The sequence below is a fragment of the Melospiza georgiana genome, chromosome 2 (genome assembly GCF_028018845.1).
Source record: "Melospiza georgiana isolate bMelGeo1 chromosome 2, bMelGeo1.pri, whole genome shotgun sequence".
NCBI lineage: Eukaryota > Metazoa > Chordata > Aves > Passeriformes > Passerellidae > Melospiza > Melospiza georgiana.
This window is the reverse complement of record NC_080431.1, coordinates 105,949,796-106,010,743: the sequence shown is the minus strand read 5'-3', so window position 1 is coordinate 106,010,743 and position 60,948 is coordinate 105,949,796. Positions and strand designations below refer to the sequence as shown.

Genomic DNA, 60,948 nt, shown 5'->3' with positions numbered 1-60,948 from the left:
ATACTTTTATATTTGGGTGCTGCACAGCAATATGGCACATTGTGCTGTGCATTCATCACTGATAAGAATTTCCTCTCAAGTAACACACAAAGTCATCATGGCATGTTGAAGTCAGATGGCTATAGCAGTGCTTTTTAGTTATTATCATACATTTGCCAGTTCTGATCAGCATTTCCAGTTGCATGAGTTGAAGACAGCAGAGAGACCACTAGTATCTTCTGCCTGCCTCCCTTCCATGCTCAGTGACAATCCATGACAGTTAAATCCCACAGCTGCCCTGCCTTTGGACTTCATGAAGTTTGTAATTATTTGCTTCAGTAATCAGTCTACCCTTAAACACTCCTTAATCTGAAGTTTCCTTTTAGTCTTCATTTAATTTCCAGCAGTTAAGCTCTTTTCCTCCGAAAATACTTAGAAGACATCTTGCATTCATTACTCAGTTAGAAAAAACAACAACAACAAAAAAAACCCAAATGTTTCCAATTTCTCTTCCTTCTCCATCCAATACCCTCAGAGGACAGGCTGGGCAGTGTGACTGGCACTTTTTTGTATGTCCAGATGTGTTCCCCAAATCCCCACACCACATCTGTTGTGCTGTCCTGTTTGTTGGTTCCTCTTCCTGGCTCATTTCCTCAGTTCCTTTTCAACTTAATGCCTCTTGCCCCTGCATCCTTTCTGCTCTTGACACTGCACAGGAATACTTCTCATCACACTTCCAATTATGAAATCAATTTCACATTTTACTTTTCCTTCTTTACACCTTCTCCACTTCTACCTCTGAAGCTCAAGTTCACTGCAATGTATGACCACAGTATGTACTTCTTGATATCCTCCCAGTTCCCATTCCACATCCCTCATTCCTAGCTTCCTACAACATTCCACATTTCAAAAAGGCACTTCTGAGCTGCTCAGTGCTATTATTAATCACTGCAGCAGTTGCTTACTTTGCTACTTCTCTCACTTGCTCCCTTGGCATCTCTAATGACTCCAACTACTCTTCTCTCTGTGGGCAAAGTTTGTCAGCTCTCTCCTATTACCCACAGGCAACATCATCTGCAGCCTCCTATTCCTCAATTAAAATAAGAAATTGAGTTCTCTTCCTCTCAGCCATCCCCTCACCTTGTTCCCTCCAGCAAGCTGTCAACACCTCAGACTCTCAAACAGCAAAAATAAAAACCCAAGATACCTATCTTCCCTACTGTGCATGCAGGCACTCCAAAATTACCCCTTATTCTACGTTCAGTCTATGTGTAAGATTTTTTTCCCCTCAAAGTTAAACCTCCCCCCTTTCTTTTTCCCTACTAGCAAGCTTTCTGCTATCACTGTGCTTAATGCAGATGCGAATATTTCTCTTTTCCAGTTGGCTGGAATTCGTGTAAATCTCTCTATATTTTCTGGGAGTAATGTCTTTCTTTCATTTATGACATTATGATGGGGTGTGATTTAGTAAGGCTAATAACTTCTTTGATGTGCCCATTCTGTTTGTGCCCTTCTCCCTGTTTCCTAAACTTCTGTGCCAGTTTCCATCATTCTCAATGTCACACTGACTTCTCCTAAGCCTGTCTTTTCTCTGTGCCACACAATGAGTCACTGTCCCCCAAAGCCAACTTACTACTTTAGCAGAAAAATTCTCTTCCACTTAGAGACCTTCAAAGAATTCACATCTAAAATGCTGTACACAAAATTAACTCTTTCTAGGCAAATATCCCTGAAGCCTCTAGTGATCCCCCCCATTACAAATATCAGTGTGCTGTTCCATATACAGAGTATCTTATCTGAGCATTTGTTATATGGAAAATAACAATTTATTAATCTGAGACAGAAAAGATACTCAATAAAAGGACCAGGAAATACCTTTATGGAACAAGGAAAAAGGAGGTACAATGGTATGCATCATACCCATCAATTCTGTCATTTGAACACTGAATCCACAGTGGATTTAACAATTCAAACACACAAGTAATGACAGCGTACCTTTATTGTAACACGTGCACTGCACTGATGCAGTAGATACAATGCCAGCAGTCTTCTCCTTGCACAAACTACTATCAATCAGGAACTTCTAGATGGAAGCAGCATTTAGTGCAAAGAATAATTAAGAAACCTCTAATGTTAACCATGTCTTGGGAACTGTTTGCATACATAGTGCAGCACTCACAGGCATTTCCCAAATGCCCTTAAACATGAAAAACTGATCAGCTATAGCAGTTTGCATTTGAAAATTCTAACACAGAGACTTGTTTTTCTTTTTAAAAAAATCTATACTACAGCAACAAATAAATAAAGGCTAACAATGTGTATATATATTTGCTCAGAATCAATTCAGCAACTTAAAAAAATATAATGTTCAGTGTTTGCTGAATTGCTTTATACTGCATCTATCACTGTGAAACACTACATTAAAAAAGTTAAAGAAAAAATTCTTCCAATTCTCTTCATACCCTATTAGCTGAAAAGTTTGCAAGCACTGCTGTCTCTCAGCTATTAATATGCAATTCAGGTCCCCTGGTCATTCTGGGAATCTTTCCAGAACATCCCTGCACACCCAGCAGCTCCCTGTGCAGCGACACCAAAGGGAAGCACAAGCCCTGGTACAAGAGCAGATTAAGTCATCTTCCAGCTCACAAAATTCCTTGCTAAAAACCCAAACACCCCCACCTGTTGTGACTGATTTATACATCTGCCAAGCTCACCCAGGAACACAGATGCTCTGAGCTCTGTCCCTGTGGGCTTCGTTTCATCTACATGAGTAATCACACTAAGAACCAATGGAAATATTCATGCTTGCAAAGTTATGGACACACCTGCTTACAGGGTATCTGCATTCATCTGCAGCTAGACAAACTGATTGCAGTCCTGGATCATAAATGAAGAGTCTCTATTAGACTACAGATAATAATATCAAAGTATTTTCTGGGATGCCTACAGCAGACCTAGAACACTCAGGGAAATACAGGAAACTTTATTCTGTTTAGAGGGAAGCTCTGTTCTTTGGGAGTATTCAGTGATTCACAAGCTGTAGGCCATGGAAGAACTGCACCCTGTGTATATTAGAGAATTAATTGAGATCATTTAAATCAGTAAGACTGAAAAATGCTTCTATTGGCTATCCAAACTGAAAACATTTAGACCAATTATAGGCCAAAGACAAAGCAAATTTTGGCACATTTTTGAGTACCACTCTGGAATTCTGCATAGGCTACTCAGAGTCTATGAAGAGTTTATATATGTGGCATGCAATAAAATTTTTCTTTATGAATGGTTTAGAAACATAAAGGACAGCTTTTGTATGGTTTGTTTTCATTAATAGTATATTGGTGGGGCAAATCAACTCTCTCCAATAAAACGAAGAAAATGTTGATATGGGTGTTGAATGAAACATCATTGCTCAGGATTAGAGTGTTTAGGGAAATAGTACACTTCTTATTCTACCTTGGAAAAGTAAAAAATGCACATATTGGTCATATCCTTCCACCTCCTTTCAAGTGGGATTTTTAAGCACAAATATTTTAGTTGTTAGATAGCAAACTCTTACAAAAATATAACTTCTGACAGCATGAGAAAATGCTGAAGAAAAATGCATTTTCTTCCAGAACAGAACTACAAGGCACCCCAGCTTCTACTGATTTTTACACTGCAAGTGAATTTAACTGAGCAAGAGCCTTAGACAATATGGGCCATCTGTGGCAATACAACCATCACTGACCCTACTGAAGCACACACACTCTTCAAAACATCCAGTACAGGTGCACATAAAGATAGATCATATCACACCCACATTTCTTCATCCTCTAAGCCAAATTTTACTTCAAAAATCTAGTGCTTCCCATAAGGCTGGGGAGAGGATATGCCCACATGAACCTCATTACACTCAATTTCTTGCACCATGGTGGAATGAAAACCCAGACTTGATCTTCATGCTTCAGTACAAAGCCACTGTGAAATCCACATCAGAATCCAAATAATCAATATGGCAGCAACTAAAAAAATCCAGGAGGTAAAAGGCCAAAGATTCTTCTGCAGCAGAGATTACAGCAATGATGAATTGCTAGGGTAAATAAAAATTTAAGACTGGCTTTCTTCCCTTTGCAACAAAGGACTTGGGGTATTCTCCCGCAAGATTTTTTTTCTTTTTTAGTTATGCTCTTCTCTATATGGAAGCACTGCAGTGTTCATTTAAAAAAACCAAAACCACACAAAACCCTCTCCCATTTTTAAAAAGCACCATAAATGAAAAATCTTGTTGGAAAAACAAAACCAACAAAAACTCCATGGACCACCCTTCAGGGATGAAATGCTAAAGATGTCTTTTTTAATCAACCAGTTTGTGAAGGTCTACAAAAAAATGAAAAGGATCACATTCTAAAGGTTCAGTGCAGTCAGCAGCTATATAGTTTTGCTGCTTATTCATCTAAGTTGACTTTCAAAAATAACACCCTAGCTCGTCAAAATATACATTTTCCATTTGCTTTTAAATTAAAATAACAATAAAAAACATTTAAAGAATTCACAATCAATAGCATGACTAAGTTTCAGGATCATCTACAGCATATAATTTAAAGGTTCAAGATGCCAATATGCAGCATGTGGCAGGCCTATATGCTCCATGCAGCATGTACATTTAGGATCATCTCAAATCTTGATGTTCAGATGTTAGTCTGTTTCTTCCAAATTGTGTAGAATACCCATCTGGAGAAAATAAGCAGTTAAGGAAAAAAGGCAACACTTGTACACAGTTAAAATGCAGTTCTTTTTACTTATATTTAAATTCTGAAAACTTCTGGTAGCTCATAAAGGGCAGGGAAAACACTCAAAAGTGATATCTACCTGGATTCTCTTCTTGACTCAGCAGATCAAAGATGCCTACTCTTCAAAACACATACACATTCCATTAAGGCCTGGCACTTGTAAAGGCAAAAATAACCACTTTCTCTGAAACTGTAATCTTTAAGTATCTTGATATCCTTCACATTCTCTTGACTTGAAAATATAAGGTCAAATTTGCATTTCCCAAAGAGCTGACAATAATGAGAAGCAGGAGGAGCTGGCTGGGGTCAGCATGGGGTCAGTCTGGGGGCTGCAGCAGTGAGCACTACCGGGCTTGGGGACACAGGAGGGAGGGGAATGAACACACACAACACAAGAAAGGCTGTGGCAGTATCATGTGCTTAATGTATTATGAATAAGTAGATTGTGAAAAGATGTTTCCTGTCAAGAGAGACAGCCAGAGCAGGCTTCACTCTGCAGGAACATTTCCCGGGAGATCCCACAAAAGCAGTAAACACTCAAGGCAAATGCAGATGGCAGAACCACCTTACAGCAGATCAAAATGCCCCTCTCACACTAAGGGCTTGAAGTTTAAACTTCTAGGCTCCTTACATAACTTCCTTACCACCCACAAACTGAAGAAATTCTGAAGGATTATTTTTAGGAATGGGAGGTTGCTGAGAATTATGCATAACCCTCTACTTGGAATATTTTTTCCAGTAACACTAACTAGTAATTATTGATGGGAATCACTCTTCCCCATTCCCCAGCCTTAAAAGTAAAGTCTGAACTGTATGTTCAAGAATAGCTCTATCAGATAATACCTAAAGATCTGGATCATGCTAATCTGTATGAAGTTAGTTTCTTATTTTAGTAAAAGAAGAGAAAATAAGAAGATACAGCCTTGTCAGAACTGCCCGGCAGTATTACCTTTATCACACAATTTATCCTATATCACATACACCACTCAAAACATTAACAAAAATACAGCTTATTCATGAAAGGTGCTGATCATTTTACCAGCTATGAATTTATAGCACTTTTAGAAAACAATTCCTACAATTAGCCTCAAAATAAAACTGCAACAGTTCGTTTACTATGAAAAAAACATTAAGTATTTAAATCAGAACTGCCTTTTTGCTTGAGTTCATTACCTCCAAACAATCTATGCTTGCTTGATTTATTAATACACAATCTCCAGTTTTCTTCAGTCTTTAAGGATACAATTCCATGTAGGAGGGAACACACACGGTTTCTTTTGAAAACTCCACAGGACAATAAAGCCTGCTAAGCTGTTCTTCATACAGAGTCAAGGCATCAGTCAGATTGATACAGTTTCCCTGAAGAAAAAAAAATCCCAGTCACAATCAAGCAAATAAACAGAATTTCAGATGAACATATACATTTTGACATTACTGCAAGGCTCCCACATATTTCAGAACCAGATACATGCTGTCCTTCATATTTAATATTTACAATGCAAACACTGAACAGCTTGTCTTCATTCTGCCTACAGCAAACAACAATTTGTATCCTTTCAAGAAAGGGTAAGTATGGGGGGGATTATCTATATTCTCATTAGCAGAAGCAATCATTGTATGAGGGCTTCCAGTTAAAACAGACCACCATGTGTTGTTTACCTATAACATCTACTCCATAACCATTTTCTTTATAATTGCTTAAACTTATTAGTAAACAGTATTACAACATCCAGATTTTTCTCAGTTATTTAACATTGCCTAGATCTTACAGTGTTTAAATGAACTTTTTAAAAACTATAGCCTATTGATTTTAAACAAATTCTTCCACAAAGCAATATGACAAAATACATTAAATTATATAGAAGTTCTCTGGCTGTGGGCTACATTGTCTTGGGTTTCCACAAGTCATGCTTCAGAAAATAAAGATTTTCCTGCAATACTTTTTTTATCTTTGGGGTAAAACAACATCAAGGACTGAGTGAGGAATTTTAAAAAAAAGCAAACCCCAAGAAACAAACATCCCACCTCCCAAAAACCCCAAGTCCAAAAACCTCAAAAAAACCAAACATCCCTCTCCCCCCGCCACACACAAAAAAAATTAAAACAAAAAACCCCACCCAACTCTCCCCTAAGCAACTCCTATTTGCCAGCAATACCTTGTCCCAGGCTAAGTATTAATAAGAAGCAGAAGTTACTGCAATGTATACCTGGGGTGCCCATATGGAGAAAGCTCTAATCAGAAGTCTGAATTCTCCATACCCATAACACATTTGAAGATTTAGTGGTTACAGTGAGCTCACCAGAACACCAGACTGAACAAACACCAAGAACCCAAAGCAAGAAAAGTCAATAGTGTAAGTTCAATCAAAAAACCTTTGTCAAGTTTCTTGACTACATAACCAAGTAGACAAGCAAACACTTTACAACTTTAAATCCAACAGTCTTAGGAAGAATGTGCAAATACAAGTTATTTGGACACTAATTTGAAATTAAGTGAAGTTGAATACAGTCACCACTGCATGGTCTACAAATCACTCAGGTTGTTTTTTTCCAGGTATGAGGCACTGAATGAAGACTCATCAAAAAGAAGGGTACTGTTTCTGTGGCACAGCACAGAGAAAATATATTCTGTGATTGTGGTCAAGGTGGAGATACTGTTACAGGCCCTTGGCACACTGACACCCAAATGAATTGAACTGTGGTCTTCTACTTCCACCATTTTCTGGAGGAATCTTCAGCTCTACCCATAGGCCCCAAACATGCTAAACCAGCCATGCTATAACACTGCACATCAGCAGCAGGTTATATGATGACTGTGAATCTCTCCTGCCCACACAGTATGTGCCAGTCTGGCCACATGTGGGGCAGGATGAGATCTTCAGGAGATGTGTGTCCCCATCTTCCCCTAGTGGTTGGGTTTACTAGCATGTAGTATAAATGTCTTGTACTGTGATCTAGCACAAACCCTCCTTTCCTCTTCTGATTTCTGATCAGTAGATACAGAAGCATTAACTAGCATTTTCTAGAGCTATTCTCAATATATATAAAATCCTCAGCTTTCCCACACACTTTACCACTTCTAGTGGAGAAACGTTTGCCAAAGAAGATAAAAAGGAGAACAAAAATGAAATTTTTATGTTAACAAATACACACAGTTCCTAAAGATCCAGCACAAGAGCCAAAGTCCCACAAAATTATAGCAAGAAATGCAAGGCACAGAAACTGTGTTAGAAAGAAGTCTAAATCAAGAGCCTCTATCTACAGAATGACAGCATCTTCCTGTTGCTCTGAATGACTTTGGGAAGTGTTTGTGTGTACACACAAGTACACAATTTTGGGGTTTTTTTTAACTGACCATTGAATGCAGCATCTCATTCACTCCTGCCATTCAATAACATGTGTAACCTGCTCCTGACTGTGAAAGAATGCAGATGGCTCAATCGGAAAACACTAGATCTAATCAAAAATCAGCTCCCTTACATTCACATCTTACTCTGTATTTTAGGACCTCTAACTTGAAATGAGAACCCCAGGCACCAAGGACTTACTCAATGCTTCCCAAGTGTCTGACTGCCTTTGTTTCACACCTTGTGTTGCTCTGCTAAGACACTGCAAAGGTTTTAAATCCAGGAGCCGGGGCGTTATGCAAGACTTGTTTTACTGTGCAGCTTAATTTTGGTGCTCCCAGATTTTTTTAAATGGCCTTAAAATTATTACATGCACACAGATGCAGCTGAAAATTAATTTTCACAAAGCAAGGAACTAAGATGCATTTGAACAAGTACTATCTGTGCTCTATACATCATACAACAGGCAGAGGCTAAAACAAGCAGAGGTGACATTTGAAATCAGTATTTCTAAACAGCACCATTTGCATAGATTTTTCCATGTAACAACATCAAATGGTAAATAGAACCAAACTGTAAAATGTACATTCTGACTTTGGGATTTATACTATTTTTCCTACTTTTTATTGGTAGGATTTTTTCACAGCATATTTAAAACATTTCTGTTTCCAGAGGAAGTGAAAAGAGAATTCATTCCACTCATCTTCCTCTGAATTTTTTGCATCCTGCTCAATTTTGTTTTGGATTGTGCTCAAGTCTCCACAAGTAGAAAAGAAAACTTCAACTTAAAAAATGTTAACACAGAATCTTGAAAATGGTCTCAGGCACATGATGTGATTCTTGGGGTTCTCCTGTCCAGGGCCAGGAGTTGGACTTGGATGATTGTTGTGGGCTCCTTCCACAGCACAAAATCCTATGACTCCACTCTATTCTATCACTCCCTAATCTTTTAAAAATCATATTTGGGAAAGCACTCCTTCAAAAGAACTCGCATAAAACATGTTTGATTATCATCTTGGTCATATTGCACAAACAAATCAGTACTTTTTTATTTGGTAAAGGAAAATGACTTGCTGTATGTAGAAATTTCCTAATAAAAATTTGGGTTTCTAAACCCAAATGTTTGGGTATCAGAAAAGAAATGAGACTTGTCAAAAGTAGAAGACTAACACAAACTGAGCACAATGAACAGACTGCTGCAGCACTTGTTTAGTAACCTGTTATTATCCAGGGGATTGTGGTGGGTTTTTTTTGGTTCAGCCGCCCTTCACCAAACATATTATTTTATTTCAACAGACTGAATGCAAAAGAAAACTATAAAACAACCTGTGTGTGCAATTTGAGTCACAAATAGGAGCACTGCTAGGTAATTTACAGAGCACACCACTATTACGTAGGAAGTTGAACAGGATACACAATGATAGAAGAGTATACAGTTTCCCAGACTGTCCTTCAGTATTTCATCATTTCTCCCTTCTCCAGCAAGAGACAAATCTCTGCAGACACCATGGAAAACAAATTACAGATACAACGAACATGCCAAAAAACAATTTTTACTTTTCAAACCCACAACTCTCTAATCTCCAAATAAAGATCTTGCCTAAAGCTTCAGACAACTCACCTGGCTCTTTTATCAACATTTTTCTTCTGGACAAACATTACAGGATTTTGCAGTTCTGCATAGTTATTTTTTTTAACTATCTGGCTTTACTCAACACAAAGTTAAGCCCTCCAAAAATCAAATCTATGAAACTTAAGGCTTATTTCAATAAGCTTATTGAAAAAAAATCAGTATTATGAACACCTTTCTTTAAAACATGACCGGCTTTATTAACCAAGACTACAGAGTTAGTAACAATGTCAATCACACTTAGATGTTCCAATATCACCAAAATGCCACAGGGAACCAAGCCCAGAATGCAACACTGTTCACTTTAACTCCCACTGGCTAATGAAGAGCCATGTAGTAGAGCAATGCATTCTTTGTTCTGCACAGACACCATATAACTGAAACAATAGCTAATACTGAAGGTTGTTTAACAAGGTTTAAAGCAGATGACTCACCAATTACACGTTTTCAAAAGCAAAATCACTTCCTTTTATTTTCCCCACAGGGTTCAGCCAATTTTTCAATATATACAAAAACCTTTACCAAACTCCTCTCCCCAGACCCCCTCACTTAATCTCTGTTCCATGCCAAACAATTTGGTAAGAACTAGGAAGGAAAGAACTAGGAGAATTAAAAATTTTTTTTACCCTTAAAATGCATCTTTCTGACACAAAAGTATTTGAGGCAGTTTTAATTTTGAGATTAAGATTTGTTAATCTCTAAGACCTTCCTTAGACAGCTCCTGAGCTGTTTCACAGCCTTTGCATCCTTAGTCTGCTCAGTGCTTGCACCCACTTCAACAGCTCATGCCCATCTCCCAATACACATTTTTCTGGGCTCTCACAAGGCATAAATTCTGTAGTTGCAAGGGTTTAGTTTTTAGGTTTCTACAGGACAATGCACAACAAATTTAAATAACAAATACAGTTCTGGACAGACAAAAAACATTCCTTAAACTAAGTAGCAAAAAAAAAAAATTGTTTCAATTAACCCTGTAAGTTCCATTTAACTCTGCCCATCTATAAAGTGGATGTGTCCATCAACTGGTTACATGTTGAACTTAGGCCACTATGCTTCCTCCAATCCTCAAAAAGTAAACTAGTGAGTTGAAAGCAGGTGAAATGGCCCCTTTTCCTTACATGTCTTACCCCTTATGTCATTGTCATGGGCCACCTTTGTCTGTGACTGTATGCCACAGAAGTTTAATTTTTATGTTTAGCATGGGTTTCTATTTTTATCTATTATGATGTGCCAGAATTGGACATGGCCATGGTTGTGTTTTATCCTTCCTCACTTCAGAGTGACTAATAAGCAGTAAGACAGAGAGCATGAAACACCTAGCACCAAAGCTAGGCTTAGGTTTTGGGGGGCAGGGAGGGCTGTTAAGGAAATAATGGAGGCAAACCCAACTGTAAGTACCTCCACTGGCTAAACTCTCAATAACATACAGAAATGAAAATGTCTGTTAATTAAAGTCTCTCAAACTACCAAGAAATCAGAGGCTCACATAGGGACATACAGCCATTCCTCCAGCCTCCTTTCATGGCTCAGTCATGGAGAATCCTCTTCCCTCAATGGAAATGCTAATTAGAAAGCCCACACAGCAGCCAAAAAAAGGAGTCTAACTATGGAGCAACATGATGATTGTCTGGACATTTAGAGAGTGGCCGGGAAGAGAGAGCTGAGTGAAGGGCCACATGTTGGTGTGGGAGACACATGATCCCTTCAGTGGGTCAGTGCTGTTTACTGGAACCTGGGAGTGGTCTGTGGTTCTATTCTGCCTGGGCTGAGTGACCCCAACCAGGAAGTCACAAATTCCTGTTCAGACGTATTTTTAAAGGTTCTACTACATAAACAGGCTGAAAATTACAGCCTTCTCAACCTCAAAAATTAGATCAACAGAACAAAAACTTAGCACAGAAAAAGGCATTTTCTTAGCTATACATAATCCACTGACACTCAAAGACAACCTTACCACCAGTCTCTGCATCTGGCTTCACAGCTCTTGGGACAATCCTCACATGGTACTGTGAATGCACAAGTGATGGCTCAGAAAAACAAAAGCCAAAGCCACATATCATTCTGATATCTACAAGTATATATACTCACTTGAATTGAATCACTTGGACCATATAAAAATCATACTTTTAGAAAGTCCAATACTGTAAAAACACCTAAAGTGTCTGAAAACAAGTTGCCAGAAAGGTATATTAGAGATGAAACTGGACCTCAGGATACACCAAGGTCTCACAACCTTATCAATTCCCATTTCTCTCCACTGTGATGGTTGGGAGCCTGGACCTCTGTCTCTCCTTGGAGAACATAAGACCAAGCACCTCACAGACATGGCATCATATCATATTAAACACTTCAAAGCACCAGTTTCAGAAGAAGAATGGAAACGAGCATACCATATGACCATTGAACCTCAGAGTGGTGGGATTATGTTTAACAGTAAGTTTTCACAAATAAGCTTAAAGTCTCAAACCTACAGACAAGTTTGCAAGTTCTGCAGGCTAAGGGCCCTACAGCTCATGTCTCTCCGTGCAGATCCTGTGTAGGCTGCAACACTCAGTATGGATGATGCAGCTAGAAAAGCAAGGGTGTGTAAAGCACAGCTGCTACTCATACAAGTTTTTGTTCTAAGCTGTGATTACTATTTGCACAGAGAAAATAGAGGCATTTTTCCCCAAACACACTCAGACACAAACTTAAAGCAGCAGAGAATGGCATCCACTAACTGCCCTTTAATATCTTTTCAGAGATGAAAAAAAGGAAGAAGTCCCTCCTGCATCTTAAAATTGGCCACATAAGTTCTTGTATCCCCTAGGAATACAAATAAATAGTCTGAAAAACCTTCCACAGGCAGAATCTCTATAAATGTTCATAAACTGCCAGGCAATACTGGTTACCTGCCTCCACCTAGTGGTGACAGGACATCCTGCAGCAGCCTTTGGAGACTGCTTCGAGCATCAGCACGGAAGGAATCCCGAGGGAACCACCAGGTGTGTTAAGAGCAGCATGCCAGAAATAATTCTTTTTATAATCTCAGATAAATTATATCCATCTGGAGTTAGACAGCACTAGATCCTGCTTGCTGACAATTCACGTGCAGATCAGAACGTTTCCTAAAACTTGTGCAGAGCTCAATGAAGAGGTGATGAGCATTTATTTTTCCCAGCAGTGGCATTTACACAGACAGCAATACATTATGAGAAAGGACGGCATTCTGTGAACACAACTCCACTTTTAGGTAAAGCATTTCTTTGGCATTGATATAAATGACAACCTAACTAGATGCACATGATTCTGTTCAGGGTGCAAGGGGACAGACTACAAAGGACAGAAATTTTCAATGTTAGTAAACATAATGTCAAGGCAAAAGAGATAACTGTAATTGCTGGCTAGTGGTCACCAGGACGATTCTTTTGCTGCATTTTTCCTATGGCATTTCCTCACCATAGCAAAGATGATCTCTGACAAGTGGACATTCCCTCAGACCTTTTCCTTGATGAAATTTAATGTTTTTTGGTTTAGAGAACCAAAATGCAAAGAAGGGGCTGGGGGACACACAGAGTCCTGCACTTTGAAAACACAACAAACAACATGTGCTTGAAAGGCACATGATTTCTTCAGCAAGGCCTGCTATGTAACATAAGCATCCTGGAAGTAGAGAGCTGGAGCAAAAGTAACTTAAATTCCCAATTCCACAGAGATAAAACCACTGGCATTTAATAGCAAACACAACAGAACATTCAAATTCCTTTATGAGTTCCCAGTGTGTGACTAAGCTGCCAAAGTTGGTAGTGGTCATGCTTGACCTTCTATAGTTAAACCAATCCTCCAAGTAGCCAGCTTCAGTTAGTCCAATTGCATTAAAATGTAAGTAATTTGAACAAAGTTATACACAGTTAATTTTATTTTAAGCACCCAATAATCTGTTCATCCTATGGCCAGACTGTTGAGTTGTCTGAGGGTGTGGAGGGCTCACTCTGTCTGGGTGCCAGATGCCCACAAAAAACACCCTGGCATTTCCCTGCTCAGCTGGACAGAGCAAAGGCTCAAGGGCTGAGATAAGGCTGGGGAGAGAACACTCACCAGTTACTGTCACAGGCAAAGAGACTCAACTTGGGTAATAAACTCCATTTTCTCATCAAATCAGAGTGGAATAATAAGAAATAAACCCAAATTTTAACAGTGCCTTCCCCTACCTCCCTTTTCTCCCCAGAGTGAACTTTATTCACAAATTCTCTACTTCCTCCCCACTGCACTGATGGAGGATGGGGAATGGGGATTGTGCTCAGTTTATCCCATGTTATTTCTGCTGCTCCTTCCCCTCATACTCTGCTCCAGTGTGGGGTCTCTCCCTAGGAGAGACCTCCATGAACTCCTCCAACATGAGTCCTTCCATGGGCTGCAGTTTTCCATTGTTCCAGCAGGGTCCCCTGCAGGGACACAGGTTCTGCCAGGAAGCCTGGTCTAGTGTGGGCTCCCAGAGGGTCACAGCCTCCCTCAGGTATCCACAAGCTCCACCATGGGGCCCTCCAGGGGCTGCAGCTGGGTCTCTGCTCCCCTGTGGAGCCTCATGGGCTGCAGGGGCACAGCCTGCTACACCATGGTGTTCATCATGGGCTGCAGGGGAATTTCTGCACTGGCACCTGAGCATCTCCTGCCCCTCCTTCGGGGACCTTGGAGTCTGCAGAGCTGTTTCTCTCCCATGTCCTCACTTCCCTCTCTGGCTGTTGTGCAGCAACTTTTGGCCCTTCAAAAATCTTATCCCAGAGGCCCTACCACAGTAACTGTTGGGCTCAGCCCTGGTCAGGAGCAGGTCCACCCTGGAGCCAGCTGGCAGTGCCTCTGTTGGACATAGGGAGCCCTTCCCACTCCCCCCACTACCAAAACCTGGCCATATAAACACAATAGAGAGGGTTATTCTATTTTGACAGAGGACTATTTTGCTTTTTCAGGCCCAACTGGGAAGTGGCTCCAAGGACCATCAAATGGGCTGAGTAGTCTATCAATAGATGTATCAAAAGCTCTGACAGCTGTCTGTCCCAGTATTAACTGTCCTTTTTTCAACATCATCAGCAAGACTAAATTGCTAGAGAACACTGCTTCTACACTCCAGCCCTTGCACTGGCTACCCATTAGCCCTAAGTTCAATTTTAAGCCACATCAATTTTAATATTGTTTCTTTCCCAACCTGCCATGTACCACCTTGTTGCTTTGGGATCACAAAATATAACACTGCATCATTTCACAACAGCTAAAACCCACCAGGGCTGGTTCAGGATTGCTGTCCTTTCCTTCTTTCTGTGCAATCACTTGCTGGAGAGCTGACTTATCTCCTCCCATAAGGACAAATGAAGCAGAAGGGGCTGCTGGTTCCAGCTGACACAGAACAACCCCCTGCCCTCTGGCTGTAGCACAGCCATCATTTCAGCTTTCAGCACAAGCTTCTTTTTAAGAGTCCTTCTGTAAAGTCCAACAAAACCTGTTCCCTGATATACATTTACCTACATTCCAACAAGGTGAGCTAGTATCACTGTGTATGCTACAAGGACAGCAACTGTAAGACAACAACTTGCTCTGTTTTCTAAACATTTAGTGTCCTTTTGATAGCAAAATCTGCCACAAATATTTTCACAATCAACAGGACAGCAATGCTGTTTAAATTTAAAGCGTGGAAAAACCACATTAATAATATTTTTTGTTTCAATCACAAGATAATTTCTCTTGCCCATACAACCACAGCATTTTAAAACAGAGCAGCATACTAGAATTGCCAGAAACCTCATCCCCCCATGTTTTCCTTTTCTTTATAAACCTGCGCAATTTTACAGTAAACCAATTTCTATATACTTCAGAGCTTAAGGATATTGTTCTAAAATACAGAACTTAGATTCTCCACAGATCAGAATACTAGTTTATGAGCATGACAAAAGAAATACAACTTCAGAGACTGAGACTTCACTGAACCATCTGCTGACTCCTCTCACATTCTTGTACAATTGCACACAACTTTGTGGCATTTCAAATTCAGGATTACCTGAAGTATTACCTGCTGAAAGCTATACCACAATTCTGTTACAGATGACTATAACAATTTTCTCATCCCACCACACCTATGTCACTCTCACACATTAATGAATGACAAATTTCTGTGTTTTACACTCTACAATTAGCTTAAAAACCATGTATCTCTTTATTAAGTACATCTGTTCTGCTTTTCCAGAACTGTTTAGCTGCAATATTCTGCAGTGTGCCTTTCTGAGTCTTAAAATTATGCTATTGAGCTCCAGACAAAAGCACTATACATTCAGCTGAAATAATGAAAAAAGACAAGTCAGTTAGCAAATCCTAACTTTCAGGAAAAATGTCTGATAGGTCATTAAAGAGAGAAAAACAGCTTGAAGTAGATTTTTAGTTAGTTTTATCTTTTTTTAAATGAAAATATGCAAATTGCAATAGATATAAAGCAGTACTTTATTACAGCCAAGTATCATACCTGGGTGAAGTATTTTCCATCTTGCTTCAGGACTTTCATTGAGAGGTCAAGAATCAACCGTAGAAATTCCCATGTGGAATCTGCATATGGGCAATGATTGAAAAACAGAACAGCACATTATTGGCTTGTTTACTTATTACATATTCAAGACTTGGAAAGTTTAAAAAAAAATAAAGCCTGGATTAAAAAAAAACAAATGCCAACCATACACAATGGCAATGATGGCAGGAGTATCGTTTTTCTTCACAGGAATTCTCCTGAAGTTTTCAATAAATTATGCAGTGAGGAAAATTCACTGGAGTACGAACTGCAAATACTTCTCAAGAGCTACATGAGTTCATATTATTCTGGAATAAGAGACTGAAAAGAGTGCTAGGCACTTGCTAGTCTTTTCTAATATTCAAAAAAAAAGCTGTCTTTTTTTCTCAGATCTGCTATTTAAATTGAAAAAAATAAAAGCATTTATGCTGCAGACTTGTGCAGCAAAAGGACAGAAATGTGAAAATTCTCAGAAGCAAATAAATTAGAAGACTTACCTTCCTCTGGAGATGTGGAGATTGGAACAGCTGTCAGATCGTTAATTACATAATCAAACATTCTTCCTTCTTTGGCATACCTCTTCAGTACAGGAATACAGTCTTCAATTAGAACCTGTAAGAATGAAATATTGTTGCTAGTCATAAAAATATCCTAAAATGACCAGGTAAAAGGAACAAATGTGGATTCACAGAAATTAGGAAGAAAAAATTACAAAATTAAATACATGTTGAATTCTAGGCTCCACTTTCAACTTTTTACATCATATAGAGAGGAGGAACTTTGTAGTAAGTATGGCAATGAAAACAGGCATTCCAGGACTGAAGTTCCTAGATCTGTGACCACTGCTCTTTCTACCAAATGCTGACAACAGTCACCAGTTCCTACATGTGAGTTAAGATATTTGTATGAAGGGCCACTGATTTCCATGGAATAGCATGTGACTTCTGTTATTTTTTTAGTGTGTTTTTATTAGCTAACTCCTGTAAGTTAATAGCTGTGACAACATCTAAGGGCCAGTAATGAAAACAAAAACATGTCAGATTACACCTGGGCTCATTTGTAAGCGCTGTCAGATGCAGCACAAAGAACTCAGCTGCAGGGATGCATGACATCTATTGGGGTTTTTATCTTAATATAATAGCAGTGTAATACTAAGGGATTTTGCCTGCAAATTAAAAATAATTCTTAAATGTGTATTACAAATTCAGCTATTTCCCATCAGTACAGAACAGCTCAGAAACGCATTCTTCTCTCTTTTTAACTGTTTAAGCAATGACGTTAAACACAATGTTCTACTGCTATCTCTTCTTTATTTCCAAGTTATAGCAAACATTCTCCTATTTCATATTCCTTAAAAGCTACATATGCAATTCATTTTCAAAGACTTAAAGCAGAATTAAAATACTTCCAACATAAACTCCAGTTATTAAAACATGCAAGTGTCATACAAAAGGAAAAAAAGCTTCTCAAACTTAAATCAGCAGGCTTGCCCCCAAAACTTTGCCATAGCAGTCCTTCCAGACTAGGTCTATGTGTATTTGAAATATGAGTTGTAATGAAAGAAGAACAGAACATTACCTGGTAGCAATCTCCTTTCAGATTGTCTAAGACATCTCCGCACGTTTTCCGCATGTGTTTTTTACACCCGTCAATCACCATTTGGTCAATGTTTGAAGTTTGTCAAGGCATCATAAATTCCAGAAATAATAGAGGTAAGGGTTTCTACCTCTTCAGAAACAAGTTCACAAAGAGGCATTCACAAAGAAATAATTAGATGTGTCTGTTGGTATATATCCTGCAATAATCAGCCTTAGTTACCAGCACATAGATTTTGTACTGGTACACAGACTATGTACTGGTACCTACACAAATCTATACTGCAGAAATCAGATGATCACAAAGTGCTTCTTTTTAGTTTTAACCAGTATTTTTGATAGCTTAGGTTATCATTACTATGAAAGCCTGAAATGTGAATTGTAAGGCTTTAAAAAAACTCCATAAAGTTAACCTAGGTTAAGATTTTAACCTATATTTTATAACAATTATTTTTAGTCTCAACAAATAGATCTTATATGGCTAACAATGGTTCATGTTACAAACTATACCAATTACAGAATGTTGAAAACTTGATTTGTATTGGTGTTTTTAGAACAGGGTTGGTCAATTCATCAATACAGTTCATCAAGTCCTGACACTTCTATTGATTAAGTTTTTTTGCTTCTAGGCATTATTTTTTTTATAGCTTTCTTTAGGGAAACAGGCAAACTCAAGAAGGCAGAAGTGAGCCCAAACTTGACAGACCTGTCTTCTGTTATTAGAGGAAGCATCAGTCTGATGGCAAAGGCATTCCTTTCCAGCCTTATGCAAACTACTACTGAGAGTTATGGTATGGATTTGGAACCTGAAAGCAGGTGTTGCATAATGATGCACAAATGTGTAGTCACTGGATCTCTCTAAGTTGACAAAAAGGGTCTGAAGTGAAACCTATCTCCTCATCCAAATCAGGTAACCTGGCAGGTAACTATGCTCAGTGTTAAGGTATCAGGAGAAAGCTCAAGTTGATATGAATGAGGGACCATTTGTCAAAGGATATCTCCACCATAGTAACCATCTTTGGCTTCAGTTTGACTATCTCATAGAGTATACCTCCATCACCACCTCCTAGGATCAGCACTTCTTTCCCAGTGTAATCTTCCTTTCCACTGCCCATTATGGCTTGAGTATATGCCAGGTCACTCTCTGCCAGATCTGAATGGAAGGAAGAAAGAATTGGACAGCAATATTAAATCTTTAGTTGTTCTCATTAACTGGTATTAATCCAGAGGTGATACAATACACACCAAAGCAAGAACATCTACAGAAACAACCTGGCTCTCAGAGACAGTCCAAGTAATGAGAATCCCACACAGGATTTCTCCAGTTCTCCCCATGAGCCCAACAATGGCCACCTCAGCATTGAGAAGTACTGTGTGTGTGCCAAGAGAAAAAGTAGCAGAGCAAAACCATCAGTCTTTGTAACTTGCTGCTCACTTCATACCTCAGTGGGTTTTTATCTCAGGCTCATCCTGCAAGAGATAGAGCTGGAAATTTCTGAAAATGCATTGTGGACCCCAGCTAAAAAGAGCAACCTAGATGCACACCAGTGGATCCCTGCACAGACACAAACATGACCATCAACACTCAGGTGCTGAAGGGCCCTGCAGCTTGTCTGCTGCCAGCATTGGCTTCAAAGCAGGCAGTAACACTCCCAAGCAGCAGCAACAAGGGCCAAGATCCACACCAGCAGGGCCAAGCTCTGTGCAGCAGAACATTGTGGCATATCCTGTCACTCTGCCTGGCAGTCACCACCTCACTTATGAGTGCACAACAACAAAATGAGACAAAGCATTATTTCAAAATCCCCTGGAAGGGAAATAAATAATGGCATACTTCCCCTTCCCACAAGGCACATTGTCATAATGTTCAAGCAAAACCTCATCTCCTTATTAAACTCTGATAAAAATTTCTGGCTAGAATAATTGAATATCCAATTTGATGATTTCTAATACAATTCTATCTGGACTAGAAAATACCTTGTTAATGAATTCAATAACAGTGCTTTTCAGCTGCCATCTGCACAGAAGCCCTCTTGACAGTTGCAGAAAGCTAATTGAATTGTTAGAGGTACTTCCAATGATTTCAAAAAGCTGTATTTCAATTTCTTAATTACTCTGCCATTAGAGTGAAAATAGGTATTCTATACCTGGACAGCAACATTCTTCATTTACCAGAGTCAGTCCTTTTCAACATAAGAACTAAGATTTTACAAAGCATAGTCCTTTTGTTGCCTAGATTTTCCAGCAGTCTCCAGCTTTAATGAACAGCAGTCCACCTTTCCTAAGTCCACTTTCAAAAATACAAAGGTCAGCACACATGAAGTACCACATATAAAAACCCCAACATAAAGGTTGGGTCACTATTTTGATAAACTTATGAGTTCAAGTTCTATTATTTGTTCACCAATAAAGCAGCTAAATGGTTTGAGATACAGCTGTCCTATACCTCACCAAGCAGGAAACTCCCTTAGAGAATCAAGGGAGCAGCAAGACTATACATACATGTGCCAGGTCACTTCATATTTCTTTAGAACTCCACTGTGTTTTGAAGACTGATAAAGTAGAGAGTCAGTAAAGACTGACTTGTTTGCCAAAGAGAAGCTCTTAGAAGTTGGACTGGCAACAAACAGAAAAGTTCATATAAAAGAATGGAGAGCAAGCTCTGCTATAGAACACCATCTTCTGCTCTCCCAGGCCACCTTCTGCAGCAAAGATACTAACTCAGGAAAAATGTTTTGTTTTTTTTGTTTTTAACTCTAGATTTTACTCTGGTCAGCCTGATTAACATCCTGAATATACAGGAACAGATATATGTGTACATACACAAACAGTTTCCAGCATCTGAACCATTACCCTTAGACATCCATTAAAACTGCCATAGCAAGATAGAAAACAACACTTTTGACATTTTCATACCAGAGATCCTTAAATGAGATGATACTTACTAACATCCCCACTGAGAATAAGAATATTCCCAAACTGTTTTGAATGCAGAATTTTAATATTCTGAAAAGGTGAATCTTCATCATAAACAACTTCATCTATGTCATACTCCACCAGGCGCCCATCAGCTGTGGGCCAGTATCTATCAATAACACCTCCTCTCAAAATGGCTGGCAACCTGAAAAAAAATGAAAGATTTTTACTTTCATTGAAAGATGATTACAAAAAGATGAAGATGATTACAAAAAGATGAAGATGATTACAAAAAGATGATTGAAAGATGATTACAAAAATTTGGAATTTTTTTTTTAAATCCACTTCAAACATACTGTGGATTCACCACAATAATATTTGTGAGAGACTTCTAAGAAAACTTACCACATTAAGTGTTAACTTAACACTTAACAGATATAAAACCTACCAGCTGTATGTTAAATATATATAACTTGCTAATGGACAGGTAGTTTACATGGTTCTTCTTTATGTACAACTTCTACAATGTACTTGTGAATTTCTCTCTAAGAGATGGAATTTTCATCATGAACGAGCCTCTGTAGAAGAACCAGCTCATGACTAGAAATTAATACAATACAAAAACAGAATGCAGGCAAAAACATGACAAAATCTATTCCCATCTTCATTCAGTTAAGAATGACATTTCTCTGAGATTAAGTAGATCTCATTCTGAAGCTATACTGAGACACATTTTAACACATAAAGAAACAAAAAGAGAACTATGACAGCATTTCCAACTGAGCTGGGTCAGCCTGCAGTACATAACCACAATCTTTTATATCACTTCATAGTCTGCATTACTTTTTAAAAGTGGTTCAAGTGTCTGCTAGGGCTGTTTTGGGTATGTTGTTTGTGGGTATTAGGATTTCTTAAAATTCCATAGAGATGTACCTTGGTTGAAACCAGCATTACACCTGTAAAGGCAAACTATCTTTGAAATGACAGCAAACAACCAGAGATTGCATTTAGGCAAAACGTGCAGGCACAGAGTTCATCACATCTCCCACACGCACTTCACAGAATTAAAGGGTTTTTTCCAGGAGATTGCAGCAGAAGATCAGATCCAACAGGCTTCTTCTAAATTCCCCAGGGATTCCCAATCAACGTTCCAGAAACGCTTCCTACCCGCAGCGAGCCGCCAGATGGCGGCACAGGGCGGGAGCAAGGGCAACCCTGCCTTACAACAAAAAGGCGTGAGAAACCTCTCCAGCTACTTTCATCCTACTGCACCTGCACGGGTGCGGCTGGCACCAAAACAAAAACAATGCAAAACAAATTAAAAAGAACCCAAAGAAAACCCATAAAAAACCCCACAAACCAAAAACAAGCAAAAAAAAAAAAAAAAAAAAAAAAAAGACATTGATGAGCATGTGACAAGACCCATGCCAAATAGACTGTTCTAGGAGGTTCACTTCCCCATACTAAGGTAAGCAAAAGATCTAGATTGCTCCAGGCAGACATTGCCCTGACCTGTTTTTTAAGAAATACCTATCACAGGGATTCAACAAACTCCCTTTATCATTTCAGCATCAAAACAACCTCAGAAAGCTTCTCCTCCATAAGCACAGATACAAGATCATCTATGTTCATACACTGTGCACCTTTTGTGAGGCTTTACCAGGCTGAAGGAACAAGATAATTACTCTGTTTTACATACAACTGTAAAACAGAAATAATATGCAAAAGTATAATACCACTTTTCAAATTGCTACCATTTTGCTTCTACACTCTTCATAACTTTCAAATCTACTTTCTGCCATAGTACTGCTTAACCATTTTCCTATTTTTTGTAGTTTGCTTCTTGGCTTTACTGAGCCTTGTTGATTTCACACTTGCTTTTATTTTTCTTGACCCATTTTCACTTTTATGTTCCTTCAAGCACCTGCTGCACTTTCTACCATGTGCATGCCTAGAGTAAATGCTCCCTGGCCTCAAGGTATCAGTCACTGCCAAACAGTCACCCCGAAGATAACAAGCCACATCCAGTATGAAAGTTATTTCAGCACCAGGCCACGAGCTGCAATTTGAGTCCTTAAATTTTAAGATATAGCCTTGAATTTAAATATTAACTGACAAAGGGCTTGCAAAGTCTCCATCCTTAAGTTTAATTATAAAAATTTGCTACAAAACATAGCTACCCTCTTGGCAGGTCCGTAAACCACACATACCCACAAGCAAGCACCACGAGGCACAGCAGAGGCAGAGATGTGGGAAAGGGCTGCAGGAAACCTTGTCAGGGCAAAGTCTCTGTGGGCTTGAGCTCCATTTTAGCTCTAATCCTCACCCCTGGTCCCTGTGCCAGAGCTGCACTGCAGCTCCATCCCCACCTGCCCAAGTCTTTTGCTAAGCCCTGACACCCAGCTCATGCTCAGAGTTGCCTCAGTACTACAGCCCAGCCTGCAACCACAGGGCTGGGTCTGATCCTGGTCACCTTTACCAGCTCACCTTCTCCATGAGCTCTGGTCACCATCACCAGCTCACCTTCTCCATGAGCTCTGGCATGTGGCCCACAGGGTACTGTTTATGCCATGGCCTATTCCTCTGCCACCCCTGGCTCTTTCAGAGCAGTCTGCCCCTGCTTCCACACTGCATTTTTCTCTATTTCATGCAATCCTTGCAAGAAACTAAAAATTCCCATCCATATCTTCACACTCCAGGCTATTCACTGCATTACAGCAAAGCCTAACTTGCTTATTGTCTTTAGTAACTATGCAGACAAGCCACATACAGAAGTAGAGGTACAATCTTACCGTTTCACCCTTTTTATGTTACCATGAATCAACTCTTTCATTCTTTCTTCTACTTTGTTTAGAAGCTGCAAAAAATAGGAAACAAGAGGTAGGAATTTGTAAACCAGCACTTAATGCAAAATATCTGTTAAATTAGCTACCTGGAGGTCAATAAAGCAGCACCTGCTATGAGAAAGCTTTGAAATGTAACATTAGAAGCCCAAGAGTAACTAGCTGGCCTCCTCAGCCTTGTTACTAGCAAGAATGTGCACATTTCAGCAGCTGTGATCACTGCAGTTAGCTGTTCTCCAGGACAACACATCCAAAGAGGGAACATGAGAACCCTTCAAAGTTCCATTCTTGCTACAGCAGTGGGCTCTTCCCCTGCAATATTCAATGTCTAGTGCCTTCATGCCAGGGAAGATGAAGTTGTTTTTCTTCATGGTGCAAAAGATTGAGTATGGAGACTTCCTACCTCTCAGAACAGAGAGTACAAAGGAGTCTCACACTAATGCACCAGGCTGCAGACTGAGCATCTCATGTCCTCCCTCACTGCCCTGGGTAGCTGAAGAGACCCAAGCCCTAACCAAGGCTGCTGAATTTTCACAAATATTACAAAAAACACAAGGCCCAGTACCTGCAGAGGAGTGTGTGCATTCATGCACTCGTGTGCACAACTTCAACAGGTGCTACTGCTCCTCATTTGTGAGCACCCAGGTTTGAACTGACTTCAATATTTCTAATATTTTACCACTATAGACTTTGATAAGCCTGACTAAAAAGGGGTTCCCCATACAGTTAGGTAATCCTAGTAAGGTAAGCAACATTCATACCTGATCAACTTCTTCTCTTCCTTTCATGTCATCATTGTAGCTCTGCAGATCCACCAACACCAGTCCATGAGGGTGAATTCTCAAATTGGCAAAACTACAACACAGATAGTAATGACAAATTTATTATCAAAAATCAGAGTATGGAAAGAAAATCTAAAGCAAGTTGTATAAAGTTCAGAATGAGTATTTTTCCCCAGCATCTGTAACTGTTGGCAGTGCCAGCTCGAGTCTTCCTCTTCAAGTCACAAAGAGAAAAAGTTGCAAGAACTTGCCTATCACTAAACAACTAATAAAACCAGTAGGAAGCAAGGCAGTGAGACAGAGTGTTTAAGCCACAACAACAATGGTACAATGAGAATGCACTGCTTGCTAGTCTACAGGCCTGCTGGAACAGGTGGGTTGGTTTAGGCTTTTTAATTGAAAACAATCCTTAAGAAAACATCTGGACACTTTCCTTCCTCTGTATTTTCCTCTTCACTTCTGGGGGTGTGTCTCTGTTTTGTTTTGCAGGCAGGGTGGCTAGGACTGGTAGTTTCATTTTTTTGGTCGGTTGTTTTTTCATTTTTTTTTATAGTTACAATTCAGAGACACTGATCACATTCAAAGCTGAATAAAAATCTGTAAGTGAAAAACAATAAGCATCCTGGAGCAAACCACAGCTCTGACTGGCAAAGAAATTGCACAGCAAACTCTCATTGATGAATACACATGCAAAGTCAACAAAACTCCTACTGTATATTTACAACAGAAACATTTAAAGACCAAAGAGCAAGGCCTTGCCAGGCTAAGTACAGTAGGTGAATAAATAGTGGATCTCCAAGAACTTGCAATGAGGATAACAAGAACTAAGGGCAGTGGGGAAAGACACAATGAAACAGTGTAGCAGAGGCAATATCCTTCCTATTCTAGGGAGGAGAGAAGACAAAAAGAAACAGAAAGGCTACAAAGGAAGCGGAGGAGAAAAACATACACCGGGAAAAAAAAGCAGAAGAGGGGATGAGAACAGGAATGGCTGAACAAAGAAAGGGTATTCAGGGATAGAAATGCACTAGTACAACACAGAAACCTCAGATAAAGCTGTATCGTTCTCTGCTTGCCTCCTCTTATCACCCCACTCAGCCCCAAAGGAAAACACAAACCAACTCTTGTTATGACAAAGTTTACGTGACCTTTCATCTCCCCACCACTCCCACCTTTTTTGTCTCTTCCAGAGCCCCTTTTGCAAACTGTCAGCCTCAATAGGAACACCACCTTCCCCATGGTGCTGGGACTGTCAGCCCTCAGCTGCAGTCAGAGATAAAACCCTGAATATTGTGTGTTGTCTGAAGATAACTTCTGCTAACTGTAAAACAATCAAATTATGAAACTGACTGAAGCAACTCAAGAATAAAAACACCTTGCTGGCTTTGGAACAGCAGTGATCTGCAACTCTCATTGTTACTACTGTCACCCAGTTCTCTTCAGAGGATGGGTCTGGGCAGTCTGAGTCTTTCTCAAGACTCTGCAGACAGGTCCTGTCCCCAGAAGAAGAGGCATTTCCATTTACTACACACATGCACACCCAGAGCACACAGACTGTCACCACCGGGGAGCAGCCCTCCCTCCCTCCCTCCATCCCAGAGCTTCCCCACTAGGTGTCCTCTGACACAGGGTTTTGGTGAGGAAACACAAAAGCCTACCAGGATTCTGTTTGCATGAGGGTTTGGGGTTTTTTAAAGGAGAGAAGGACAAAAGAGCAGAACTTTGAAGATGGAAGTACTGGCCACTCCAGCAGGTTTTGGATATGACCATTCATACTGAAAAGGGTTAAGTCCATATGCCCTCAGAGCTGTGGCAGTACAGACAGAAAATGTATATGCACTTCATAAGGCAGCTCTGATTCCCTAAAACTGGCATGGTGTCAAATATTTTTGCTGTTAGAAAAACTTTTTATCAGCTTATTTCCATATTCCAGGAGATGCTGTTGGCACAAATGAGCAACAGATTGACTGTCCATAACTCAAGCTCTCTTTTAAATTAATTTCCTACAAGAATCACACAGCTGTCATAAGATTTGACAGCTGACATCTTCACTTCCCCTGTGACTCCATGAGAGCCTCAGCAGGGGATATTCCTGCCCCTGCTTTGAGGTGGGAGGTGAGAGGCAGAGAGCAGAGTTGCTCTGAAAGTACAGCCACACAACTTCACAGATTTGTAAGTGGTATGACAGCATTAGAATACAGAGACAACAGCCTGCAGAACCATCCATTTCATCCAATTGTCACCTCTAGCAGAACAGAAGGGTCCTGACACCTGGGGCAAGGGGGATGAGGTGAAAGGCAGGCAGCAGGCTGTGTAATGGGACTAAACTCCAAGTTCCAAGTTTCTGGCTGATATTCTGAGCTATTTTATGGTAAAAAAACTTGAATGAAATCCAAAATTCTCAACAATAATACAGGTACAGGTTGGTTATACCTTGGATATAAGTTATCTGGATGAAAAGAAACACCTAAAATAAGCTAAAATGCCTGTAAAGATTTAAGCACACAGCCAACAGACTCAAATATGAACAGTCAGTATTAAGTAGCATTAATGCAGTAGTGGTAGGCCAAAGCTGAACTCACAAGAAGTTACCAGCTTCAGTCAGCAGACAGCAAAGGCTATGCTGGCTTTTGTCACTTTACATTTTTCTGCCTGGCAGAACATATATGAGCACAGGTTTTTATCAGTAGCTGCTCTTTTAACATGTGGGAGAGGGTTCTTTAAAACAATGAGAATAGTTTCCATTTTCTATATATAAATATACAGGAAAGATTAGTTTAGAATCCAATAGCGGAAAAATAAAGTTTGCTTCAAAATTAGCCCCTACTGTCTCATCTTTCTGAAAAATATAATACATGTTTAAAAAAAAAAAAGCCACCTGCCACACTTTTGATGTGCGCTTGCATGTAATTTCATAAAAGTAGCAAGGGGAAAAAAAGCTCAGTGAGGAGGTATCCTCTTCCTTTCCATCTGGCAAGGAAATCTGCACCTGAAAAGCAGCCCCCACTGTAAGAACACTTCACTTGCTGCTGCACCTGTATATCTGTCACAGCCTCCAAGGCAGTGCTCAAGCTTTCTGTGCTGGTATGCACAGGTGTCAGCTACAGACACAATTCTACTGAGTGCTGCATCTCAGCACCTGAACATCAGAACGCATCAGATGTCAACAAATAATTCCAAACTGCACAAATCAAAAAGTAACTGCTTGAAACAGAACTAGGAAGCAAAGATCAAATCATTCTAACCCAAAATGTACTACCCTACCTTAGTTAATTGTATTGCAGAGAACAATGGAACATTGCAATCCCACATACCCACGAAAGGATTTCCCAAACCACCACACCCAGAGAAAAAAGCTGGATAGAAAGACAGTACCTACAAACCCATCAAAGCTTTTATCTGCTGACTAACTTTGAATCACTATAAAAAGAGAATAGTTCAAGTATTTAAAAAACAGCTTGCTACTAAAAGCATCACCTGTCAAACTACTCAATGAGAGAGGAAATAAAAATTTGCTTATACCAGGAAAACGTAAAATTTTTCAAACTGGCATGATACTGTTTTACTAAAACACACTTTTTTTAAGTTCTTCACATTAATTACAAAGTACTTGAGGGACCTTAAGGAGTTAGGCAATCACATTTCTTCATTATACCATTAGTCCAGTTCTGTTTTTACAGAATAAGAAAATCAAACCAATAAAAGCTGTTGCTGCTTCCTACCAACTGCTTCCTATTCTTCAGCCCATTTTTACACTCTGGGTCACTCCATAGGCAACTACAACATTTTAGCCAGAAACAAAGAGCTGAGGAATGTTCATCCTGCTCCTTTAAAATATGCTGTCTAGCATACAGAGTGGTTAGCAAAAGACTAACAAAGAAAAAAAGTAATCACGCTCCCCTCCCCCTTCACAGTGTTAACATACTCAGAATCTCTGTGACACAGAAACCAAATTCAACTGGGTAAAGCTTGCACTGCTGTGAACAGTGAAGCCAAGTGCAGTAGGGTTATACTTCTCTAAGCAAGAATTCAGACACCAAAGTTAAAAATGGATGTGTGCTATAAAGGAGGTCAAAGCTTTTCTAAAAGACACTCTTCTACTGTATAAACAATGACTCAAGTTTCAGGTTTTGGGGGTTTTTTAGGAACTTCAAGGTGGAGCATGACAAAAGATGGAGCAGAGATTTACAAGGAAAAACTCTGATAGCTCTATGCAGTATGATAAAAGGAGAGTTGCTCACAAGCAGTAATGAGATTAAAACAAAGTATTAGTTCAGAAGACAGCAGTTTCTAAAGATTAGCTTCACTGATTTTTCTCCTTAACTTAGATGTAACAACACTTCTCAATCTGTGGAATATACTAGGCAGTATGACTGTACAAAGTCACATATACAATAAAGAAGATAAAAATTTCACATGTTTTAAACCTAACTTTTAACTGTTTAGTCCAAGATAGTGACATTTCTGTAAAAGTATGCTGCTTAAAGTGACCCTACAAACCACTCTAGAAGGAATCTAAAAAATACACAGCTCAGAAAAACAAGACTGCTTGAGACTCAAAACTCAAGAGACAGCTCCACTCTGGCACATGCTACAGCTCCCCAAGCAGTGTCTGGGCAAGGGGGCTGGCAAAGCACAGAGGAATGCATCCATCCCCACCACTTCAGAGAACTTGAGTGGCTCAAGTGAGCCATTCCCTGCCCCACTCCAGACCTTGTGTTGACAACCCCATTAGTAAATATCTTCAGCTGAATCTCCCTCAATTAGGTTTTTTGTCAGAACAAATCACGAAGTAAATGGACCAGGTAGTTGCCACATACGACTTTTGCTTGCTTAGCTTTGGACAAAAGAGAACAGGGATCTGTTGCTTTGGTAATGACAACAGGAAAGCAGGTCTTAATCCCCAAATCAGCTCCAATTCATTCCACCAGTGCAGCCCTCCATGGAGCTGTTCACTTGGTGGCTTTGTCAGAGACAGCTTTGTCAACAGCAGGGCCCACAATTCCACAGAGTGCAGCACAGGGCACCCTGCAGGCTATGGGGGTTATCTCAGCAAACTCAGGAGTACAGACACTGTTTAGCAACACATTACTATCTCATCTCAGATATTTTTCCCAGGGATTAGTACCCAGCTTGTTACATCAACTGCACATCTGTCTTGCAATGGCTCAGTCACCTTTGGCTGGCTAAAAACATATCTGTGTGCACATGCTCACAAACCCTGACTCACAGCACCCCCTCCATCTCTCCTTCTAGGGAACTTGTTGTAGCCAGTCATCCCTACAAGAGCTGCTTGTGACATACCTACATCACAAGTCTTTTTTTCCAAGTTTTACTACAAGCTGCTGCTGGAAATGAAGCCAGGGCATGCAGGCTTTTCCTCTTCTTGCCTTGCCAAACACACTGTTTTGCAAGGCAAGAAGAGGAAAAGCCTGCACACCCTGGCTACTTTCTTCGTAGTTGTGTCAGGTAATATTTTTATGTTAATTAAAATGTATGATATTTTAAGGCACTAAGATAGAGTGCAGACAAACTTGCTGGTATTAAAACAGAACTAGGCAGGTCTGTTTTAATTATTTAGTCAGTTGAAATCCATACGTTCATCGGTTCATTCTCGCAATTTGTAAAACCTGTTTGTTCTGCAAGGTTTTTGAACTGTCCAGTCTGTTGGGTTTTATGGGTTTACAACCTCATTTGTTTAAGTTAACTGAAACTACATCAAACAAATACAAACTACACTAGCAGAAATATATTGTTTAGGGCTACCTTAAAAAAAAAGTATTCAGGCTTGTTGTATAAGCAGAGGAAACAAAATTGCTGAGGTCCCAAAAGTCACAGAAAGTTCCCCTATGCATGTGTTCAGCTGACAGTGCAACAAGAGCAATTGAGTCAGATACTGTAAAATTTAGGTTTCTATAAGAACCTTTCTCAGAGATGCTTCCAGGTTCATTTATGCCAGTTCATTTATGTCCTGGAAAAGTTATGCAACAAAACACTGGTTTTTAGGAAGTTCCTGGAACACATCAAAAGACAGGCAATTTAACTCTGAAACTGCTCCTTTAGAAGAGGCTATCATCTTAAGGGGAATGATCAGATGAATTTGCAAAGAGAAAACCCAATTTGAGAATTCACATCTCATATACCTCTAACACTCAAGGAAATGCAGAAAAGCAACATGAGGCCATGTAATCAAATAAAACCAACCTTTTAATCTTCTAACTTCTTTTTACTTTAAAGTAATATCTTTTAATTCTTCAGAGTTGGTAGAAACTTGATATTATCTTTTTAGAATTACATGAAAGCTTAACAATAGAGAGGAAGGATATTTACCAACTATTACAGAGGAAAAAAATTACCAACTTTGCTATATTTTCACCAACTCAGAGACAAAAGGTTACCAGAACTGCAATGTTGATCAAATAATTCAGGAAGAACATAAAGCATATGTAATTAAAGACAAAATAAACAAGGCTGTACAAAAGCAAGATACAACTAACAGATTTTTCTAGACATATCAAGTATAAAAAAACAAGTAATTTTGAGCAGAAAAAGCCAGTGCCACATTTGAAAAGCTAACTGAAATATAATAAAAACTTCATAGAACACAACTGAGAATGATAAACATAGAACTACTCATATCCACTTACTTGTTACCTTAATTTGGGTCCCAAAAACCCCCCACAAAAAAATCCCAATTAAACAAACAAACAGAACAAACCACCAAACATAACAAATCCAACCAGCAAAAAGAAAACAGGCAACCCTAAAGCAGCAGCTGCCACAATTATGACAAGAACAAGTAACTGAATAACGATAAACAAATTTAGTGCAATAAAACCACGGTAGTTACTTATAAATAGACCAGATTAATGTACACCATAATCAACTAACTGTGAAGCAGCATCTGAAAATAAAGTGAATGTAGTTTTGCTTATCAGTTTGTCCCAGCAGACTCAGCTTTTGTGTCACTAATGACACCAATCACCCTTATCATGCTGCTAATTACCTCAGAAGCTGCTTGAGAATTTGAAGCATAGAACAGCATGTAAATACAGACAGACACAAAGCTGTCATTGTTCACATGCCAAGGTTAGACACCAACACGTTTGGACATATTTAATGTTCAGAAAATTACAAATACATTGAACTGACTTGAGCTTTCCTGCATCTGGAAGGACTAGTGCTGAGACCCAGGCACCATTCTATGGTACAGATCAGACTGAGCAGTTCAACCTTCTGATATCCAAACTGCAAAACGACATAGTCCAGATTAGAAACAATATTCGGCTTTATCATAGCTACTGCATCCACAAGGCTGATAAAAGGATAGCCTGCCCTATCAAGACTACAAGAGGGAGAAATAAATACTTAAAGGAAGGACAGCAGAGACATAATCAAAAGAAAAATCTACTCACCTGCCATTTTTTTTGATGTAGGTTACTAAATAACCATGGTCTTCCCAGTTATGAACTGTTTCTGTCATTCCCTGCTCCTGAAAAATGGGCTGTAGAGCTTTAAGAACAGCATTACAATCAGCTGCAAGATTAAGAGAGAAAAAAATAATCAGTGAGGATTTTCAACTCAAGTTACTTCTGCCTTTTTCTGGAGGCTGGAAAGTTTCTTCTGGAAGCCTGGATTAATTTTTTTTTAAGTACCATTTGAACACTCTTTCATGTATCTTCTCTTCTGCCCATCCTCATCTACCAAGAGATATTTCTCTGTGCATGGGTATCCAAACAACTTTAAATCAGTTTTCACACCTGAGCAAAAATTGTTATTCACATGGATGTAATCAGAGTGTTTTTATTACAGCTACTATTGATCATATACTATATCACAATCCACGCAAGTCTTTACTCACATAATTTCTTTTAAAATCATTTAACACACAAACAGCAATCCTAAAAAACCCCACAAGACTGTCAAGAAACCTCAAAAAAAGTCAAGCTGTAATACTGGATAACTACAAAGGCATTGAAGATTAACCTATCCACCCTAGCCCTACACAAACATCCTTTTTTCTAACATCGAGGCCAGAGCAAGTCCCCAGTTGAAATCCTCATGATATTATGGGAAAAAACTCTCAGAAGAACACAAAAAATTCACTTGGAAATAACTGACATTACTCTGGTACAATTACCTTCAAAAGCAAGCTGATAATTTGTCCATAAAGGTATTTATTCAGTCAGAATATGCTAAATTCAGAAGTGTCGAGTTTGCTATACAGATTTGTGGGGTTTTGTTACCCACAACATAGCTTTAATGAACAATTTTAGTTTCTTCAAATAAGTGTCTCAAAAACAAGTTGCAAGCTTTGCCCATTTATTCTGGAGTTGACAAGGTGAATTAGGGGAGGATGCTCCTAAAGCTGCACTTGGCAGAACAAGAACAGAAAAAGAACACTTGGCAGACACAGCCCGCCAGTGTCACTGAGGAGATCTAATAAAACATTAATTTACAGGCTGTCCCTGGAAGGCAAGTAGCATCACCTCCACTTCACAAAACACAGAACTGAGCCACCACGGTCATGCAATGGCAACAATGTAACCAGGAGTTCTATCTCCACCAGAGATATCACAGACCTCAGTATGCAGACACAGCTTACAACCACACGCTCCAGCACAGACAATCTTCCCCATTGTGCCTTTCATAAAGGGTTATTCCCAAGGTACTTATTTTGTTTTACCCCTGCTCCCAAAATGCATTTACATTGGAAGCCAGTAAAAGTAGCCAGCAGGCATAATCAGCAATAGTTTCAGGATAAAATGGAGTTGTACTAGGTATAAAGAACTGAAAAAAGATCCATACCAAATAAATCAAAAGTTCCTTAATCAATCATCTCTATGCAACTCTACAGCAGACTAAGCTAAAAATATGATTGCTTGAAACTTATGTTTGCCCATCCACAAACCCCAGACTTGAACTACCCCTGAATGTTTCAACCAGATAAACTGAAGTAACTGACAGAGCATTTACTTTTCTTTAAGCAAAACCAAGAGCAAGCCAATTCCCCAGTAGCCAAGGATATTTAATAGACTTTGGAAGGCTTTGCTTATTACTCATTCTATCTGATCTTGATGTATGTTCTGAGATAGATTTATTTTTCACCTTCTAAATCTCACTCAACTCCATGTTGCAAGCTAAAGGCAGACAGGACCAACAAAACCAAATTCTGCTAGACCACAGTGAATTATTTAACTGCTGGTTCCTTCTTAGTCAGGAGCACCTCTGATGAAACACCACAGCACACTACCACCATGAAACTTCTTCCTTCCCCTACCTTTCTGTAAAAATATGCATCATCTGTAGCAGTAAGATTTTAGACTCCTATCCAGTGTCAGGTTCTACCAGTGCACAGGCAGTAAGGCTCAGAGTACACAGCCTGTCTGCCCAGTAGCCATGGTTACAGCAGTAATAAGTGGGCCAGCAATCAAACCAACATGTTTTTCAGACATCAAAAGAATAGATAAATGGGGCCATAATATGAGCCACAGTTCTTAAACAGGTTCTAATCTCTGCCTTGCACTGGCAAGGGAACTTTGCAAGGCTCACTTTGAACTTGCAGCTTCTGGCAGGCATCAGCCGTTTCTGGAGAAGGTAAGAGCTGCTCCTCCAATGCCAGTACATGCACAAAGAATTTCTGTCACTTCAGACATGCAGTCCCCACTTCCCCAGCAGCATGTTTCCTTGCCCAACTCCTTTACCTTCTCCATCTTTTTCACAACAAATGCCTACTTCCACCACTTACTCCTTAAGCCACCACCACAAAAACATTAAAAACCCTGTCTACTCATGCATGCCATACCCTCCAAGGGCCAAGAGTAAAATGACATGAGACTCAAACTGAACCAGTGTCCTACCAACCCCCAAACCACCTCACTTCTGCAGTTTCTGGAAGACTCAGCAGCAAGAGGGCAAACAGACTGAAAGACTGAAGTACTCATAACACATTTAGCCTGTTTTCAACAGCTTTAAGGAATCCTGCTAGGTGCATCTTGGCAGGCACTGCAGGACAAATCATCACTGGTATTTTTCTGCTCCATGAACAGATCAACCCCTCGCATACAGCTCATCACTCAGCCACAAAGTTCTTTGCTGAGAACCCAGGCACAAGCTTGATTAAGCTCTCCCTATTATGCTATTAACTTTAGGAAATTAAAACAACAACATGCTCTTTCACCAGGTATCCTTTTGGTTATACCACACAAGATTTGCCTTGGAGGGCTAATTAATCCTCCCAAGTTGGAGATTCCCTTATAAAATGTTTGAGGCCTTAAGTGGTTGCTTGAAGGCATCAGGAAGTTTCAGTGATCTCAGGATATCTCACTCAAATCCACTTGTCACCACCTCACTCCAAGCTCAGATATGCTCTTATCAAGCACTGATAAGCAAATAGGACAATGGTGATTCAAATAACAGGAGCACTTTTGAATCTACATCTAAATGTTTATTCAAGTAGTCATTACATTTTTGGTTATTCAGGAACAAAAGAAACAAACTCTGGATACCAAGTATAAAATACTGATTTAGACATTTGATAATTATTTGCCAGAAGTAATGAAAAATGCCCAGAGTGTCAACTTTAGAGAACAGGAACAAAACCCACTATGTACTGGATTTGAAATATATGTATTTTTCAAGAGAGTTAATGCCTAGTTTAGCCAGAACATTTTCGAACCCCAGCACATCTGAGGAGAAGTCTTGCAGCAGTTGCAGATGTTCCTCTGAATTTGAGCAGCAAAGCAGTCAGTAATTGACAGTAATCTGTGAACATGAGAGCCAAGTCCAGAGTTGCTATGAGCACCAAGTCTGGCCTCATGCATCAGTTCCACCTTGACACTTGAGCTCAGCATTGGAATCATTTGCTATTGAGCCAGATCACCTCTAAAGATATTCTGGATTAAGATTTCTTCATGCCCTACAATTAACAAAACTTCAGTAAACTGTGGGAACAGATTAATTCTCATTGAAAACACCCCACTTCCAACTTCAAACTTTTCTTACCCTGATTTTCAATCATTTCTTCTAGCAATTGAGAATATAGCATAACCAAAACAATAAAACACATTAAAGCACTTATATATGATTCAGAAACTGATTAATTTTCCCTTGGCAGCTAAATATTCAGTAGAGAAAGGTGAAGAAAACAAATCAAACTAAGTGTTTCATTAAGAATACATGAAAGAGTTAGCATACATTAGGAATCAAGATGCAGAATATGCTAAGAGTAAATAGCAACCTGAAGTGCTGGCATATTGTTTCAGTTCAGAGCTGTTTAGGTTGTTTCAACATAATAAATCCTTGTGCTTTGCAAGTCTGATATCCTTGCAAAAGGCACCCTACCTATCAACTCCCATTATTCAAAAATCTTAAAGGAAAAGGGAATACAGAGACAGGGTGGGAGGGCACCATGTACAAGTGACAAAGGGAACACACCTGACAGAAGAGATTCATTTCTGGGCAGCTGAGGTCCAGGGGCAGCTCAAGAAGAGCAGCAGGAGGGGGTGCCTCCAACCTGCTACAGCTGCACACCTGACTGCCCTGGCACTGAGCTCACCACAGTCGAACTGGCAGCCCCTCCACCACCACCTCTTACTGGAAACAGTGTCCTCAGGCTCACAGGAGTACAGGGAATCTCATCCACAGACTGATTCAAGGCGTTTTCCCAACGCCAATATTGTATCTCAATCTCAACCATGAAAAAATTGCAAAATTAAGAGGTTTGCAGAGATGTTTGGTGAGCAAATTGTTCATAAGCTTTAAAAATCCAGAGCTAGGGAGAAGCTTCAGGCTCCCATGTATTTTGTATGTCCTAGATTTTTTTAGCATTTGAGAAAACAGAAATAAAAACCCCAAAAAAAAAGCTAAAAGTCACAACAGTTCATGGAAAATCAACAGCTGCCTCCTCCTCGTAGGTCCCCCTCTCCATTGTATGTGACCAGGTAGAGCAGTACATAATAATTTGCAGATAACTTGTTATCACTTAGACATCAACTCCTGCATGGCAATCTTTTTCTTAGAACTAGAAAACTTAAGAATTGTAATTATTTTGTGCTAGTTAAAAGGATCTGCCTGCATGGAAAAAGAGAGAGAAGGGCACACTGGTGTTTAAACAGACATCTGGAGAAGTTTTCAGAGCAGTATCACAGGCTCAACTAAAGTCAGAATGCCAACAGCTGCCTAAGCTGAGCCCTGTCCTCCAACAACAAGATAACCCCACGCCTCACAAGAATGAAAGTACACCCTCCAAGCACACCCCAAGAGCCCTGCTTTCATAACTGCCCAGAACAAAGCAGGTAGCTTTTTCCTGACATGTTAACAGATGCAAATGAATAACAACTGGCTCTAGCAACATACATCTTCTGGGTATTAAGTTTTAAAGTCTCCCATCAGAATATGCATACAGGAAAAATCCTTTGTTTTGTCCTTGCCAGCTCTGCAAAAGAAGAAAACAGCAGGAAGCAGAAAATTATACTAAAATTACTCCTTTCAATCAATTTGCACCCATGAGGACCATCCTCATTATGTTGACTTCAACAAGAAGTCAATAAATCATGTATGGCATGAGGCTTAAGGGGGCAGCAGGTGGAAATAGTCATCTACCACTCATTCATTCACAAGAAAACAGATCAGCAAGTTTCCTAGTGCACTCACTCTGCTGCATTATGTATTACACAAGGTTAGCAGTAGAAGGCTGCTTTTTCCAAAGGTTTCCACAGAATGCCTCCCCCACTATTTCTAAGGATTTTCAGCTACATAGTGAATAAGGACAAATGCTATACTGTGTAACTACAGCTATGCTGTGTCACATCAGCAAGTGCATGAACTTAGTGGCTTCCATAAGATCACCAGAGCCAATAGGAGTCAGTCTGTGCATCCAAGGGTCCTTTAGGAAATTGTGGGTAAAACAACCATGATCACAGTGAGCTCTTAAAGCATTAACAATACCCAGCTACAAAAAGGAGAATTCAACACTCTCTCCTCCCCTGCACTACCACCACCTTGGTATTAGCTCCCTAATCACTTTCAAGGGAGAATTCCACAGAAGATCTCAAATTTTCAGCAAATACAGGCCTATGAAATCTATCCACTTCCATAATGGAATAAATACACAAAAAATAAGTTATTCCTTCACCCTTCCTCTTCTTGATTTGCTGTATCCGGGCTATCAAAAAATCTAATTTACTGTGAAAAGATAGGGTGCTTCTGCTTGTGGATTCATCAATATCTGAAGGCTCACTCCCGATGATTCCTGCACAACAATATATTATGGAAAACTAAAAAATCCACCACAGAGACCTGTGAGAAGGGCTTTCCCTTGTTCGTTTTTGGCAAAATTTTAGAAGACTATCATGCCTGGAAGTACACCATATTTTCAATCACTAGTAGAGCCTCCCCCATTCACTCTGACATTTACAAATTATTTTTTTCTCTAGTTTTAATAAAAGATATGCTTTAAAAGTATTCTCTTATATCTGGCATCTAATTGCAGTTAGCAATGATTGGCATCCTACAACAGTTGACTTTTATATGCCCATCTTCTGGAAAGGCGCACAACAGACCACAAAGCAATTCTCTGGTAACTACAAAAAAATCCCTAACAGCACAGGCCTCCACTTGAGCCTTAGTACCAACAATTGTAGTTTCAATGCCTTAAACTTCATCTGTCTCCCAGTAACACACAACTGAAGTCCACCAACTGGCATACAAAGACTGTTCATATTTTAAACCTCAGTATCTGTTGAAATACCTGCAGACTTTCCACACAAAAAAAAGCTGTAGAGAAGAAAACACACTTGGTAACAGAACCTCAGCATGCCCAAATAATATCAGCTCTTTTGATCACTTACATCTTTAAAGTCACTTTAATCACCTATGACCTGACCATCTTCTAGAATAATATTATGCATGGTACTTGTCCTATATACTTTCCTCTCCTTTCAAGGATTTTGATATTTAAGAGGCATGGTCAGAGAAATCTGAAATGGGAAATACTGATGTGTCAAAAGCAGCCTTAATTTCCAGCAAGAATTTGCTCTACAGCCTCAAACCATGAGCCTCACAACAAACATCTCCCACACTATTAGCCTTCACCTTTGCAGGTGACAGTTCCTTCATGTCTGAGCAAGCAGCCATTGAGAACTTGACATCATGCTGGAGAATCAGATAATTATATTTTCAGAGTTCCAGTCATAAAGTATTTTTAATCTTTAAAACTAGAAACCAACAAAAGCAGGCAATGAGTTCATAGCAGTCGTTACTGCTAAAAATGGAAAGCTATTAATACCTGCATTAACACCTCCTGACAAGCCCCATTTGTGCTCTGACACTCAGCAGGCCAGCTCCTGGTCCAGGCCTGCCACAACTGGAGCGTGGAGACCTGCAGGGCTCAGCTCACAACAGCCCAAAGGCACGGGCTGAGCCCACACCACTCATGGAGCTGCTAAGGAAACACAACCCAAACAGACCCATTCCTCAACTGCATGCAAACACACCTTTAGCAAAGGTTGATAACACAGCTGCAAGCTCCAGAGACATCTGAGTCTTGTCTAAGCCTTATTTACATGGTCTTCACATACAGGTCATAGCTAAGGAGTCAGCATATTTTGTTCACATACCATAAATCAATAAGGTAAGAAGATAAGCCTGTCATCTGCACGTTATCACTGCAATCAGATGTTTCAGCACTTCAGACAATTCAATGCTTGACAGAACCAGTCAAATTTAGCTACAAGGATCAGAGATACCACTCCCTCACAAGAAGTTCAAATATACTTGTTTTTACAGCTAACTGCAGCCAGCTCCAGCCACAAAAGCAAAATCTGTCTCACAGAAAAAAAAACACAACAAAGCCCTAGCACCTCTAGTACATCCAGCAACAAAAGCACCTACCAGAGAACATCAAATCACTATACAGTAACTCTCTATACAGGTAAGTGCTCAAATCTTTTATTGATGAGTTTTATTTATAATCTTAGGCTTGGACTAATACTGAACTCAACATCTTCTTGCTCCTTCATACACAAGATTGACTTACTTGAGAAAGAAACCACAAGTTTTCAAAAAAAAAAATCAAGTTTTCAATGCCAGTCATCTCTTCCTGCATTCTCTGCTATTTCCACACTTTGTATGGGATGAACAATGATTCAACATCTAGAACTGTTATCTGCTAAATAAAGCAAACCAGCACAGTTCCAAATTGTCTTTAATACAGCAAGACAGTTCAAAACACAAGCAACTGAGCTCATTGAGTGTTTTCCCAGGTAGAAGTTAGGGCAGAGATTTCAGAGACAGCAGCAAGAGCCAATGCAGCACCCCCCAACCCAGAGTATTCAGCTCTCCTAAACACTCCTCTTCCTAGGAGATTGCCCTTTCAGAAAACCATTTTCTTAACTAGAGTAAGGAAACTCAACAAAAAGCTTTTAAAAGGTGTAAAACTCAAGTCTTCCCCCCCTTCAAAAGTTTAGATCAACACAGCCAAAAATAAGCACATAAAACTTTAGTACTGCTCCATGAAGAACAGTAAGACTTCCAATCCAAACAAAGACAGGAATGAAAATATTATTTTAACTGCATTCAGTTAAAATATTTAGCAATTTGACAGTCTAAGTAAAAAACTTCAATACTGAAAGAATATTTAGGAGGGTAACTCAGAACACCTGATAGTTAAGATTTTTCCCCCCCTGCAGTGTCAGAATTGAGCAGACAGGAAGCAAGCTACTAACAGAGGATGCTCAGCCTACAAAAGATCATTCCCTTCTTTGTAGCTCCTTAAAAACATGAATCTGAGGAAAATCAGATCATGTGCACACATTCACTTAAACTTTTTCTTAAATTTAAGCATTGCCCTAGCTGCACTCTCTCCAGCTCCAACATCCCCAGAGTGTGCAAGTCACCCAAGAGCTTCCTAAGCATTGGTTTCAGTAACTGTGCCAGCTCAGGTAATCACTGCTCTCCTCACCAGCTCACTCACCTGTGCCCTGGCCCTCAGTGCTACAGGCACAACTCTTTGTGCCATATACTATTTACAATGCCCCCAGCAATAATCCCAAACAGCAAACACGGAGACAATTCAAACTGATTTCCACCGAATCTGCCTTTCTGAAGCAAAGAACCCAAATCTCACAAGAGTCTTCATATTATCTCTCCTCCCACCCCCTTAGAGAAATCTGAAGAACATCCATCAGTTCAATACTCAACAACCAAGAAAACTAAGCTTTGTTGACAAATTCATGCATGGATGGAAAAACTCCCATGTGCAAGCAGATTTACAACATACAGTAAATCTAAAATCAACTCTGTACAGGTATAAGGCATCAAATATGTAAATACCTTCATAATAAAGTCCTCAAATAAAGTAAATTGAGGAGCCTCAAATTCCTCTCTTCTGACTAACAAAAAGATCACAACTAAAGCTTTCTATGCCCAAATTAAAGAAGGCTAGCAAGCTGTGTCCATTTTTATAAATGTTAAAATAGTCTTCTTGCATTTTAGGATAGGGAACACTATGCTGTTTGCCTGCTAAAGCTGCCTGTTTATCTCCAGGGTCACAGATAAGTAACATACTTCTGCTCAAAGGGCTGAGCTCTAGAGTTGCTAATTTAACCAGCTCTTGAGAAGACCATTACTGAAACTCAGGCTGTGCTAACCAGCTAATCAAAAGATTGATCTCACCCCTGCTTATATTTTCAACTGATTATTCCTAAAAAACTAATGAGGTGCCTAATTAGAGGAAATAGTTACAAGGACAGGTAAAAAGACCTTTTTCTTAATAGTATATAAATTTTTGTAGTACACAAAAAAAAGGACAAGGACAGCACTTGGACAAAAGGGTCTTTTTTAATAGCATATGGATTTTTGTAGTACACAAAAAATTTACTGATTGTTTTTCAAACTGGCAGCTTTTAGCAGAAGTACATGGCTTTAATCATCTCATGCAACCCCATTCCCAAGGCAATACTGTGACCCCCATCTCAAACCAACACAAGAGGACCTGTTTTCTCTAACTCTCCAGACCCACATTTTAATTGACATTGCTGGCATTTCCAACAACCTTATGGAAGTGATGACTGCAAACACTAAGAAAGGGCTACATAAGAGTTATCAGTCTCACTATTTTTGCTGAGTACATTTGAGTCCTGAAGAATGTACATGACAAGCTCCACAGTGCAATATTCTCTCAGGACTGCCTGAAGAAACCAGGGCTGTTATTGAAAGGGCTTGTGACATGCCAAGGAAGTCAGCCAGTGAGAACAACCCAACAAATCCACACCATTCTGCAGCACAAGCAGTTGCTACCAGCTGCACAAGCATTAACACATGACAAAATCCCATCTTCCTCATGCAGGGTGGTATCCTGTGGATCTTGTCCCTGCAGCGACAAAGAGCCTCCATCCTTCACCCACAGAGAGCCTCAGAAGATTGAGGATAAAGACAAGAGAGACATACCAGAGAACAAAGTAATAAACAGATCCCAGAGAACTATTAACATCTCAGCCTTCATGCAGTCTTGATGGTAGACAATTACAGTGATGCCTTTGGATAGCTGCTATGCTAGAAGTCAACAGTGAGAAACATATACAGATTATTTCAACCATGTATAATGACTCTCAGAACCAAGCAGATTCTTAAAAAAAAATAAATTACCATATACAGTTATTGGAAGATGCATTGCAATGAAACAAATTATTGTGCAACTTTTCTACAAAGCACAGATGCCATTATCTGGACTTGTGTAAAGCCTTTGACACAACCCCCCACAACGTCCCTCTCTCAAATTGGTGAGAGCTGGACTCAGTGGGTGAACTGTTTGGTGCACAATTAAATCGTTGGACAGTCACATCCAGAGGGTCCTGGTCAGTGGCTCAGAGTTCCAGTGGACGTCAGTAACAAGCAGTTCCCCTCTGGGCTCCATACGGGGACCAGTTATTTAGTATCTTCATTAATGACACAGACAAGGAGATCAGTTACAGATGGCACCAAGCAGAGTGGTATGGCTGACACACCTGAAGGATTGCATGGCATCCAAACACATCTGGACAAGCCTGAGAAGTGGCTCGTGGGAATCTCATGAGGTTTAACAAGACCAAGTGCAAGGGCTGCACCCAGGTCTGGGCAACTCCTGGTACCAACAAAGTCTGGGGATGAACAGATCAAGAGCAGCCCTGCCCAGCAGGACTTGGGGTGCTGGTGGGTGAGAGGCTGGACATGACCCAGCAACAGGCAGGTGCAGCCCAGAAAACCAACACTGTCCTGGGCTGCATCCAAAGCACTGAGGGCAGCAGGCTGAGGAAGGGAATTCTGCCCCTCTGCCCTGGTGAGAGTCCTCCTGCAGTGCTGCCTCCAGCTCTGGGGTCCCAGCACAGGAAGGACATGGAACTGTTCAAGTCCAGAGATGACCAAGTTCAAGATGTTCAGAGAGATGGAGAATCTCCCCTACAAGGAAAGGCTGAGAGAATTGGGATTGTTCAGTATGGAAAAAGAAGGTTTTGAGATGACCCAATCACAGCTTTCCAGTACCTGAAGGGAGCTTAAAGATGAAGAGAAACTTTTGAAAAAGAGCCTGGAGTGACAAGGAGGAATGGCTTCAAACTGAAAGAGAAAAGGGTTTGGTTAAGAAAAAATTCTTTGCTGTGAGAAGTGAAGCATTGGGATGGACTGCCCAGAGAAGCTGTGGATACCACATCCCTGCAAGTGTTCAACACCAGGCTGGATGTGGCTCAATGTAAACTGACCTAGCCCAAGGTGTGGCTGCCCATGGCAGGGAACTTGGGAGTAGAGAACACTTAAGGCCCCTTTTAACCCATCCATGATAAGCTGGCAACTTTTGTTATACTAATACCTATACAAAAATACACATTTGTAAAAAACAAGGACACAGCTAATGTTTTGAGGTAAAAGGACTGCACATTTACCAAGTTTACAGATTCTGCTTTCTCCATAAGATGCAACAGCTTTAGCTGAGACCTAGAAAAATGTTATCCTTACAAGATCTGAAGGTCCAAAACCACACATTTAATTTTATTAAATGCTATTTTCATGGCATTCTAGACCATTCAGAAGTCTAACTGACCACCTAATTTGGAGAAAAAAAACTCAATTAGTTAACAATCTATGATTAAGCTATAAGGTTTAACTCCTGTGATACAATCTACACGTGTACATTCACCAGTTTTTTCTATTTAGACGACTCCTTTGAGCTTTGCACCATAAACACTAGATGAGAGGGAAAATTTCACATAAGTACAAACCAACTACTGAGCTGTCACTGCTGAAAGTTCTTCATGTCTCACTGAAGGTATTTGTTTTGCTGAGACAAGTGTAAGAAGAGAAGAATGCTTCTTCCTTCCTTTGACCTACACAGCAACACTTCTACAGTGGGTCCATCGACCCATCCCCACTTAGGTACATCCATCTTGGTCAGACAACGATGCAAACATTGCCCTCAAAAGTTAAGGCAAGTGGAAAAGCCTACCTAAAATCAAAGTAATTGTTAAGGTCCTTACCACATTCTCTAATTAACAGCATTGCTTTTCATATCACAGAGGATCTGACATACCTATAGCTTATTTTCAATAAATAAGCCCTAGGTAAAGCATCTACTTTATCCCCGGCAATTTTGACCCTTCTGCAGAAGTCAGTCATTGTTTTAACTCCTGAACCCATGGTAGTTCAGAGAACTACGGTGACAAAGAAGCCATTGTGGGGGCTGGTTGGTTTCTCTGAAACTAGTTTTTATACTGGTCTAGCTTACCAATTCTGCTCATACTAGATTAGTCAGACAAGGAGCAAGGAAAATAGCAGCACTATCTAATTTGCCATTAGGTCACCATTACAGTGGCTAACCCACCCTGAAAAAAACCCAGTGTAAAAGGGAAACCGAAAGGTTTTCACCGTGAAAACCACAGTCCACTATCCAAAAGCACACTCTGGGAACTACTGCAGCATCACCTTCCCCTTCCTGCTCCCGGCTCTCCGAAGTGCACATGCAGCAACGCCACAAAGAGCACAGCTCGCAGCAAAGCTCCTGTGGTCAGGAATCTCTTTCTTAAACGAAGCTTTTACAAGACTTTGTCTTTGCAAGGATGCAGGGAAGTGCCTGCACGCCAAACTGGGCAAGATACAGGGGTTCGACACGGGCCAGGCGGGCTCCGGGGTGGGTGCAGGAGGCCACACCGGGCCCGCGGCCTGGCCCGGCACTCAGCGAGGCGCTTTGGCGCCCACGGCAGCTCCCCCTTCCCCCACCAAACCTTCCCACCGGGCTCGGCCGCCGGGAAACGTGGTTGTGGCCGCAGCTCCCGGCCCGAACGTGCCCCCTGCAGATACCCGCGAGGTCAGGCCCCGCCACAGCCCGGCGCTCCAGCGCTAACCGCGTTCTCCAGCAGGTTCGAGCAGCACCGCAGTGACACCGCACTCCCGCCTCGCTCGGCGGCAGCCGCCAGCCCGGCTCCCCGCACCCGCCTCAAGCGCGGGGCAGCCGCAGCGCCAGGGCGGCCGCGGGGGTGCCCGGGCCCGGCCGCTCGCCAAGAGCCAGGCTCTGCTTCCCTGCCCCCGGCCCTGCGGTTCGGCGCCTGCCGCCCGCTGCCCATGCGGAGAAAGCGCGCCCTGGGGCGCCCGGAGCCGCCGCGGGGGAACCCGCACGGCCGCCTCGGCCCGGCCCAGCTCCGCTGGCTCCCCCCAGGCGGTGCAGCCCCCGCGGCGGCGGGCTCTGGGCAGGAGGCCGCAGCGGCCCGCCCGCCTGCCCAGGGGCAGAGGCTGGTACCGGGGACAAACACGGCCCGGCGGGAACGCCGGGGAAGGGCCGGAGGGGGAGGCGGCGCCCGCGCGGGCCTCATCCTCGGCGGCCCCGGCGAGACGCCCAGCGGGGCGAGTGGGGTGGGGAAGGTGCGCGCCCGCCGCCGCCTTCCAGCCCGGTTACCTGTGGCGCCGAGCAGGAAGTCCAGGGTGCTGTGCCGCGCTGCTGCTGCCATAGTGAGGTAGAGCCCTGTGCCATGCCTGGAGCGGCGGCGGCGGCGCGGCCCGAGCGGCGGAGCGGCCCTATATGCGCGGGGCTGCGGCGGCGCCGGGGGGGGAGCGCGGCGGGGCGGGGCCGGGGCGGGCCGGGGCGGGCCTGGGGAAGCGGCGGGCCCGGAGACCCCGATCGGCGTGCCCGGGGAGCCCTTGGGGTGCGGCTGACCTGCAGCCACCCCCTGAAATCCCGTAATAGAGGCCTGGCGCTGAGGCCCCGGAGCGGTTCCAGCAGCCGTGGGGCTGCTGTGTGTCACCTGCTGCCCGCCGTGGGCACGGAGGGGCCCCGCTGTCCCTCCCTGCAGAGGGACCAGACCAGGGAGTCATTAAAGCCTTTTGTTTAAAGTCTTTTTTTATTTATAACGGATAACTGTAAAACAGCGGGCTGACGCCACAAATTTCATTAATCACGTGCAATTACAAGCCCAGAAAAATAGTGTTCAGCAGTAGTTAGCTACGGGACTGATCACAGAATCACAACATCACAGAATCAATTAGGTTGGTAAAGACGTCTGAGATATCGAATCCAACCTGTGACCGACCACCACCATGTCAACTAGACCATGGCACTGAGTGCCACATCCTCCTTAAAAACATCCAGGGATGGTAACTCCACCACCCCTCTGGGCAGCCCATTCCATTAACCTTTCTGTGAAGAAATTCCTCCTAATGTCCAACCTAAATCTCCCCAGGTGCAGATAAAGACTGTGTCCTCTCATCCTGTTGCAGGCTGCCTGGCAGAAGAGACCGAGCCCCATCCGTCTACAGTCTCCTTTCAGGGAATTGTAGACAGCATAAGGTCACCTCTGTCTCCTTTTCTCCAGGCCTAACAACCCCAGCTTCTTCTGCTGTTCCTCATCAGATTTGTGTTCCAGACCCTTCCCCAGCTCCACTGTACTTCTCTGGCCGTGCTCCAGCCCCTCAACATCCGTCCTGAATTGAGGGGCCCAGAACCAGGCACAGGAGTCCGGGTGTGCCCTCACCAGTGCTCAGAACAGGGTTAGATGTTTGGCTCTGTCAGTCACTAGGAGCTTTGCCAGCTGGCAGATTCCTTTAATTTTATTGCATGAATGAGAGTGGATTTGCACAATGCCATGGCATCAATGGTTTCACATGATTCCACAATTAAATTAAGATATTTACAAGTAACTGCTAGTGTGTAATCTAATGTGCTACCATGATTATTTCCATAACTTTCAATAAGGTTTTTTTCAGGGCAAACTTACAGTATCCCTGTTTTGAACAGTTATAGTTCCTCACAGGCACCCCGAGCAAAGCAGAAACATTAACTGGAATTGTGCATCAGAAGACACACAGACATCTTCAGCTCTGTACTAACTGTACTTTCTTCAGATGGACTTCATTTGACACAGCTCATTCATGAGAGGCCGGGGGATTTTATGATTAATTACCTAAAATATACAGCTTTGCATGTTCCCATTCAATGTCTTTGATCCAGTCCTGGATGTTGTAGGGGGTTACATTGTTCTGTTTGGGTGGATTGTGTATCCTTGTTGCCATTACATCAGGAGTTCTGATTTTTCTTAATGCCTTCTCTTTTTTTTTCTTTTTTTTTTTTTTTTTAATTTAACCAAAATCAATGCTTCCTTGCTGCCAACTTCAATCTCTCTACATTTTTTTTCCAGACATGCAACTGCCACAAGCCAGTAAAATCCCTGCTCTTTAAAATCTCTTACATCTCTCACCTTTGCTTGTGGCTGCAGTGGTTTCAGTTACCTCATTCCATAAAGGAGCTTACTGGATTGATTTTACTCTCTTTAGTGGGAGCAATGCCCTGTGTTCTGTTCAGCCTATTACACTGTCTATCCATTGTGGAATATTTGGAAAAAAGTAATAGTGATGTTGCCACCTAAGTACCTTCAAATATATTTGTTCATAAGTGCTAAGTGCCTTGCTAAATTATGCCCTTACATACATAAGAACAACTTTCCTGGGTTTACAGGGAAGAAAAAAAAAAAAAGGAACATCAATATGTCATCCTAATCTTTTCCTGGCATTAGTTTTGCAATTGAAGGCCAACCATTTCAGACTTGGAGAAAGTTGAAACATCATCTTTTTAATTAAATTTGCCATGGAAAAAAAACCAGTGGTTTTACTGTCTCCTTTTTTATATTATGAGAATTTTATGATTTTGTAGTGGGCTGAAGATCTAAATAGCCTAATGAATTATTATAGAGAAGAGTATGAAGACTGACTGTCTTAAACTTTGACTTAAAGGACAGTTCTTATGCATAAATGGCTTTTGCAGCTGCTCATTGGGTTAGGTGGAACTGGGAAAGCTGGCAAAACAACATGAACAAATTCAATAAAGAGTGGAAAAGAAGAAAAAGAAGAGGTGCATCTTGGAAACTTTGGTAGAGCGGTAGAAAAACATCCAACAAGAGAAAGAAATCTGCACTATCAGTATGTAGGAGTGAAAGCAAACAGTAAATTACATAGGGTTTTACAGAAAAGCATAAAAACAAAGCCTACAGAATTTAAGCCTCCTTGTGAAGGATCCCATTGCTGAGGAAGGAACTAACACCGTTCTCTACCAGTTCTTTGGTGTGACTACTGTGTGCATACTACTTAACTAGGTCATGCCTGGGATATTTTTGGGAATCTTCCTGTTAGAAAATTACACTGAAGGGAATTTTAAAAAGAGCAATTAAAGTAATTAAAGAGATGAAGGGATTGATTTATGAGACAAGATCAAAAGATCTGGAATATTAAAACATGTTTCACAAATGCTGTGGAGTTTGGATGACATCAGGTTGTTAAGATTAGCACAGACTGTTTGGAAAGAGTTTATTCAGTGTGAGGTTACCTGTGTATTTTGAAACCAGTAGAAACTGCAAAAGTGGGGAAAAAAGGTTGAGCCACCAGTGTTTGAAAAGCTTTGTGCTGAAAATCAAGGGCAGAGACCATACCCTCTACAGGTAGATCGGACAGATTACATAAAGAACATCAGCTGATGGGAACAACCTGCACTTGATGTGTGGTTTGGCCTGCATAACCTCTGTTCATGCAGGACCACAGCAGCTGAAATACCAAGTGTTTCAAGTCTCAGGTGTTTTTAAGCAGGGTGTAATTTTTAACCACATGTTCTCTGTTCATCCTCTCTGACTATATCCATCTCTGTTCATTGTTCTGAAGATATTTCACCTACAACTGCCACAATCCCAAATTCACCTCAGGAATGAAAGATAAACCAAACTGCTCATACACAGCTAAGAAACATCCTTTAAGAAAAAGATTAGTTTTCCTCATGCTTATAACCTGTTCAGAAATTCATGAACTTCTGGTCCTTCTGAGTCTGGCCTAGGGCTCACTAGGGTTGTTTAACAATAGTAGACTTTTTCTCCTGAATGGCTGAAAAGTTTCTAAAGTTTAAGACAGGAGTTCACAAAGGTTGTGTTCACCCTTGTTTAGAGACACTTTTATATGTCATGGCTTTATCACTTGGGAATAATGTGGCCATCTCACAATGCTAATTGAAATCCTGAAATTAAATGTAATGTATCTATCTAAAATATACATACACATGAGTTCTCTCTCCATGCCTGGTTCTGCAAATTCAAAGTATTGTTAAACATGAATGCAATACAATACAATTAAATAAGCAGAATAACATGTTCAAACATATTACCCCAAGCTGAAGTGCCTGCTAGAAGATATTACTAAAATGGGAAAAGCAGGGGCTGCAAACAGAAGAGTAGAACTTGGTATAAACCCCTGAAAGTGCTTTCATCCTCTTCATTGTTTGTGCATTTGGATCAGTTTTTCCCTAGAAATTTTTGTTTTTTGAACACAGCTCTAGTTCTTAAGTATTTGCTTATCATTGACAGAAGTCATGGTAAAGTTTGAGAGGTAGGAGAGGGAAGATAATACTTCATTTTAGAAAAATTTTGGTGGAGTGGGATGGAAAAGGATCTTGTAAGTTAATGGTTGTTTTAGAAATTATTTGAGGTGACAATGTGGTATCACAATTGTGACCAAACATGAAATTCACTTTGCAAAACAGCATTATCATCTTACTATATAAGATGAAATTTGTGTTTTCTAGAGGTGAACTACTGTTTAATACAGCTAAGAAAATGAGAACTGATTATTGTAATGAATTTACTTCTTTAATTCTTATTTCTACTTTTGTGCCTGAGCATGTTACTGTTTACTAAAACAAATACATTTTATCCCGCCTCTCTTGGATGCTTTCTATCTAATATGTAGGCTTGCTGGGGCATAGCTCTAGAGGCTTAAAAAAAGAGAGAGCAAACTGTCCATTTCAAATTAAATTTAGGCAGTTTGGAGTCTACATCTTACTGGAAATTATGAGAAAAATCTCATAACTTTAAAAACAAGCATATTGAGTTCAACAGGAAACTTACTCAGGTAGATTACAAGATGAATAAAGACTCTTTTTTTTTTCCCCTTTTTTTTTCATTCTGCAAAGAAAGACCCTGGAGAGTCAAATTATATCATAGGATGTAAGACTTCTCACAGAACAAGAGAACAATTTCAGGAAGTTAGCAAACTCAGATAAGAGTTAATTACTTAAATAAGTGCTACCATAAATTATAGCAGCTATTATACTCCCTGCTTTTGGAGAACCCTCTGCTGGATTTTAGCCAGAGCGCTGTGTGTGAACCCTTGGGATTTCCTTTGGTCCAGATAGACTCTGGTCTGTTTCCTTTGGGCAGAGGTTGTTTACCATGGAGATGAGACCTCAAGCTCAGTCATCCTAGGATCCTGGTCATCCTGCACATCTTCTTCAGGGACACCTTACTTGCATTAAAGCACTCACTAATCAGGTTTCAGTCTTGACAGAAACTAACAAATTGTTTTGATAACACTGAGGAGTTGCCACAGAAACCCTTACAGACCCTTCCTTACCTTTGCCTTCCCTTAGCATCCTCTAAGCTTAGCCCATGTTGTACCTCTAACTTGCACATATTGGGAGGTTTGGGGTTGGGGTTTTTTCCAGACTGCCAAAATGCCACAGACCTGACAGAGTTTCTTTCTGTGTTTCTCTGTAGATGTTTGACCATTCAATAGAATTCCCCAGAATCCTGATGAGTGTTTCCTCACCCCCAAACCAAATACAAGGAAAGGCTAGATGAACACTGCTTTTCCATCCCAACCACAGTCTTGCCTGTGAACTTACCACATGATGCAGCAAAATTTGATCAAGCTTTTCTTTAACATCTGTGTAATCTCTCAGAACAATTACAGCCTATAAGGCCCTCTTGGTGTTTGAAAATAGCCTTTGAGGAACCTTTTTTATAACTCCTGTCAGACAATCTCCCCTATTCGCTCCTTGTCCCCAGTCATCATCTGATCCCATGAGCAGCCTATCAGGTGATTCCCAGTAACACATCAGATTATCATCCTCTTGGATAGCAACCAAAGGACTTGTCTGGCTTGTCCACCTTCTGTCATGCCTGTCGCATTGTCTGGATGCACCTCCTCAGGCATTGACAGGGCCTGCCAGTACAAGTCTTCCTTTATGACCTAAGCTATAGAAGTTACATCTGATGGCTGCATCAGCTTGTTAGAATATCTAAACCACTCCCAAGTGGTGACTTACAGAGTACAGGACAGGACCTGTGGTTCATAATCAAAAAAATAGAACAGAAAAATTGGATTGTGATGCTTCATTTCCCCTCACACGAAGCTCAGGTGAGGTCAGATAACCAGTGCCAGGGGTGGCTGTGTGTGACATGGTTGGGACTTCATGATAGACCTTGTTTCCAGCAGCAATACAACAGAATCATTTGTCATATTACAGTAGGCTGATTTTGGTTGTTTTCTTGGGGTTTTGGGTTTTTTCCCCCCTATTCTTCTTCTGTTTTGTTTATGTGTCCTAATAATTACTGTCACAAAACCACTAATGCAGGTTTCCCCAATCCCTTCAGGTTACAGCATCCTGTCTATTGATTATAATTTCCCATGGTATGCAGGTGACTTCAGGAAGAGGTTACCCCTAGATATCAGAAAACACACTGAGTAGGTAAATCCCCTCTTTTTCATCACAGCACTCTGTAGCCAGTGGACACCATTCTCCTTTCTGCTGCTACAGTTGAAACAATGTAAATATTATAGAAAATCTGATCAGGGTGAAATAAATTCTTTTATACCTTGTAAAATTCTTTATATTAGTGAAAAATATACATGGGGGAAAATTTGTAATCCTAGCCTCTCATAACATGAAGAAAATAATATTCTTTCTGATCAATGTTGGGTTTTTTTTAGGGAGGGAGGGAATCTCTGCACAGAGAAGAATGGATGGTAAATTGATTAAAATTAGAGTAATGAATTCATCCAGACAGCATGGAGGCAATAAAACAAATGAGCAAAAGAGAGGGAGTGTAAAAAAGTACAATAGAAAAGATGTTTTACCTTAACTAGACATCAGTAATATGTACGTTATATGCATGTTTTACAGTATTTCTCATGAAGTTGTTCCTTTTAGTTACCTTTCCCAATTCTCTTTTGAGTGATGATGCTTCAGCGTGCACTCTGAGAAATGCTGATAAATTATAGTGTGAATTTTATTCTCACATCTGTATTGTATAGTGGACTCAGTGCTTCTTTCATGAAATTCTGTTGCCACTGAAGTCAAAGACAGACTTAATGCCACCTTCAAGGGAGCCAGAATGTCAGTATTTGTCTGGTGCACTGCAGACAAGGTTAGAACAATACTCTTTTTTATCTGGTCATTTTATTTTTCAGGCAGAATTGTATGTAATAGCATTGAAAATATAAAACCAAGGAGAATGAACAAAATGCTTAAATACATGCCAATAACTTATACTAGCTACAATCAAGTAATAAACTCAACTCAACCCCTCAGAACTCTATAAGGGGTATTTACTGTATTGATGAGTTCAGTTTCCTTACTGTGAGCCAAGGTATTACCATTATGCCTGTCATGAGTGAACCTTTTGATTGCAAGTACAATACAAATTCCAAGTCAGAAAATGGTCAAAGCGATTTCCAGATTAAAGAAAGGTGCCTGTCTAAATAGGCCAACATGCCAGTGCAGAACAGCTGTTGCACATCAGGCTCTCCTGTGCAGCCTGTTCATGAACCTTAACTTATCTTCTCTAACTCAGATTTCTACAATCCAGAAGCCAGTATTTGATCTGGCTGTCTTGACTGCATTCAGAAACAGCAGAGAGCCAGTTTAAAGATGTAGTTCATCTCATCTGCAGTTTAAACCAGATCAGATAAAATGTGTTCTGCTCCTATCTGTTGCCTATGAACTGTTCAGGTGAATTCCACATTCTTGGAGTGCTTTGAACAGATTGAATTAATTTCCTTCTATTCAGTGATACTGTCAACATGAAATAAGAATTGCCATGTGGGGATGAGAGCCATGATTACTTTTTCTGAGTTTTCTCCTTAGCAGAAACTTTTGTACCAACTTCTCCATTTTCTATTGTAAATAAGAAACAGCATGTGCTTAGGAAAGGGAGATGAGTTTCCTAGGGGGAAAACCAATACAGTAAAATAATACTGATCAACTCAGCTGGCCATGATCTCATTGTATTTGCTGTCAGACCATCTCTGAGTTCATTAAATAACATCACAGAAAAAAAGTCCAAAGGACTTTGTGAAAGACTGTGATTTTTCACAGTCAGTTTCTCTAAGAAGTTGTCAAGTAACATCTAATCATAAATTTGTATGTTTTTTAAATGCAAAGTAAATCAAAATGTAGAGTCAGGAATATAATCCAAAGTTATTGATTTATGCCTCATCTAAGTGCTTTCACAATCAGAGCTAAAATGGATAAACCAAATTTGGAGAAAAATACAAAAGTCTAGTAGTTAATCCTCCAAAACCTATGGAAAAATACTGACCCCATTAACAAGGTAATAAAATAATAATGTATTGCAATCTGTTACCAAAATTTCACCAGAAATTAATAAAGTAGTAATTGACAGTAATTACAGCAAAGTGCCTTTTGGAAATGACATAAAAATTTTCAGTCTGAAACAGCCTGTTGTAAACATCAGAAAATTTATGTATCCTTGCAACTCAGAAGTTTGTCAGGTAAGATATACTGATTGCAGAAGTTAGTCCCCACTGGTACCAGCTCAGTCTTTGCTAAAATGTCTCAGCTGATACTTTGAGAGAAACTAGAGCAGTAGGTTGGGAGTCAGGAGATCAGTGTTTTAATTCTTAAGCTGCTAATGCTTATTCCACCCAAAAAGTGGTGGTAACAGTACTTTCTTTCTCTGTTAGTTTGGGCATGAGGATGAAACCCCATGAGGATGAAAACCATTTCAGCTGTGACATTTTAAAAAAAACAAATTCAACAGGTAGCTCTAAATTCCTCTTGTGAATAATGTATATGGTATTCTACACAAATTTTCCATAATGGTTCTTTATTACTTGCCTTATATTATCTGAATGATGCCTTACACAGTCTTTAATATATTCTCCAGTTATCTAACAGGATAGTCTAGATTTCTTATTTAGATTTTCTTCTTTACTCTGTTAATTTTAAACTGAAAGAAGTTCTGCAGAACATAGAATGGCATGTAAAGATATTGTCAATGAGTGAGGGGTTCTTCAAAAGATAACGTGTAGTTTGCTTAGAGCTTTTGGCTGCAACACTTATATAATGACTATTATTGCCAGCAACATTAAACTCAAATACAAGAAAATCAGAAAAGTAATCAGATAGGAATACTTACCATATGCAAAGTTCAAATGTAGGTGGATTTTTTTTCTTCCCAGCACCAGAATTCTGGAAGGTTTTCTTCAAAGAGGTGAGAGGTGAAAATATTGAGAGGGAAGATTTTCAAATTTTTAAGGGGATTTCCAATAGAACCTGCAGCTACTGGTAACACCTGAGGATAATTTTCAAAGGCAAGTCTCTTGGCTACTGTATCTATTTTGGCTTTTGGGCTGAAAATGGTGAAAGAAATTCAGACTTGGAAAAAGAGATAGAGCAAAATAATTTCTTATACAGAATTCAAATCACCATTCATTTCTTCTTTCTGGACAAAATAGGAAGCAAAAAACTCCCTTGATGAGAGTTATGTCAAAGCCTAGGCACTGAAGAAGATGCCAGCTGCTTCAATAGACAAAGATTGTTCAGCTACACAAAGGAAGGCTATTCATACAGGGTTCTGTAATTTAAGAATTTAAGTATCTTGTGGAATAACATGCAATTGTACCTTCTTTATTTTAAAGTTTATCAATTCAGGGTCTTACTCTTGTGAGTGCACGAATCCTGAAAAAAAGGCAAGTAGCTGTTTTGTTTCCTGTGATTTCCCAATCCCAACTAGACCAGCATGACATGCAAAATTAAAAACATAAGTGAATAGGTAATGTCATTAGAATTTCTGGTTTGGAAACATTTTAATTTTTCAATTAAAACTTGACAGAAAGGTTGCTTTTATGACCTAAAGCAAATCGTGGGTAATTTAGTTTGGTCTGGCTCCTATGCTTTCAGTGTTTTGGGATTGCTACTACGCAGAGGTTAAGCTGTCAGAAGAAAAGAATGTATTGTTGTACCTGCAGGGTACTAGAAATCCTGGTTAGGTTTCTCTTCTGATCTAGGCAGTGATATGGTGGCCTTGTTTTTGTACTCTGATGAATTCAAGCTGCTGTATTCTGAGTGTTCACTACTTCCTGACCTTTTTTCTATTTTGCCTTCTTTTCAAGGGCTTCATCTGTCATAATCAATGATACTGTGTTTCATTGTGCCAATAGAGCTCAAGCTGGTGTCTTGTCAATGCCAAAAGACACTGATTCAAAAAGATATTTGAGACTGTTGAAGTGAAACTCTTGGACTATATTTTCTTCCTGATTCCTGTTTTACATTGTGCACTATTGTATTTCTCTTCATCACATACTCAAACTGAGAGAGCCCCATGTAACAATAAACAATACAGAACTGCCACCCTTTAACTTTTACTGTTTGCTTAGGAAGTGTGCAGGAACTAATGACAAAGTGTATGAATTCATTTTTTGACCAACGAATGCTGAATAACAGATTTTGCAACAAAAAATGGCTCAGGAAAAGACAAGATAGATTTTCAGTGTGACAGCCACTTCTGGGTATGTCAAACAAAGATGTAAAACTTAACCAATATGTGATGCAGACTTCTTGGAACAAAATATGCAGTTGCCTGACTCCATTCTTCCAGAAAACTTTTCCACAGATTTTATTGCGCTCTGCCATGGTCACACTGTGGCACTGAGAGCACTGACACAAGGAGGCTCTCCTGGTCCATGGGGTCAGTTTTCCTTTGTGTTATGGGCAGCCAGACTTGGTGTGGAGCCTTTGCTGGCTGCAGCACTGCAGGAGTACAGAAGCAGCACCCAGCTCTGCTTTCCCACTCACTGTCCTGCGTTGAAACTCTGTAGATGGATTAAAATACTCGGCCCTAGAGGATAACAGCTTATCCTGTCATAAACCAGGCTTGAGGACTGAGGCTGGGGTCCCTCTGATCCCCAGGCATGGTACTTGCTGTAGTGCTTCCTAGTGGTATGGAAACAAACCCCATGGGATCACTTGGGAGGGGCTGCAATACACCTGCAGGAGGAAGCCAAGATGGTCAGAGGATATACCAGTAAGCACCTTACTCCTTAAGTATTCTTCTTCCCTTCTTATCAGCATTTCTACTGTTGGATCCCTTCTAGTTGTGGGACCACCTGATTGTGGTTTTGCAGGGTAAACCCAAGGGACATTTGATTTGTGAACAAGAGAACAAGCCCATTATTACTGTGCATATAGGACTGTTTAGACTACTGACCACTTGGCAACAAATTTGCTTTACTTTCAATTAGATTTATTTGAGGTGCTGGAGCAAGTCCAGAGAAGGGAAACAGAGCTGGTGAAGGGTCTGGAGCACAGTCTTATGATGAGCATCTGAGAGAGTTGGGGTTTTCTAGCCTGGAGAAAAAGAGTCTCTGGGGAGAGATTATCACTCTGTTGAACTACTTGAAAGGAGGTTGTAGCCAGGTGGGAGTTGGTCTCTTCTCCCAAGTAGCAATTGACAGGACAAGATGAAATGGTTTTGAGTTGCATCAGGGATGGTTTAGATTGGATATTACAAAAAATTTCTTCACTGAAAGCATTGTAAGGCATTGAAACAGGCTAGCCAGGGAAGTGTTGGAGTCATCATCCCTGGAAGTGTTAAAAAAACATGTGGGTAGGGCACTGGAGGACGTGGTTTAATGTTGAACATGGTGGTAGGACTCGGTTGATGTTGGGACTTGAGGATCTCAAAGGCCTTTTCCAGCCTTAACCATTCTATTGTTTTCCCATTGGTTTTTTTTCTCATTCATGAATAATATTAACATAAAAACACATGAAATTTGTTTTCCTGTGTTTTGTTCAAAATGTAAATGGTACTTTTTGATGGGAAAGCGACCATAATTCTCTGCTTGTGGGTAATTCTGGTCAAAATGTATCTTGTGAGTAGCGTTAGCTTTAGGCTTACTTCTGTTAGTAAGCCTCACTTTTACCTTGATAATAATTAGTGGAGCTCAACTGTGAGGGATAGTGCATGTGTTATTGCCAGAGTAGTCCTATCCATATCACATCCATCAGGCATGGAATATTGCATTGCTTGGATCATGCGCACTCTGTCTGAATGGTAGCCTCCAGGAACACATTTACAGTATATCCTTCTGCTGAAAACAACACAGAGCTCTATTTATAAACTGTTTAGGAGTTAAATGTCTCATAAGTGTTCCAGCCCTTAAAAGCAAGCATTTCCACTTCCAATGTATTAGTGAAATGACCACATTTATTCACAAATCATTTTCTGGGCTGGTTTTATCAATTCTAAACCACAGCTGAATCAATGACATTTTCTCCCTTCATCTGGCTTTCAGTCAAGCCCACAATCACTTTCCCTGTGTGCCTTGAATGTTTAATTGGTAAACACTGCAGGATAATATTTAACTACAAATAAAAATCTATCGTTACTGCCATATTATAAACACATAGGGAAATTCCAGTTTAATTTTCTGAAATTGCTTGCTTGCAGCACTAAATATGTGGGATTAAACTGACTTTGAGAGAATGCTGAGAAGCAATAAGATGCTTTTGGCCTGGTGCTGTTTCTGAAGGCTTTGTAAAGATGCTATCATGCAGCATTTCAGTCATGGCAGGAATGAACTGGAAATTTCCTGAGAAGAGGGGGTGGATAGGTAAAAGGTTGCTATAAAACCTTAAACCTCCCCTAAGGTCATATTGCAGGCTGCTTGAAATAACGAATCTTAAAAATGTGTAGTGCAACTCTGGTGTAAATACAAAAAGTGCTGCATGAGTAAGTAGTCAAGGAAATACTAAAAAAACACAAAATACCTCAGAATGAGGGAGAAGCAGTGATATCTATATGGCCTCTCTCTAATCCTTACTCTTTCTGCAGTTTCAAGTCCCAGTCATCTCTCCCATTCCCCCTTATAACTTCCAGTCCCTCAGTTCCATTCTCTCTTCTTTCTTTCCTGTGATCATCACTTTAAATCTTTGCTGACTGGAGGCCTCATTCTTCAATACTCTCCCAACTATTTCCCCTCCAGTAACTTGATTTTTCATTTGCTGCATGCTACTCCAGCCCTGCTTCTGTCTATAGCTCTTTGATACTTAATTTACCTTAATATCTTTCATTTATATCAGCATCTTGATCTGTTATTTCGAAATAAGCAGAGCTTTCTCCATGTTCCCATTCAAACCACTTTTGCCCAACCTGTTCTGAATGCAGCACTGTTTGTTCTCTGTGCTTCTTCCTTTCTTCTTCTCCTAAACCATCTTTTATTCTGTTTGATACCATCATTTGCATTCTCTCCTGCTGAGTCCTTTGTAGGATGTTCATTTCCTAAGTTTCTTATTTCCCTGCTGTTTACAACTGCCTTTTCTTGCTCTGCTTGCCCTGTTGCTGACTTCCTGACTGAATAAATTTTCAAAATACATTCTACTGTTGGAGTTTGGATGGTGTGACAGGGATCATGTTTTAGACCTAGTGTCTGTTTTCTAAAAATCAATTTTTCCAGTGCACACTACTTTCAAACCATCTTCATATCAGTACTTGGAGCTCCTCTCTCCAAACAGTTATATCCTCACATCATTGCACTCAGAAAAGGGAGTTTCTACACAGAGAATTTATGATCCATATACTGAAAATAAAAGGGATCAGCAAAACACCCAGACATTATTGCTCCTCTTTGCCATGGGCTGAGCTGAAGGTTTAATTCAGGTCTTGTGAAACTTAGTCCAGTTTGTTAATGGTGGAAATATTCTGTTACTCAAACGATCATCTCCCTGGTTCTCCAAGGAGTAAAACCAAGTCTGGGCAGTTGTGGAGATTTTCTCAGCACCTGGCATAGTTACTCAGCATCACATTTGAGGTGCTGTCAATTTTGATGACAGATGTATTGCAGGCTTTACTGTGAAGGGCATTCATCCAGTAGAAACTGGTCCAAGGCACTAAACCAGGCTGCTATTGTTTCAGCTGTCCAGGAAACTAGTGTGATTGTGTGTGATAGTATGGTTACTGCCCTTACTAGCACCTGTCTTTAGTTTTTCCAACAATTTTCTTTCAGTGGGAAGTAAATGAGAGTCACATACACAAACACAAATGTTAGTGTGTGGTGAGCAATGGTTCTGGTGTGCAAGCTGGCTCTTCTAAGAAGATTTTATTTTCTGTTCTCTTGCATTGGAAAAATAAATCCTTTAGACTGAGAATTCTAGAAATGTACCCAGGTTCAGCCATCGCTTTCCAGAATCTTGGCTGGATCTTTACACGATGTATGTGATGCTTACTCACTGTAAAAACATCTTTCTTCCTAAAGCAAATCTTCCTTCAGTGTGAATCCAGGTTTTTACCTAATATTGCTAATGACCTCAAGGGAGATAAAGCATTAAGCAATAGATTGTATGAAAGTATGTAACCTGGGATATATAAGCTAATAATCTCTGGCCAGAAGTGCAGCCTTTCAAATAGTTGCCACAGCTGGCAAACTGCACATAATTACATAGGGAGTCATCATTCTCTAAGTAGTCCTTGTCAATCATATCAGCACAGTAATTTCTTTTAAAGACATGTAAAAACCAGAAAGTCTGACAAATACATTTGCTAATTAAGTCCCCAGCTAAATCAAGAGTAAAACACAGATGCCATGCTCCTCCTTTGCTTCCTCCTGGCTGCACAGGAATGGCTTGTTGAGAAATTATCACTTTTTCATTTAAAAATTATGTATTACTGACAAAACAAAGGCAGGCAGATACTAATAACTCTGCAATGTGGTTCTGGATTTGTCAGAGAGAAGCTGAAGTCAAAGTGAGGAGGTGGAGGAGCTGCTGGGAAAAGCAGGAGGTAGAAGAAGTACAGGTTGTGAATTCAGTGTCAAACTGGTAATCATAGAATCACAGAATGGTTTGGACTGGAAGGGACCTTAAAAATCATCTAATCTCAAGCCCCCTGCCATAGAGAGGAACCCCTCCCATAGACCAGGTTGCTCAAAGCCCCATCCAGTCTGGCCTGGAACACTTCCAGAGACATCCCAACCTGGACAACCTGTTCCAGTGCTTCACCACCTGCACAGCAGAGAATTCCTTCCTAATACACAACCTCAATGTGCCATTTGCAACTTATGCCCTTTCCTCCTTGTCCTGTCACTGTGCACCCTTGTGGAAAGTCCCTTTCGTATGAATGCATGGGCAGTCAGCTGTGACAGGGGAGTTGTATCTCTAATTGGCTTTCCAGCCTTCAAACTTGATCTTGGCAGAAAGACAGAGAAAAGGCTACTGAGCAATTCTGAAGGTAAAAAGTGATTATTTACAACTACAGCAGATATGTTTGGTGTGGGAGGTGGACAGGGATGATGTGAGTGAGGCCACACATGTAATTGAGAATGCCTGTCTTCAGGCATACATTTGGCTTATTTCTAAGTCTGTTCTAGACAGGTTGATTTCTAAATCACTATCTTCATCATTAGTACTTTTAAGCATTATTGTTTACTTTTAAAACTCATTTTATTGTAATTGTTACTTAAAAAAAAAGAAGAGATTGTTAGCTCCAGATACCTAGCATTTAGAAATTATTCATCATCATGTTTCAGTGATCTTAAAGACACACACATATATAAGAGATATTGTGTTACTAGACTAAAATATTTTAAAATTGTGAATGATTGAGACCAATACTTACAAGATTTAGAACATGTCCTAAAACATTCTCTGGAGGAAAGCATGAATAAAGACCTTTTGAGCACAGTAATCAGCCACAAACCAGTGTTTATTCACACAAAACTTCTTATTCATAAATCTGCCCAAGAAAGAAAGAGGAAATCAGTCAGTGTAGGAACCAACACTCATTATTCTGTTTGACTCTGTACTGCCTGTGCAGGTGCTCTGAGCAATCCTATCCATTAATGTAGTCCTTCTGCAACATGGCTGGAGCAGGCTGTGCCCTGGCTGCTCACCCAGGCTGGGTCTGCAGTGTGTTGGGTGAGAAGCAGCCCCAGAGCCTGGTGCTCCTCACATGGCTTATCTGTGGTGGTATGTCTGTCTTTGTAAACTCTAGAGAG

General features: G+C 40.4%; 1 protein-coding gene across 1 annotated transcript; it reads right to left on the bottom strand.

Annotated features, from left to right (window-relative positions):
* Positions 1-1,960: 1,960 nt before the first annotated feature.
* SMS (spermine synthase) lies at positions 1,961-45,447 on the bottom strand. The gene is made up of 11 exons (XM_058045045.1): positions 45,305-45,447; positions 31,803-31,923; positions 24,367-24,460; positions 23,555-23,619; positions 20,792-20,967; positions 18,845-18,999; positions 17,830-17,919; positions 16,749-16,863; positions 16,213-16,292; positions 5,992-6,107; positions 1,961-4,689 (listed from the first exon to the last, which is right to left on the bottom strand). The coding sequence occupies exons 1-11, from the start codon at positions 45,354-45,356 to the stop codon at positions 4,647-4,649; spliced, it is 1,107 nt and encodes a 368-aa protein (XP_057901028.1). The 5' UTR covers positions 45,357-45,447; the 3' UTR covers positions 1,961-4,646.
* Positions 45,448-60,948: the final 15,501 nt, after the last annotated feature.

What these genes read in the sequence shown, in the direction of transcription:
- SMS (XM_058045045.1), bottom strand. Translation starts at nt 45,356, where the DNA reads ATGGCAGCAGCAGCGCGGCACAGCACCCTGGACTTCCTGCTCGGCGCC. An exon ending in GAAGAGAAGAAGTTGATCAG is followed by an intron (nt 23,620 to 24,366) that starts GTATGAATGTTG and finishes TATTTTTTGCAG; the next exon opens with CTTCTAAACAAAGTAGAAGA. An exon ending in CTCCACATCTCCAGAGGAAG is followed by an intron (nt 16,293 to 16,748) that starts GTAAGTCTTCTA and finishes GCCCATATGCAG; the next exon opens with ATTCCACATGGGAATTTCTA.